Genomic DNA, 69,167 nt, shown 5'->3' on the forward strand with positions numbered 1-69,167 from the left:
CATGACTGCAGAGGGCCCTCACCCTAACCACCCTACTGCCTGCCTCCCAGTGGTGGGACTGGCCCAGGTTCAGCCTGTGCATGAGGTCAGAGGTCAGCCTGTGCCCAGTGTCAGGGGTCAGCTTGGAATCAGGTCAGGACTCAGGCCCATAGGTCCCAGGTGTGACAGCTGGAGGGGAGTTGCAGTGTGGCTGACCTGGCTGCCCACCCTCCCCACCCGGCAGCGTCTCCCTCTGACATGAAATCCCAGTCCTGCTGGGCCGAAGTGCCTTGGCACCCAGCCAACATGGTGAGCCCTTGGTGCGTCCGTGCCTGGGACAGAAGCACCTCCTCTCCCATCTCTTGGCTCAGACCCCCATGGCTGTACTGGGGAGGGGGGTGCAGAAGATGGGACCTGTAAGCGTTTCTTAATGATGGTGTCCCTCTGCTGGGCACAGGCTTGTGCCCGTGAGCCAGGCCCCATCACAAGTCAGCCCCTCCCAGGCTCAGCGTCCTTGTTTGGAGCCTGGGACACCGCTGGGGTATCCATGGGATCAAATGTGTGAGGTGAACACCCAGGGTCTGGGCCCTGTCTTCTGTAGGTCACCCCCCAGTTAAAACTCTGACCACAAAAAATAAAGCAAAATAACATAAAAATATCCTGCAGTAGGGCCAGCGGAACAGCTGGTCCAGTGCCCTGCCCCCTTGAGACCTGCCTGCTCAGTCACCTCATGGGAACACTCTGGGACCAGAGAATCCCCCGGAATCATGGCTGGGGGTGGGGACACCAGACTTGGCCGGGCAGCTTACACTGAGGTTGCACGGTTCCCCCACTTCCTGCTGTGAGCCCCAGTTCACAGGCGAACCACTGCGCCTGACCTCTGTCCTAAGTAGCCTCCTCCCCCAAGATGGCTTCACTGGGGGGCAGGTGGGAGGGGCCAGGTGGCCAAAGCTCCTGGCCAGGCTGGTCTGGGGAGAAGGCCAGCCCCTTGGCCCTGACCTGCCACTTACCCGGCACCCTGCCCAGGACAGACGGATGGAGGATTTCCTTGTTCTGGGCTGGGTCCCTTGCAGGCACAATGCATTTCAGGCTGGGCTGGGCTGGGCCCCAAAACAGCTGCCAAGGAGGAGGCAGGGGCCCCCCTCCAAGGCTGCCAACATGCGTCTGAGAGCCTCAGTTTACCTGTCTGTGAGGTGGGCCCCCAGGATAACAATTCGGAACGGTGCCCACAGACACTGACCAACCCCTGCTGGTCATGGTCACCTGCCGGGCAGCATGAATGGGGGCTGTATAAGATCGGGGTGGTTGCAGTGCGTCCCCTGGGGTTCCCCGCCCAGGACTGAAATCTCACTGGGTGTGTGTGTGTGTGTGTGTGTGTCTGTGTGTGTGTGTATAAATGGAATCATACAGTATACAGTTTCTCTTTTTTGGTCTGGCATCTTTCTCTCAGCATCATTATTTTGAGATTCATACATGTTGTGTGCACCAGTAGTTCTTTCTGTTACTGAGTCGTGCTCCATTGTACACACGTGGTACAATGAATCTCTACTATATGGTCCTTCTAGCCACGGTCTTGTGACTCCCACAAAATGACTGGGTTGGACCACGCAAATAAGGTGCTTGTGGCCCACCATGGGAACTGGACAGACTGCTAATGTAAATAAGGTGCATGGAACCTTTGTGGGATTGGGGCTATGCAAACACGGTGTATGGAACCTTCATAGGCATTGGTAGGTTTTGCCATCCTGCTACGCTTAAAGAAAGCCAGTCCCAGAGGTTGGAGGGGGACCTCACAGCCATCAAGAAGAGCCAGAAACAGAGTGTACCCTTTGGACCCAGGGTACTTGTGCTGAGAATCTCCTAGACCCAGGAGACAGAAAGAGCTATCACACTGGAGACAGCATGAGACGGCTGTGGCACAGGACTGGCAGGCTAGGCTCACTAACCCACAGAGCAAGAGAGCTCAGCATCTTCAGGCAGAAGGCCGAAGTAGGGTGCCCCTGGGCACTTAATGGAAGATCTAAAGAGGTTTGTAACACTTGCCTGAGCAGGGCAGAGGCTAGGCCAAGGGCCAAGGGCCGAGAGGCCTGCCTGTAAGCACGGCTGAGAAGAAACTCTTGACTGAAGAACTGTATCCTGAGTTGTTTCTGTTACTTCCAAGTTGATCCTGATCCTGAACTGTAACCTGCTACTGCCTTAATAAACCCCATAATCATGAGTATGGTCTGTGAGTTCTGTGTAGCCACTGCAATGAGTTATCTAACCCAGTAGAGAGTGGAGAGTACCGTAGGAGGGACAGCTGGTGTCAGAAATGGTAAAAAGGCTGAACAGTGGAGATGTGTCTGACCTCCACTTCACAGGAGTCGGCTTTGGGCTGCTGGTGATGGTGATTGTCTCTCCTCTCCCTGAAGCTGGACGACGAGGTCCGATGCCGTGTCATTTTCACAGTGGACATACCACAATTTGTTCATCCATTCACCTGTTGACGGACATTTGGGTTGTTTCCATTTTTGGCTACTGCAAATAACACTACTGGGAGCCTCCGCGATCAAGCTTTTGTGTGGACGCCTGTCTTCATCGGGAGCATTCACGTACAAGCTGTTACGTGGACGTACGTTTTCATTTCTTTTGGGCAAAGAATGGCTGACCCACATGGTACGTGTGTGTTTAACTTTTTAAGAAACTTCCAAACTATGAGATCAAATTGACAACAGCAACTTGAAAGATTAGATAGGAAGTTTAGGGGGCAGTGAGTTTATGTTAATGAAGGAGGAACAACTCAGAGAAGGAGGGTGAGAACGGTTGAACAACTCAAAGAAGTAATCGATGTCACTGAATTGGTGTATGTTTTGCTGTGTATATTCTCAACAGCACCAAGAAAATAAATAAAATCTAAAAAGGAAAAATTTCCAGACTGTATTCCAAAGTGGTTGTACCATTGTGCATGTCTACCAGCAATGTATGAGGTTCAGTTCTTGCATATCCTTGTCCAACAGGATATCCGGGCTGGCTGAATAACTGAAGGGCCCAGTGCAAAAGGAAAATGTGCGGCCCTTTCATCTTAGTCACCTAGTGCCGCTGTATCAGAACTACCACAAGTGAGTGGCTTTAACAAACAGAAATTAATTTTCTCACAATTTAGGAGGCTAGAAGTCTCAATTCAGGGTACAAGCTCTAGAGGAAGGCTTTCTCTCTCTGTTGGCTCTGGGGGAAGGTCCTTGTCTCTTCAGCTTCTGTTTCCTGGTTCCTTGGAGATCTCCATGTGGCTTGGCATCTATCTTCCCCCATCTCTGCTTCCTTAATCTGCTCTTTTTATATCTTGTAGGAGATTGACTCAAGACACATCCTTCACTAATACTGCCTCATTAACTATACTGTCTTTTGTAGCAGATTTGCCCAATGCAATACACTGATTTCTTGACTGCTGCTTCCATGGGCATTGATTATGGACCCAAGTAAAATGAAATGCTTGACAACTTCAATCTTTTCTCTGTTTATCATGATGTTGCTTATTGGTCCAGTTGTGAAGATTTTTATTTTATGTCGAGGTATAAGGTATAAGGCTGTGGTCTTTGATGTTTATCAGTAAGTGCTTCAAGTCCTCTTCACTTTCAGCAGGCAAGGTTGCGTCATCTGCATATTGCAGGTTATTATAAAGTTTTCCTCCAATCCTGATGCCCCCTTCTTCTTCATATGGTCTCGCTTCTTGGATTATTTCCTCAGCATACAGACTGAATAAGTGTGGTGAAAGGATACAACCCTGATACACACCTTTTCTGATTTTAAACCACTTGGTATCCCTTCGTTCTGTTCATACGACTGCCTCTAAGAGTACAGGTTCCACATGAGCATAGTTAAGTGTTTTGGAATTCTCCATTCTTCTCAATGTCGTCCATAATTTGTGATGATCCACACAGTTGAATGCCTCTGCATAGTCAATAAAACACTGGTAAACATCTTTCTGGTGTTCTCTGCTTTCAGCCAAGATCCAGCTAACATCAGCAAGCAATGATATCTCTCATTCCACGTTCTCTTCTGAATCTGATTTAAATTTCTGGTGGTTTCTTGTGGATGTACTGCTGCAACTGTTTTTGAATGATCTTCAGCAAAATTTTACTTGCACGTGATATTTAATGATATAGTTCGATAATTTATGTGTTCCATTGGATCACTTTTCTTTTGAATGGGTACGAACATATATCTCTTCTAGTCGGTTGGCCAGGTAGCTGTCTCCCAAATTTCTTGGCAAAGGCAAGTGGGCTTTTCTAGCGTTGCATCCATTTGTTGAAACTTCTCAATTGGTATTCCGTCAATTCCTGAAGCCTTGTTTTTCACCAATGTCTCCAGTGTAGCTTGGACTTCTTCCTTCAATACCACTGAACATATGCTACCTCCTGAATGGTTGAACATCAACCAATTCCTTTCGGTATAGTGACTGTGTAAGCCTTCCATCTTCCTTTGATGCTTGCGGCATCGTTCAATATTTTGCCCATGTTGTTGCTGTTAGGTGCTGTCGAGTCGGTTCTGACTCATAGTGACCCTGTGTACAACAAAAAAGAAACACTGCCCTGTCCTGTGCCATCCTCACAATCACTGTACGCTTAAGTCCATTGTTGCAGCCGATGTGTCAATACATCTTGTTGACAGTCTTCCTCTTTTTTGCTGACCCTCTACTTTACCAAGCATGATGTCCCTCTCCAGGGGCTGGTCCCTCCTGATAACATGTTCAAAGTATGTGAGACGAAGTCTGCCATCCTTCCCTCTAAGAAGAATTCTGGCTGTACCTCTTCCAAGACAGATTTGGTAGTTCTTTTGGCACTCCATGGTATAGTCAAATATTCTTTGCTAATACCGTAATTCCAATGCATCAATTCTTCGAATTTGAATTTAAAGAATTGATTTTGCCCATAGAATCCTTCCATACTGCAAACTTGATGCTTGAATTTTTTCTTCAGTTCTTTCAGCTTGAGAAATGCTGAGCATGTTCTTTGCTTTTGGTTTTCTAACTCCAGGTCTTTGCACATTTCATTATAATACTTTACTTTGTCTTCTCGAGCTGCCCTTTGAAATCTTCTGTTCAGCTCTTTAACTTTATCATTTCTTCTGTTCACTCTAGCTAATCCACATTCAAGAGCAAGTTTCAGAGTCTCTTCTGACATCCATTTTGGTCTTTTCTCAGTTTCCTGTCTTTTAACCGACCTTTTACTTTCTTCACTTATGATGCCTTTGATATCATCCCAAATGACAAGAGCACATTGGGCAAACCTGCTGCTAAAAACCTTTTAAAAGTGTTAAAAAGCAAAGATGTCATTTTGAGGACTAAGGTGCACCTGACCCAAGTCATGGCATTTTCAACTGCCTCATATTCATGTGAAAGCTGGTCGATGCATAAAGAAGATGAAACAAGAAATGATGCATCTGAATTATGGTGTTGATGAAGAATATTGGATATACCATGCACTGCCAGAAGAGCAAACAAACCTGTCTTGGAAGGAGTGCAGCCAAAATGCCCCTTAGAAGTGAGGATGGCAAGACTTCATCTCACTTACTTTTGACATGTTATCAGAAGTGACCAATTCCTGGAGAAGGACATCATGCTTGGTAGAGGGTCAGCAAAAAAGAGGACAACCCTCAACAAGATAGACTGACACAGTAACTGCAACCATAGGCTCAAACATAGCAATGATTATGAGGATGGTGAAGGTCGGGACAACATTTCATTCTGCTGTATGTGGGGTTGCGATTGGTCAGAGTCAACTCAATGACATTCGACAACTGTACTGTGGTGGCATCAGACCTTGTCTGACTTCAGGGGGGATAATGAGAATCAGCCTACTGAAAATCAGCCCAAAGCTGATTCCTGTGAGGTAGAGGTAGGACACACCTCCAGTCTCCAAACTTTTTACCAATTCTGACACCTGCCGTCCCTCCCACGGCACTCTCTACTCTGTTCGGTTTGATAATTCATTGCAATGGCCACACAGAACTCACAGACCGTACTCACGATTCTGGGGTTTATTAGGGAAGAAACAGGTTACAATTTAGGATCAGGATCAACTTGGAAGTAACAGGAACAACTCAGGAGACAGAAAAGTTTGTCAATCAGGGTGGCTTTCAACCAAGACAGCCCTCAGCTCCTACTCCCTCTGGCCCTTTGTTCAGGCCCACTGCAACCTTGCCCTTCCACATGGGCCTACTGCCCTGCTCAGGCAAGTGTTTTCGTTCTTTAGCTCTGTTGAGAAGTGCCCAGAGGCGCTCCAGCCTGCCAAGGAGCCTCCTGCCCAATGGCACTCAAGTCTCTTGCTCTATGGGTCAGAAGCCCACCGTGGACGTCTTGCTCCACTGCCCCCAGTGCCACTGTACTGTCTTGTGTCATCTCATGCCATCTTCAGTGTTACAGCTCTCTCTGTCTCATGGGTCTAGGAAGTTCTCAACACAGGGAACCCAGGTCTGAAGGATGAGGTCTGCTTCTGGCTCTTTTTCTTGATGGTAGTGAGGTCCCCCTCAACCTCTGTGGGACTGGCTCTTTTAAGGCTAGTGGGATGGCAAAACTGACCAATTCTGTAGGTAGGCCACAGGCACCTTACTTGCATAGTTGCTACAAGAGTTTTACACACCTTGTTTGCATAGGCCTAGCCAACTATTTTGTGGGAGTTAAGAGAACATGGCCATATAAAAGCAATTCACTGCGCCTCATTAACATAACAAAGAAAACCCTTTCCCAAATGGATTATAACCACAGGTACAAGGGTTAGGATTTACAACACATCTATTTGGGGGACACTGCTCAAACCATAACATCCTTGTTAAAAAATTAGATTTCAAGATGGGGACCAACTGAAACCAAACCCATGCCGTTGAGTTGGTTCTGATTCATAGTGACCCTATAGGACAGAGTAGAACCGCCCCATAGGGTTTCCAAGGAGTGACTGGTGGATTTGAACTACCAAACTTTTGGATAGTAGCTGAGCTCTCAATCACTACACCACCAGGGCCCCAGGATGGTGATAGTAGAGCGTTAAACCAACTGCAGACCTTTCTGAGCACTGCACAGGTGGTATTCTGTGAAGCCAGCCCTGCGTGATGTGGTCAGTCTTCTTTACTTCAGTCATGTTAATGGTTACGTGGTGGCATCTCATTATGGTTTTAATTTGCATTTCCCTAATGACTAATTAAGGAGCCCTGGTGGCACAGTGGAGCCCTGCTGGCACAGTGGGTAAGAGTTCAGTTCCTAACCAAAAGGTCAGCAGTTTGAATCCACCAGCCACTTCTTGAAAACCCTATCGGGCCATTCTAGTCTGTCCTATAGGGTCACTAGAAGTCGGAATCAACTCGACGCCAACAGGTTTGGTTATCTGGTGTCTTAGTTATCTAGTGCTGCTGTAACAGAAATACCCCAAGTGGATAGCTTCAGCAAACAGAAGCTTATTCTCTCACAGTTTAGGAGGCTGGAAGGCCGAATTCAGGGCACCAGCTCCAGGAGAAGGCTTTCTGTCTCTGTCAGCTCTGGGGAAGGTCACTGTTATCAATCCTCCCCTGGTCTAGAAGGTTCTCGGCATAGGGACCCTGCGGCCAAAGGACATCCTCTCCTGGTTCTTCATTCTTGGTGGTAGGAGGTCCCTCTGTCTCTCTGCTCACTTCTCTCTTTTATATCTCAAAAGAGATTAACTCCTGTAGATTGACTCCTGCCTCATAGCATAACTGCCTCTAGTCCTGCCTCATTAACATCATAGAGGTTAGGATTTACAACAATGGGATAATTATATCAGATCACAAAATGGAGAACAGCCACACAATACTGGGAAACATGGCCTAGGCAAGTTGACACACATTTTGGGGGGACACAATTCAATCCACAACAATTGGTTTGGTGGCACAGTGGTTAAAGTGCTTGGCTGCTAACCGAAAGATTGGGGCTTCGAACCCACCAGCTGCTACACAGGAGGAAGATGAGGCAGACTGCTTCAGTAAGGAAACCCTATGGGGCAGTTCTGCTCTGTCCTCTAGGGTCACTATGAGTTTAGTTTTAATGACTAACAGTGTTGAGCATCTTTTCATTTGCTTTTTTGTCATCTGTGTATCTTCTTTGGTGAAATGTCTGTTCAAATCTTTGGCTGAATTCTTTTTTTTAATTGGGTTGTTTGTTTTCTTATTGAGTTTTGAGAGTTCTTTACATATTCTGGATACAAGTCTTTTATCAGATATAGACTTTGTATATATTTTCTGCCAGCCTGTGGCTTGCATTTTCATTCTCTTAACAGTGTCTTTGGAAGAGCAGTTTAAAATTGTGCTAAAATTCAAGTCATGAATTTGTTCTTTTAGGAATCCATGCTTTTGGTGTCGTGTCTAAGGAATCTTTACCTAGCCCAAGATCATAATCGTTTTCTGTTTTCTTCTAGAAGTTCTATACTTATATTTATGATTCATTTTAAGTTCATTCTTGAATATTGTGAGAGGTGTGGACCAAAGTTAATTTTTTTTGCATATGAGTATCCAGTTGTTCCAGCACCACTTTTTGATACATCCTTTCCCCATCGCATTGTTTTTGTTCTTTTGTTAAAAAAAAAAAAAAAAAAAATCAATTGTCTGCCAGTGGAGGAATCTCTCTATTCCTAGTTTGCAGAGTTTTTTGTTTCTGACCAGGAATGGATGTTGCATTTTGTCAAATACTTTTTCTGCATCTATTGAGATGATCTTACAGTTTTTCTTTGTTTAGTTTAATATCAATAATTTGATTTTTGAGTGTTATACTAACATTGTACTCCTAGGATAAACTCCATTTGATCATGATACCTTATTTCTTTTGTGTATCATTGGATTTGATTCGATAAAATTTGTTTAGAATATTTGCATCTATGTTCATCAGGGATATTGATCCATAGTTTTATTTCCTTATAATGTCTTTGTCTATTTTTGGTACCAGGATAATGTAGGCCTCATTTTTTCATAGACTGAGTTGGTAAGTATGCTGTCTTCTTCAATTTTATGGAAGAATGTGTGTAGAATTGATATTATTTCTTCCTTAAAATGTGTTTTTTTTTTTTTCCTGGAATTTACTGTGTGGGAAGGTTTTAAACCACAAAGTCAATTTCTTAGATACAGGGCTGCTCAGGCTATTTCTTCATGAGTGAGCTTTGAAAAACTGTCTTTCAAGAAATGTGTTCATTTAACCCATGTTATCAAATTTACTGGCAGGCATAAAATGGTTCGTAATATTCTTTTGGTATCCTTTCATTACCTGTGGAATCTGTAGTGGTTTCGTCTCTCTCATTACTGATACTGGTAATTTGCCTCTTTTCTTTTTCTGTCTTGATCAGTCTGCCTAGAGATTTATAATTTTATTCATTTTTCTCAAACAACTAGCTTTTGGTTTTATTGATATGTTCTATTGTTTTTCTGTTTTCTATTTTATTGAGTTTTGATCTTTATCATTCCCCTTTGTTTTGCTTACTTTGGGATTTAATAGTTCCTATTGCCATTTTACTGCCATACTTTCAAGTTAACTAATCTTTTCTTCTGCAATGTTTACCGTTAATCCTACCCAGTGTCTTTCTCATCTCAGATATTGTAGCTATCATCTCTATAGGTTTGATTTGAACCTTTTAAAAATAGCTTCCATTTCTTAACTTTTGAACATATGGAATATGTTATATATAACAACTGTTACAATGTCTTTGTCTACTAATTCTAACGTATCAGTTCTGGATCGGTTTCCATTGATTGCTTTTTCTTTTCATTTTAGGTCTCTATTTTCCTGCTTCTTTTTGTCTGGTAATTTTGACTGAAGTTAGACATCGTGAATTTTACCTTGTTAGATGTTGGATGTTTTTGTGCTCTGAAACCCTGGTGGCACAGTGGTTAAGTGCTATGGCTGCTAACCAAAAGGTTGGCAGTTTGAATCCACCAGGCGCTCCTTGGAAACTCTATGGGGCAGCAGTTCTACTCTGTCCTATAGGGTCGCTATGAGTTGGAATCGACTCGACGGCAATGTGTTTATACATTTTAAGTTGTTTTTCTGGAATACAGTTACTTGAAAACTTGATCCTTTCAGGTCTTGTTTTCACAGTTTGTTAGGTGGGACCAGTATAGCATTTAGTCCAGGGCTAATTATTCCCCATTACTGAGGAAAGGTCTCCATGACTACTCTACCCAATGTCTTGTGAATTATGGGTTTTTCCAATCTGGTTCAAGGAAACAGGTACCATTCCCAGCACTGCGTGAGCACCAGTCCCGTTCCCTGTAATCCTTTAGGATGGCTCTTTCCCAGCCTTGAGGAAAAGCACTGATCAGCACTCTACTGAACACTGGAGGACAACCCTCTGCAGATCCCGGGGTCCCCTCTCTGCAGTTCTTTACCTTCTGGTGCCTGCTGTGCATACTCTAGCTGCCTCTGTCTCCCTGGACTCCCAGGTGCAGAGACCGGCTCCAGCTTGGCTGGGCCGACCCACACACAGATGTGGACAGGCAGGCCAGCTGTGCAACCACAAACATAAACAGGGCATCTCTGCACAGATTCTGTGGTTTTGGAAAAAGCACACATCTCTCAGGACATGCACGAACTCTGAGCGGCCTCCCTGAAAGACAGTGACTGTGACGACTTCACTCCTGTTGCTGGTTACTAGGGTCCAGTGGAAGCCACAGCAGGCATGCTGCCCACACAAACACCTGGTGTCCAGGCGACCAGGGGACTTGCAGCCTCAGCTCCAGCTGGCCCCAGATGTGAAATCCTCTCACAGTTGTGAAGTTGGCAGTGACTCAGAGAGGATACCATGCAGCTGGCTGAGGATGGTCCATGCATTGACTCGACACTCGTGCCTTGTGCCTCTACTGTGTGCAGTGCTAGGGGCAGGAGCCACAGGGATGAGCAGACACAGCCCCGGCTCCAATCCCAGGGAGCTCAGTCTACTGGGGAGAGGACCTCAGCCAAACAATTGCACAAATGAGTGCTTAATGATAAGCAGCAGGCATGTGAAGGAGGACAAGTCGATGCTCAAGGGCCCTTAACAGAGTGAGCTGATGTGAACTCGGGTCAGGAAAGTGACATATTGCTAAGACTTGTAGGACCAGGAGGGGTTGGCTGGGCAAAGTGCCTGGCAGACATTAGTCCCTGTGGGAGAGGCACAATGAACATGGCAACCTGAGCCCGCCCTCAAGGGTCCTGTCTCACCTGGAAGAGGAAGTTCCAAGCACATGTTTTAGCTTAGGGACTCTGGGAAGGTAGCTCCCAGTGTGCAATTTTTCTATTTTCTCCCTTGGCCCCTGGAACGGGCCTGGTGTAGGATTCTACGTACTGCTCCATGCACAAATGGGTGGTGGCCCACTGGGGAAGGGTGGGGCAAAGAGTGGTCCTTGGGTGGGCACGTGGAGGTGCAGGGCAAGGGCTGTGGGGTTAGGCCCTGGCTCTGACACTTGCTTGGCCAAGCTCCTTCCCTGTTTGGGTCTTGGTTTCCCCAGGTGTTTGCTTCTACCTCTGCCGCTCCCTCCCCCGCTGGGGTCTTCCTCCTGGCAACAAGGCCACAGCCTCCCCGGGACCCAAGGGCTCTTTCCACTCTGTGCTTTAGGGAACACACACTGGGGGCACTCTCCCCTGATTTCCCAGGAGTCGGTTGTGGGTTCAAAGTGTATGCACCTCCAGCGTCTGGATGAACATGGCCAAACCGCCCTTCAGAACAGCTACTCTGCTGCCGGGCCCTCACTGACACTGGGTTTGTCTTTTTCGGTGTTGCCATTCTAATTCGTGAAAAATGAGGTTCCCGTGTGGTGACTCGCAGCTCTGGTGGGCTGAGCGTCTCTTCCTGCTCTCGCCTGCTGTCGGCTTCTCTCCTCCGTGAATCCCGGGTGCCCTTCGCCTACTGGAGCACGGGGACGTCACCAGCAGGCACCTGGGCAGTGTGGACAGACCCTCCCGCGGGGTCTCCAGCCCACCGGCGCCCAGAGCCCCCTTCCAGTAGGGTTTGATGGATGTGGGCCCGGGCATGTCGCCGGCTGGCACCGCGGCTTGGGGGTGCCCGTGGTCGCCAGCTGAGGAAACAAGGGGATGCGCAACAGCCCAGAGGACCAGGGCGGGCGGGGGTCGGCTAAGGCACCCGCTGGTCCTGGCGGCGGTGAAGCCGCTGCTCCGAGGTCGCGGGTCCCCTGTGAGGAGTGGGGTCTCGGCAGAAGACGCGGGCAGATCCACGATGCCGTGTGGCACCCTCGGCTGTGTCGCCTGGCCTGGGGCCCCCCCTCCCCGGGCACTGCGGCTTCCCCGCCGGGTGAAATACTGCCGGCGTCTCCACGCGGGGGCCCGCGAGGCCAGCGGGCCGGGGGAGGAGGGCGCATGCGCTCTCCCGCGAGGGCGAGGAGTGCTGGCAGGGGATGAAACCAACGTCAGGGCGCACGGCGTCCGAATCCGCTCTGCGCAGACTCGCTGCAGCGCACCCCTGACCCGGAAGCACTCCCCGAGGCCCCGCCCCGCGCGCCAATACCGCTGCCGGGGGACGCGCCGCTTCCTTTCTCTGCTCGCGCTCGGCGTGGTGTCCTGAGGTCGGCCGCTCGGCGGGGCACTGGGCGTCCGGGCCGGACCGGAGCGGGGCCGGGGCGCGGGGTGGGACAAGGGCGCGGGGCGGGACCGGAGCGGGGCGGAGGCCATCGCGCGCGGGCCGGCCTGAGTCGGGGCCCGGGGCGGAATTGGCTGAGGCGGGTTCTGGGTCCCGGCGAGGTCGGGGGTCCGGCCTCACGGTCCGCGCGGTGGCTTCGCAGGCACGGCCTCGACATGCAGAACGACGCCGGCGAGTTCGTGGACCTGTATGTGCCGAGGAAGTGGTGAGCGCTCCCGCACCGCCCCTCGGGCTCCCCCCGCCCCCTCCTCTCCATCCCCTCTCCCCCGCCGACCCCGTCTTCTCCCCCCCACCCCGTCTCCCCGCAGCTCCGCCAGCAATCGCATCATTGGCGCCAAGGACCACGCGTCCATCCAGATGAACGTGGCCGAGGTGAGCCCCGAGCTGGGCCTGCGGGTCTTCGGTGGAAGGTGGTCCCGCTGGGAGGGACCGCCAAAGACCCAAAGGTATTGAAGTTTCCGAAATTCCAGGTCTGGTTAGGTCTTGGTGACCCCCATTCTGTTTGTAGGTTGACAAGGTCACCGGCAGGTTCAACGGCCAGTTTAAGACCTATGCCATCTGTGGGGCCATCCGCAGGATGGTGAGTGTTGCAGCGCCTCCTGCTCTGGAGGGCCTGGTATCATGGCTCCTTCCAGGTCCCCTTTCCTCAGGCCATGCAGGGGGTGGAGTAGGGGTTGTTTCCAGAATCCCAACCTGCTTTGTGGCAGTGTCTCCAGTGTCTGCCCAGGCTCCCAGGAAAGGGTTGTTCTGGGAAAACAGGTGGGTGGTGGACCCTGCCATTAACTGGGGGCCCCCACCTGAGCCTTGTGGTCCTCCCGTGCTCCAGCCAGGCATGAGACCCGTGTGAGAGGTATCTCCAATCTCCATCTGTTAACTGGAATACACGTATAATCCCTGGGCTCCGCTGTTCATGTTGTCCTGCCTGTCATCTGAGGTAGTACAGGAGAAAGATTCTCAAAACAAATTTCTTGTTTTAAAGGGTGAGTCAGATGACTCCATTCTCCGGCTGGCCAAGGCTGATGGCATTGTCTCAAAGTAAGAGGGGGTCCCATTTGGGCGTAGAGACCTAAGGCTTCTCCAGATGGTGTGTGTAAAGCTGTCTTTCTCCCCTTTTCTAGGAACTTCTGATGGAAAGAGTCGCGGGTATGGAGTATTTGTCGTAAATAAAGAGTAAAACTCCATGTGTGTTAGTCATTCATTTATGCCTGCAGGCACGTCCTTTCCTCTCTGGAGGGAGCAGGGCTGGGGCTCACATTTGTGGAGCAACGAGTGGGCAGTGCACCCTGAAACAAGACAGACTAGTGTGTAACAAAACCATCTTTTATTTCAAAACAAATTCATTACCCCTTTGAAGACAGATACGACAAACAGCTACAATATCCTGAGATCCACATGGTCATTTACACAGGAGGTGTTGGCGGCCGGGCAGCACCAACTGGGGTCCCTCTGGCCATAAGCCCAGCAAACACCTTACCCACAGGTCACACATCTGGACTTGTTCTCCAGGGTGACGTTTCCAGCGTAATTTTGGTTTAAGTATTGACTGTTTTGTTGCAGTTAAGTTTTCAGTACCATGTGGTGGCAGCTCTTGGCATTAAGGATAAATACACGGAGGGGAAGAGTTTGGTAAAAAACTCTGACCATAAATACAGAAGCTTAATTACTTCGTTTGCCAGCCACTCTGCCAGTCTAGAAATGCCTGAGAGGACACGCATCCCAAGGCTAGGCTGTAAATGGGAGGTCCTTCAGTGTCTGTAACATGGAGTTACTGAGATGACAACACATTTTAGCAGCATCCATGGTCCAGCCCTCCTGTCCTGGATGTCTCAGTTTTGTTCTCTGTTCTGTGGCTTCCCACTGTATTCCTGCCGGTTACTGGTTTTGGGGCCGAGTGGAAGGCTGGCCAGCTGAGCTGACCAATGAAGCAGGTGCACCTCTGCTGGGGGTCTCAGCTGAATTGCTGATGGTGGTGACAACTGGCATCTCACTTCAGCAGAAGCACCAGTCCACACAAACATGGATGTGATGTATTGGGGGGGTCATCCAGGAGCCCTCGCCGGTGATACACAGGGTAAAGGGCAGCTGTGGGTCTGGCCAAGCTGAAATGCATGTTTTTTTGAGACCAGCCAGCCTGTGAAGACAAAAGTGTGACAGTCTTCTCCTCAGAGTGATCCACAGGGGCAGCAAGCAGGCGCGCAGGCCACACCAAGTCAGCACCTGAAGGACTTTGTCTGCAGGGGCAGCGGATGAGCCGTAGCTACCCAGCACAGGCCTGCAGGGAATGTTGAGGCCACTGCCTGGGCCACTTTGTGCCGGCTGTGGTGGATGCTGTGGGGGGTGTGGAGGTTTGGTCGGCAGCAGGAGAACCCCCTCACTTCTGGGTCAAGTATCAGTGTTTAAGTTCTAATGTTAGCAGACCTCATTTAACACATTTTTGTTCTCTTAAAAAAGAGCCACAGAACCCTATCCCAAATTATAATAAATACATTATCTTTCTCAGTTACAATATTGTTTGGGAAAATCAGGAACGGAGAACCAGCAGTCGCAGTTGTTTTCCTAAAGTCCAGAGTGGAGACAGGTTTTATGCAGGTTACGTGGGTTTCCCTGGCACCAGGACAGAAGGCGGGTTCTCACATAAGGTGTGAGCTACCATCTGCTGCAAGTTCGGATTGGCAGCACACGGGGCCTCAGGAGGGATTTTGCAGTGTCACGATGCTCAGAAGAACGGAAGTCCAGGAGTAAAAACGAGGCTAAGGTCAGGAGGTCGGTCTTGTTAGCTTCACCTGAGCTCTGTCAGGAACCCTATCTGGATGCTGGAGGCAAAAGGATACCAGGGGGCTGAGCTGGGCAGGAGGGCCAGTGTGTGGCGGCCTGGGAGGCAGGCCGGCCCTCAGGAGTTCATTGAGAAACCAGAGGTCCGAGCGTTAATGCTCAAATAAGTTAAACTAGAGCAATTGAGCTTGCTCTGGAAGGCCTGGAGATCCAGACCTCCCCGGAGATGCTGGTAGAGGGCTCCCGACAGGCGGCCGGAGGCTGCCAGTACAGGAAGGGGAAGCCCGGCCACCGTCAGAATCCACCTGCCGTGTAGGCAAGGGTCCTGGCACCAGCCCAGCCGGGCTCAGGCCCATGAAAAACTAACCAAAACCCACATTTTGTTCACGAAAAACCCAGGAAAATTCCTAGAAATGTGTGGGAGACGTGGTCACTTTGGAGTGAAAGCAAAGTGGGTAAATGAGGGGCAGGGAAGGCGCCGGGTGGTGCGTGGACCTTGTGGTGTGCACCTGGGCTTTGGCGCCGCATCCACACCTGGGCAGCTGCAGGCTTCGGCCAGGAAGGACAGGGCTGCTGCCAGGCAGAAGCGCCGTGTCTAGAACTGCTGGGTGAGGCGTCTGTAGTGAGGTAACACCTGGCTTTCAGGCAGGTACAGGGCAAGCTCCAGAGCCACCAGCACAGTGAACTCGAACCCGATCAGGTCCCGTCGGTTGAACCGAAATCGTTCTTCCAACTTCTGCAGGGGAGAAGAGAAGAACGGTCACGTGGGATGGTCACATCACTACGCTGGGCCCGGGCACCAGCCTCGGCAGACATGAGACGCGTCGGGTTCACGACCCACCCTGGCCGGCCCACGCACTCACGTCGATGAGCTGCTTGACTTCGCTCTTGCGCAGGTCGCTGCTGATCTTGGCAGCGAGCAGCACGCAGGCGCCAGCGCACAGCTTGCGGTTCTGCTTGTTGAGCTTGCCCTGTAGCACAAGCTTCTCGAAGTACACGTAGGCCATGGACACGGTCACGGGCTCCAGGCTGCACTCCTCCGAGAGGCTGCGCATCTCCCGCTTCAGGCTGCACGCAGACACGCCGGCCTGAGCCCGGGCCCCAGGCCCTGCAGCCCCACCAACCCCTGCGTGGCGGGCGGGGGCATCTCCTTGCCCCCCTTACCTCCGGATTTTGCTCAGCGTGAGCTTGATGTGTGGGAACTTCTCCCTGAAGGTCTCGTTCATGTCCTTTTTGAGGTCCGAGGGTTTCACGTACTCAATCACTGTGGTCTGCGACAGAGCATGTGGGTTGGCTCGTTTCACAGGCTGGCCCCTCGCACGGCCTCCCGAATCGCCTTCTGAAGGTGACCAGAGCCTGCGCCTCTTGGCCGGCACACTCGAGGTAGGGCCAAGCTGTCTGCACTGTGGGCTGCAGTGCCGCCCTGCGGCCTGCCATGCCGCTTGTGGCGTGGCTTGGTGTGGCCCCAGGCTGCTAGGTATAGGCCTGTCCTGCAGTGGCTAAGCTGGGCCTCTAGCCTGGCCGGCCTGGGTACAGGAGGGGCGGCGACATCATCCCATGCCCTGCTCCTGCCCCCATCCCTGTCTGCGTGCATAGGCTGCAGCTGTGGGGTGTGTGGCCCAGTGGCTGCCTGGCTTGCCGGGCACGGTGCTCACCATGTAGGACGCGAAGATGAGGACACGCTTGTGCTTGCCGCATGGCCACTGTGGGTCATCCAGGAGGTTGGGGTTGTACTCAAGGGTGTCATTAGCATCGTTCCCTGGGGGCAGAGGGCAGCCTGAGCCCACTGGGCACTAGGGCTCTGCCCGCCTGGCTTTACAAACCAAAGCCTCCAATGGAAACCCTGCTTGTTGCAGTGAGGTGTGTCGGAGGCTGAGGGCACCACAGACTCAAAACCACCCAGGGACAGCAAGGGGAGTGGAGTGCTCAGGGTCTGGGAGGGCCTGAGGGTGGGCAGAGAGCAGTCCTCAGGCAGGGTGGCCCCACTGCCAAGCTCAGGGTCAGCTGCTCCACCGAGAGTCACTTATCTCCTAGAGAGCTCCTGCCCCTGCCCCACACACCAGGCCTGGCCGCCGCTGTCCCTCTGCCCCCACACAGGGAAGGCTGTGGCCAGAGGCCCGCCAGCTACCTAGCTCTGTGCCTGCTGGTGCTGACTTGGTGGGGCCAGGCTTGTATCTCGATCCTGGCAGAGCCCGGGGGACGCTGGGCCGAGGCTGGCCTGAAAGGCCATGGCCGTCGGTCTTGGGTATGACCAGGGCGTTGGTGGGGTACAGGAACTTGGCGTAAGACACGACCTGGAGAGAGAAGTGCATTAGGCTCAGTCCTGAGACCAGAGATGAAGACAGGCTCTGTGACTTGTCCCCTTGTGTCAGGACCACAGCCCTGTTCGGACGCATGGATGTCCCATGCCGAGAAGGGAGGACACAGTCCCAGTAATGCTCCAGGGCAGCCTTGAGCACCACGCTGCACATGCCTTTGACGTGAGCATTCTCGTGTGCCAAGAGCATTACAGAATGCCACAATGGCTATCCCTTATCTGGGGTCTATAGCATAGTAGTGGGCTCCCATGTGAAGCCCGTGACCTCTGCCCACCGGTATGCAGGAGACCTGGTCTGGAGGTGGCCACGCAGCTCACAAAGTGGACGATGGTGGCACACCTGCTGCAGTGAGCTGCTGAGATCACAGGAGCCTGGCGGCTTGCCTCCCCTCGCTCCCTGGCACTTCACAAAATTAACATGAAAAGACCCCATAACGTGTTTTCCCACCAACCCCAACTGCGCCAGCCTGTGAGGACTCTTGCCTTTCCATCTGCACCCAGCTCGACGCCTTCTAACTCAAAAACCATCTCAGAAGACACGGAGACGCCGCCAGACGAGTGCCGCTGCTTCTGGCTGTCCACCCTCAGGTCACTGCAAGGCACGGAGGAAGCTGGGGCCGCAGGGTCTGCACACAGAGCGGGGGGTGGGGTGGGGGAGCTGGGGCCGTGGGAATCCCTACACGAAGTCGGAGGGGGGAGCTGGGCCACAGGGTCTGCACATAGAGCAGAGGGTGGGGTAAGGGAGCTGGGGCCATAGGGGTCTCTACATGGAGTAGGGGGGGAGCTGGGGCCATGGGGTCTGTACACAGAACAGGGTGGGGTGGGGTGGGGTGGTGGTGGGGGCCGCAGGGTCCGTACACGGGGGGGGAACTGGGGCCACAGGGTCCCTATACAGAGGGAGGCGGGGGAGCTGGGGCCACAGGGTCCGTATACAGAGGGGGGCGGGGGAGCTGGGGCCACAGGGTCTGTACATGGAGGTGGTGGGGAAGTGGGGGCTGCAGGGTCCGTACATGGAGTGGGGGGGGGCTGGGGCCACAGGGCTCATACGTGGGGGGTGGGGGAGCTGGGGCTGTGGGGTCTGCACATGGGGGGGGATAGGGGAGCTGGAGCAGCGGGATCCATACACGGAGGTGGGGTGGAGGACCTGGGGCCCCGGGGTCCGCATACAGAGTAGGGGGTAGGGGGTGGGGGAGCTGAGGCCATGTCTGCCCACAGTGGGCCTGGGCGCTGCTCACTCGCCCTCCACCCAGGCAGCAGCTGAGCTGCGGGTCACACAGAGCATCCAGAGGAGCCCCACCCCTTCTCTTCCTGTTAGGATAGGATCGAGGCAGGCCTGAGCACCGTCTGGGTTCTCAGCCTCGAGGCCACCGTAGCTGGGAGCAGACCCTCCTTTCGGGACACCCGCCACGTCTGCTGTGACGAGCGTGTGGCCCCTGAACATGCAGGCCCTGGGAAGTGGCTGTTCTCCCCCATGAAGGGGTGGGGGCGGGTTCTGACCATCAACTACTGTCATCCCAGGCCATGCACAGTGCCGCCCCCATGCCCGAACAGTGCTTCCTTCTCCCATAAACTGCGCCAGACACAATCGACAGGGCTGCTTCCACAGGAGGTGGAGGAAACCCACGGTCACCTGCACGAGAATGTGCACACTTGGCTTCTCCAAGAACGAGGCCCCTAATGTCCACCTAGTGTCCGAGGAGCTTCGGCTGAGCCACCTGCGGTCGCTCCCAGCTGCAGGCTTGCAATGAGGGATGGGGGTCTGGGAAGACAGCCCTGCCAAAGTATCTCACACCCTCAGTCTGTTCTCATGGGTGCCCGCTGCTGGGCTCAAGGGGACCCACTGCACTGGAGTCTATGGAGGGGACATGCAGGTGACGTACACTCACCTGACCCGCAGACCGTCTCCGTAGGGCAGGACTGAAAAGGCCGCACACAGGGACCGCTTGGCGCAGATCAGCACAATCCTGCAGGTGGGGGGCAGGGGAGTCAGGACTGGGCACAGCAGGGTAGGCCAGGGGGCAAGGGTGTGGGGATAAGCTGCTTGTAGAGGTGCGGGCACTTCCAATGAGAAATTCTTCCCTGCCTGAACGGTAAACAGACCTCTCACTTTTAAGATATAAACCTGGGTCTGAGGGGCCTGAGGGGCTTTTGGGGCCCTGGAGGGGGGTGGTGAGGAGTGTGCGGCAGGTACAGCAAAAGCATCTGGGCGGAGTGCGCCTGGATGGATCAGCCCCTGGGCTGTGCAGGCCAGGTCCCAGGCCCAGAGCCCTGAGGCCGGATTCCCTAGAGGCATCCCATAAAGCATCTCAATGGAGCACGGATCCCAGACCTGTGCTCTGCCCTGTGTGGCATGGCCCCGACACCCAGGAAGGCGTCCTCCCGGCCCACGTTGCAGACAGGGTGAGGTCTTGTACCTCAGGACCCAGGTCTTGGTGGGAGTGGGGAGAAGACTGAGTGGGACGGGAGGCCAAGGGCAGCTCCAGGGCCTGAACTTTGCCCACCCCTCATCCAGCACCAAGCTGGTCGTGAGGCCCTCCCCTCGAGCCCCAGCTGCCGGGCCCAGAGTCCTGCAGCTGGAACCATGTTCTCACTTTCTCTGGGTCTGGCTCTTGCCTGCCCACCCAGCCATGGTCTGGACAGGGGCACCAACACCAAGGGACAACAAGGATTCCTCTCTCTACCCCTTTTTTCAGGTGGGGCTCCTCGGCGTGGCAGATACCAAGCCAGTTATGTGTTGAGATGGAACTGGGCGAGGTAGCATCTGTCCAGATCCAGTCACCATGGAAACCAGCACTCACCCTGCAAAGGCCTGGGAGGGCGCCTGCAGCATGACCTTGGGTGGGTGTGGGTGGCGGGAATGTGTACCCCCCCAGGGCACTTGTGCTGTGTCAAGGAACAGCTGGGCGCCAAGCTGCACCGAGTGGGCCACCTTGTTTCAGATTTTAGCTAACCGCCCTCTGACTCAAATGGACAATCAAGCCATTGGGAAGCCTGTCCCCATGTATTGAGGTCCCTCAGCTGACACTGGAGGCCTGCACCCCGGATTCTGGGAGGATAGGCGCTGTGACGAGCCATGGACTTGCGGACACCATGCTAACAAGAGAGGAGGCAAAGGCAGGGGCAGTCGGGGATGTCCCTTCTTCTATCAGACGTGCAGGCGGGCCCTGGAGAGCAGGTGCCTCAGGACCTGGAGGAAGGGGCATCCTTTACAGAGGCTGACTTTGAAGAAACCCGGGAGGCTCAGTGGGTCCTGCAGCCCCTGCAAATGTGGCTTCCTCCTCCACCATGATGGCGTCAGAGCCCTGCACTGGAACCCCATGGACCCAGGCCTGCTCCCCGGGGGCCAGCCCCAGAGCCTTCCGTTGGGCGCTGTGCGGCACTACCTGCTGCTCTTGGTGTCATACTGCCTCATGTTCTTAATGAAGTGGGTCTTCTTCAGGCCTTTATGTCTCGGGGACCCGGATATGTTTTTGGTTCTGCAAGGTAAAAAGCAGGTCACTTCTCTCCCTTGGCCTCCAGGGGGCAGTGCAGCCTGAGCACGTGGAGCCTTGGGGTGTGGACTCAGGAAAGGATGCAGGTGTGGGTGAGGGTGGTGGATGCAGACGTGGGCACGCATGGGGGCCGTGGTGAGGAAGGTACCTTTGCACCGAGGCACACCCCACCATGTCTTCCAAGAACTCCAGGGAGCAGCGCTGGGAGGTGATGCGCCGTCTGTGAAGATGCACAGGGAGGGCACGGAGTCAGGGAGGCCTTGTAACCAGAGACGGCAGACAATGCTGCCAACACATCTCTGAGAGAGCACATTCTCCCAAAGGTGCCACCGTGCTTGCTCTATGATGGGAAGGGTGGTCCGTGGGGCTGAGGTGTTTCAGACCGGAGACTCAGTGGAGCAGTGCTGTAGGGAAGGGTTGCCCTTCCCACTGTGACATCCTTATTTTAAGTTACTAACACAATACGATTTATGTCTCTTAAATGGTAAAAGCAACACAAGCTGGTTGAGAATAAACTAAAGCTCAAGAGAGAAGTAACTGCAGCCAATGCTGGACTGCCGTCACACCCTGCCCTGACCTTGCTGGCCTCGACCCCATCTCAGAGGATGGGCCGTGCGACCACCTGGACCCCAATGCCTCTGGGCGGCACAGACCTGGGACTGTACCCGAACCTGGGCCTTGGATGCAGCAGAAGGTCCCCAGATGAGAGTTCTGGGGGGGTGGGGAGGGCCCCATGGACCTCAGACATGATGGGGGTGGGGGTAGGGGGTTGGCCCACGCTCGGCTTGGGTCCTTCATGCAAGGGCTGGATGGAGGGAGGAGGCCAGGAAACAAGGGTCCTCTTCAGGGGGTGACAGAGGGGTTTCTATTCTGTGGAGAGGGTCCGGAGACTAGCCTGGCCAGGCTGTGGAGGGTGGGCTGTAGGCCCAGACCCAGGCCAAGAAGCAGGGCCAAAGGGGGGTGTTGGGGGTGGTGGGAATACAGAAGGCGGGCAGCTCTGCACTGGGGTGGCTAGGCCAGCAGGACCGAGAGGGCTGAAGGAAGGGGGCACGGCAGTGGGGAGAGGACAGCAGATCAGCCACAGGTAGGGGGTCCTAAGAGGCCCGGGTGGGGCCAGATGAGGGCTGACCCAAAATGGGGGACAGCAGGCAGACCGCACAGTCTTGTAGAGCTGAGGGGACCATCTCAGGCCGGCCATGTGTGCCCCATAGGAAAGCTGTGTGTGCCCCACAGGGCTGAGCCCAGAGGAGGCCCCAGGCGACAGCTCTGGTACATTGTTGGAGGTTCATTAGGTCATAATTACCCAGGTGAGACTGTGGCTTCCCCACTCCTGGGACTGTGCTTACAGGCATCCAGCCCAGTGGCAGAGCCCCCAAAGGCCTGTCCCGCTGCATCAGCGGCCCCATGCCCTGTGCCGCCTGGCCTCCTCGGCTGGCCCGTTCACCTGGCTGTGTCCTAGTCACCGTGGAAGTGATGCCCTTTCCCTTTGCTGGCATCTAGCTTGGCTCCCGTGGTCTCAGACCATTTGCTTTGTGATCTCCTTCTACCTTCCTTCCTTGTAGGCACCTTATATAGAGGCTCAGTCCTCACAGCCACTCTATAGTAGTTACCACCCCATTTTACAGGTGGGGAAGCCAAGGCTCAGCCCCAGGTGGCGGCTCCCACATCTATGCCTTGGCTGCTGGTGGAGCTGCGCCCCTCCGAGCCTGAGCCCCGCCTGGCACTGTCCCAACTTCGCCAGCCCTGGATGACACTGCCTTTCTGCTCGGGGGATGTTTCTGAACCCTGTTTCCACTCCATGGATGTTCTCTGAAGATGCTGACGCCACATGTTCTCAGTTACAGGCCAGGGCTTTCCCCTTGCCTTCCCGCTCCACAGGAACTGCTGTTTGTGGAGGAAGGACGCTCAGGGCAGGACCTGGGGCCCCAGGGACACAAGGCCACACTTTTGCAGGCCTGCTGTGTTTTGGAAAGCATTAGGCTTCAACAGTCAATTACTGAGAGATTGTCATATAGTTTTGGGCCAGTGGATCTATCCCAAGAAGGGTAGTTAGGGGGCAGCCCTAGGAGAATAGAAATCCTGGATCATGGCCTCCAGAAGGCGCTAGTAGATAACACCCATTGAAAGGAGAGAGCAAGAGACAGTGTGAGAAAGACAGAGACAGTGTGAGAGACAGAGAGTGACAGAGAAAGAGCAAGAGACAGAGCGAAAAAGAGTGTGAGAGGGCAAGAGAGTGAGAGACAGACAGAGAGAGACAGAGAGAGGGAGAAAAAAACAGCGAGAGAGACAAAGCGCGTGCGCTCACATCTGCTCACTCCCAGGCCAGTGTAAACAGACAGTGGTCCCCACGCAGCGAGATGTGGGTGGAGGGAGGGGAAGAGCAGTGACAGCAGCGTACTGGCTGCGGAACATTCTGGAAATGGGAAAGTCCACATTTGGGAGAGGAGCAGTCCTCACACTCTGAAGGCAGCCACACAACATCCTCAGTGCCAGCGAATGAGAGAGAAACACTGCCTGTCAGGCCACAGCCCGAGTCCTAACCCGCAGGACCCTTGCCCCTTCCAGCCGTCAGAACAGGACTCCGACACTGGCAGGAGTTTCAGGCCCAGCCTTTGTCAGGCTGGCCACGTAAAACAACCACAGAGCACCAGTCATTGTCGAGGTTAAGGGTGGTGGTGAGGGGGCACTTCCATTAGTGAAGGCACACGAGACACTCCCAAGGAGGAGGACTGTTGTGACCTTAAAATACCCACCAGGGTGGCTGAAGTGCCCAGGACAGCCATGCACAGTCACAGGCCAGGTCTGCCTGAGCCGCCCTCCCTGCCAGAGCATCCCCAGACGCTGACCCTATGCCAGCACCAGCCCTACAGAAACTTGTCTGCTCGGCCACAAGACACGCTGGGCTATCTGCAGAATCTCTGGCAGGTGTCCTGTCTCCTGAGCTGGTGCAGTGATGACATAGGGGTGTACGTGTATAAACCCACTGATCTGTACCCGAAGCCTTGCACACAGCACATCCCCACTGGGGGTGTTTTATACCTCAATTTAAAAAACAGTAAAAAACCAAAAACGACCTTTGGAAAGAATGCAGCTTGGGCTTCCTACTATCTTGATAATACTCACCCAGACACACAGACACGGCACCCCCACCCTGGGCGCCTGGGGAGGGGGAAACTCCCTGAGTCCTAGGAAACCCTCTTCTGGTGAGTCACGTTAAAGCCACAGGGACAAAGAGGTCATCTGCCTCAATGACGTGGCAGCGACCGCCTGGGGTGGTCTGCCTCTGACCTCATAGGAGAAGGACCCAGGGCATGGGAGGCTGCTGGGGGCAAGGCGGCCACCCGCTTTGTGATGGGTCCACTCACCCTGAAACAGGCACAGAGAGGAAGAGAAAGCTATTTATTAAAAAATGTTTCTAGTGTTCATAAATCCCTCTACTTTGTAACTGAAAAAACGGAAATACTATTTATTAAACAATGTTTCTAGTATTTATAAACCCCTCTACTTTGTAACTGAAAAAAATGCCAGGAGGAAGAGAGTAGCCAGCAGAGGCCAAGGCGGGAGGGAGGATCTGCACCTGCCTTGGGCTGGTGCAGAGGCTCTGGCCAGCAAGGGCGGGCTGACATGGCCTTGCAAACAGGACCAGACAATGTGGGATAGATGTGCAGCCTTGGGGAAATGATCACATTTGTCCGTGGGCTGCCCAAAGCTTTGGCCCCAACAAAATTCGAATCAGGCACTGCCAGGAAATCCGTGTGCACTTAGTCCTGAGCTCAGTGGGCAACAACATGCTCGGCCAGTGCCTGGTGCCCCTCAGCCCTGCATCCATCTGTCCAGTGGAGAAGTGGTGCTGGGTGCCCAGTCTCAGGAAGTCCCGGCAGGCAGAACTCAACCACTGTGTCCTGAAACATTGGGCAGAGGTCCAAGGGAGCCCTGTGTTTCCCACAGGAAAGGGCCCAGGAGCAGGCTAGCTGGGGCTCACCTGGCCAGCATTAGGGAACTGCCTCTAAGCTCTGACCAGGCCACTCGCCTGCAGCTGTTTTCCAGCCAGACTGCAAGAGCCCCCAAATTGGGGTTATAAACAAATTGCCAGCTGCTAGGCTGAGCCAAAATCAATTGGATTTGGACAGGCACTCGGTGGCTTCTGGAAAGCTAAGTGGTCCCCGACCTAGAGGGCCCCACATCTGTGCTAAAGCCCCAAGCCTCTTCTCAGACCCTCTCTTCACCAGCCCCCAAGTGGTGAGGTATCTCCCCTGTACAGGGCCACTCCCCCCATCCCCTGCAGGCCAGTGTTTGCTGTGATCTCCGAAGGTCCCTGGCTGTACGGATGGTACCCTCTCTCCGCTGTCAGCCTTGCCCAGGAAAGATAAATGAAGCCTAGGAAACTCAGCTTGCTCCTGGGCGCCAAGTCACCACTGAGGCAAAGTGAAAATAAGTCCTCGTAGTAAAGACACTGGTTGGACCCAGGTGTGAGATTCAGATTCTTCCAGCAGCTGAGCTTCGAGCCCTCCCTGGGCCACCTCATGGTGCCGAGGCTGTGTTCACCTCGGCCACTGCCATGTCCCATAGAGCCCTCACCACACACCGGACCCTCACATCAGTCTCCTCATGTGGGCGGTGCTTAACAGGAACCCCCTCCATGGAGCACGAAACTGAGGCTCAGAGAGGCTGAGGAACTTGCTCAAGGCCACATAGGACCTGGTCTTTTCCCAGAGCCGGGCTCAAACTACCACACTCACCTGAGTCCCTCAGTTTCCTTAAAAACACTGACCCCAGTACTCCAATGGCCCTTGCAACGGCCCCTTATTCACCCCCTCATTGGGCTGTGACTCTCAGCAGCCACAGAGAGGAGCGGAGTCCTCACTCCTGTCGGGGAAGAGGCCATGGCTCCCATGCCAAGTCAGGACCCCAGACTAGCACTTGTGGCAGAGGAGGGAGGAGTCCCTGCAGGCAGGGGTGGGGGGATGCAGGGGGAGCATCCAGAATGGATAGGGCCTGAGGAGACCTGACCCCTGTGCGGGGGGTGTAGGGGCTGAGGGAATCCTGAAATCCACTTTCAGGGAACCAACAAAACCTTGACCCTTACATCCAGGAGCTGAGAGAATTAAGAGGACCTTGACCCTATCACTCATGTCCACGGGGCTGACAGGCCCCAGGCCACCCCCAACTCCCAAGTTCTGGGCTGTCTGGACCCTAGGTGACCCTGATCCCCAAGTCCTGGGCTGACAGAACCCCCAGGTGACCCCAACCCCTGAGTTCTGGGCTATCTGAATTTCAGGTGACCCTGACTCCCAAGTCCTGGGCTGAGAAGGCCTCAGGTGACCCTGACCCCTGAGTTGTCTGGACTCTAAACCAAACCCATTGCTGTCGACTTGATTCCAACTCATAGCGACCCTGTAAGACAGAGTAGAAATGCCCCATAGAGTTTCCAAGGAGCGCCTGGTGGATTCCAACTGCAGAGCTTTTGGTTAGTAGCTATAGCTCTTAACCGCTGGGCCACCAGGGTCTGAACACCAGGTGACTCCAACTCCGGAATCCTAGGCTGTCTGGATCCTAGGTGACCCTGATGCCGGAGTCCTCGGCTAACCGGGCCCCATGTGGCCCTGATCTGCAAATTCTGGGTTAATGGGGACCCAGGTGACACTGACCCCCAAGTCCTGGGCTGATGGAGACCCAGGTAATCCCAACTCCTGAGTCCCAGGCTGTCTGGACCCTAGGTGATCCTAACCCCCAATTCCTGGGCTAACAGGGCCACAGGTGACCTGACCCCAGTTCCTGGGCTGAGGGGGACCCAGGTGACCCTGGCCCTCGAGTCCTGGGCTGATGGGGACCCAGATGACCCCGATACCCAAGTCCTGGGCTGACAGGTACCCAGGCGACCCTGACTCCTGAGTCCTGGCCTGTCCAACACGGGATGGCCCTGACCCCCCAGTCCTGGGCTGTCCACTCTGACCCAGGTGCCTGCCCCACTCACCTCTGGCGCTGCATGTCCAGGGCCAGGCCGGCGACCACCTGAGTGGGACTGAGCAGGCTCTGGGGGGCGGCCCTGGCCGGGGGCGCGGGGGGCGCAGCGGGGGGCCCTGGCGGGCCGGGCAGCGGCGGCAGAGGGGGCGGCGGCGGGACCGCGCGGGCGCCGGGCTCGGGCTCGGGCGGCGCGGGCGGCTCGCGGGCCTCGGCGGGCGGCGGCTTCTCCCCGCCCGGGCCCAGGCTCGGCGGCCGCCCGTCCAGCGAGATGTTGTTGAGGAAGAAGAGCGCGGCTTGGCGGCGCCGCGAGTCCCCGCGCTTCCGCAGCGCCGGCGGCGGGGCCCTGGCAGTGGGGCCGGGGATCGGGACCTCGGCGGGGCCCGGGCGAAGGGCGGCGGGGGCGGCGGGCCGGGGGGCGGCCGAGGCCGGGCCCGTGGCTCCACCCGCCGCGGCCGCGGCCATCCTCCGACTGAGCCGCCGCCACCGCCCGCGCGGGCGCGCGCACGCCCTCCGCCCATTGGCCGCGGCGCGCCGACATGCAAATGACCGGCCGTAACGCCCGCCCATTGGCCTGCCGGGCCCCCTGGCTGGGCTGCCGTGCTTGGGGGCGGCTCCCCTGGGTCCTAGAGACAGTTCAGTCGCGTCCCGAGAGAGCGTAGTCGCGCGCCCGGCGGTCCCGCGGGGCCTGGCCTGGGGCCGAACGAAGGACTGCACAGAGGGTTCGAGTCCCCGCCTTGGAAGCTGCGACCGCGGGCGCCGGCGCCCTGACCCCGTAGCTGGGTGGCATCTGGTTCGTGGTCAACCTCGGGCGAACCCGCATTGTTAAGCTCCGGACCCGGCTGTACCCCGGAGGGGTGGGGGCGAGGGGGAGCGGCCAGCGCACCGCCACCCTCCAGTGTGTGTGTAAATTGTGTCTGCTCTCGGCGCCACCTACAAAGGCCCAGGACGCTGTGGCTCCCTCTAACCGCCCTCTCATAGGGCTGTCCAGGTTTAAGTCCTGAGCTCACCCCTCACTGAGAAACCTTGGGTAACCTGCTGGACCTCTCTGAGCCTCAGGTTTCTCATCTGTAAAATGGGAATGATAACAAGACTCTCCTTGTAGGGCGCTGTGAAGACGCCTTGCTTGAAGGGTGCAAGGTTCTTGGCACGCAGTGAGAGCTTAATTACCGTAGTGGTGAGAAATCAATACAGATGCAGGGCTCTGTCCGGATCAATGGTAGGCGCGGCCTGCCTGACCAGCGCTCCCACCGCCTGGGCTAAGGGCACTTCTGTTTCACTTCCCACCCCTCTCAGGTGCCCTCCTCGGCTCTAGGGCGGCAAGCTGGACCCCTACCCCCTTCACTGCAATCACCCTCTTTACTGGACATACAGCCCTCATGGGTGGTGGGGGGAGGTGGAGGTCTCACTACTCCAGCCTGCAGACACAGGACGTGGGCTTTCAGCCTTCACCCCACCTGGCCACTACCACCCCTCCAGGGAGCTCCTTACCCGCCAAATGGGACTAGAGGGTGTAGGTGGGCAGCTGCAGGGAGCCTGGCCTTCAAAGCAGATGTGTACAGCACACAGGTTTAATTTAATTTGATTCCAGAAAAATCAATGTAACTTCTAACAGCTGAGAGACTGCACACATGTGCATGCGCACATGTGTGAGAAAACACACACACACACCACACATCCCTGGACTTCAGGTTCTCTTGGGAATTCAGTCCTCTGGCGGTGTGGGCAAGCTGCCCCCATACAGAATGGCAGAACTGTGAGTGGCCAACGCTGGGCCTGTGGCTGCGAAGCATGCCAGTGAGGAGGGGCTCTGTGCTGGTGAGGGGGCAGGTGCACACCAGCTGTGTCACCACGCTCAGCCCTCCCCAGGGGGCACTCCGCTTCCTGCAATGTTCTGCAAATGGGGCAGCCGACCTGGTTTTGTCCTGCCCTCCTGCAAGCAGTGACCTCCAGCTCCGGGATGCACTGAAGCACCTCTTGGGTGGGGCGCAGGCTGTGGTCCCTGTCCAGGCAGGTGGAGGTCTGGCTGACCCCGACTCTGCTGGTACACGTGTGTTCTTCCTTTACAGGTTTATTCTCCGAACCCCTGGGACCATCCCCCCTTCCTCCGGTCTTGCCCCCAGACGCCCGTTTGCCGGGACCCCACGAGAGGGCGCCCGAGACCACTCAAGCTTGGCTGGAGCTGCTGAAGGCGGGGGGGGGGGGGGGCGGGGGGGAGGCATAGGGGAGGAGGCATCCGGGATGGTCTGAAGCATCTTGGTGGGGGGGGTGCGATGCCGGGATGGCCTGCCCGCGTGGGAGGAGGAGCTGAGCGATCCTCCTCTACACTCCCCTCCCCATTCCCCCCAAAGAAGCAGGCGCTGGGCCAGGAGGCATTTCTGAGATCCTGGGGGGTTGGAGGGTTCCCTCTAGGCCTTCCTGGCCCCACTGCTGGCTATCCATCCGTTCACTGCCTGGAACCTGGCCTGGGTCTCCACTGCTTGGTGATGTGGTCTGTCCTGGCTGTGGCAGCTGGGGAGTGTGCAATCCCTGAGAGCACCCACCCCCTCCGCCTGGCCTGGCTAGGTCTCCTCCCAGTCCCGGCTGCTGGGTGAGGGGCTGCTGTCCTCAGTGTCCTGTGGGCTCCCAGGCCCCCCGCCCACTGCCAGGGGCTCTGGAGGTTTCCATCTCCCTCGGGAGGACTTCCTGGAGGCTGTGGAAGGAGGACCCAAGTCAGGCTGGGAGGCCCAAGTGGCTGGGCACTACTGGCTTCATGCAGCTGACCCTCTTGAAGTGACACTGGGCAGCTCCTGGGCCTCCAGAGCCACATTCACAAAGTCAGCTGGCCACACTAATGACTGACATCCATGGGGGCGGAAAGTAGAGGGTGGTCTGATTCGATTCCCAGGCTGAGCCGTGGGAATCTGGTGGAAGCCTCAAGCCCTCTCTCCAGGTCTGTGACCTTGAGGACAGGGCCTGACCTCGGCTCCCCCCCCCCCCTTTTGGTGCCTTGAGAAGGACTGTGACATCCAGGTGACCAGAGCTCCTCCACAGGGCCTGGCCTGGGGCTGGGACCACAGGGCAGATGTGCCAGATTCCTGGGACCATGGGTGGTGGGGGCCCATCCTGGCTGGACCCACCAAATGCTGGGTTGGCCTGCTCCGAAGTTCACTGTGTGGCGGACACAGCAGAAAGAGCTCGGGTTCTGGGTCAGATGGGTGGGATTAGAATCTAGACCCTACATGTTCACTCTATGACCTTGGGCACATTATCTCCCTTCTCTGAGCCTTGGTCTCCCCACCTGTGCACAGGATAATCCTACCTTCTGGGCAGGTAGGTCATGAAACCCAAAGGTGGGAATGACTGTGCCTTCCCCCCTCCACGGGAGAGGTAAGGGGCATTGACTGGTGCTGAGCCTAGGGCATCATGCCTGCACAATGGGTGCCCAACACGTGTTGGGCCTGTTCTCACTGACCACCAGGGTAATGCCACAGGAGTGTTGATGGGCAGCCTGCAGAGCAGGGGTGCCCATGGGGGAGGCCTGCCAGCTGACCCCTGGCCTGGCTGGATGGTAGGACACGACCTCAACCTGCTTGCCACATGGGGGCGGCTCGGCTCATCCTGGAGGCCTGGGAACTGCCCAACACGTCCACCGGATGGACAGGACTGGGGCCTCAGCCAGGACCTCAGAGACAGGAGAAAAGGCAGGGAGCCGGCCCCTCACGACTGTGAGGAGCGTTCCTGGCAACAGTGGTCCTGCTTCGCCGCTGGGCCTGGACAAGCCCCACGGCCGCACCGAGGTATTAGCTTAGGTGTTCAAAGCCCCGGCGCCAGAAGGCCGGCAGAGCTCACGTTCCTGGCCAGAGCGGGAAGGGGGAGGCTGTCCGGACACCCGAGGCAGGCCCGCAGCCCCTGCGGCCTTATCCGGGGAGCCGGGGCCCAAAGCACCACCCTCAGCAAACATCTGAGCAGCGCCAGCCCAGCGGAGCCAGCACGCCACGCCCCCAGGGCCCCGCCCGCGCTGCCGCTGCTGCTACTGGAGTGTGCACAGCAGGGAGGGGAGGGGGAAGGCCTGGGGCGGGGGTCCCGGACCACCAGGACGGGCCACCGGTGGGCACGACGGTGATGGCGCTGCTGAAAAATGGGAACGATGGCTGTCTTCGGCGCTCTACGCGTTAACCTACTAAATCCTTGCAGTAGCTCTAGTATCGGCCCCTTTGACAGGTGAGGAAACCGAGTCCCAGAGGTGAAGGGACTGGCCTGGCCACTCAGTGAGGAAGGGCCGGGGCCGGGTCTGCTGCCAGGCCTGACAGAGACCCTACTCTTAAGGGGCCCACTGTGGAGGGATTTGGGGGCTTTTGCTTCTGGGTTCGAGTTGGCCCCAGGAGGAAACCCACCCCTCAAATGGCCAAAAGGGGAGGTGTCGCGGGTGGGCGTTAATGCGTTAGTGAGGCAGGCCTTCCCCCAGGTCCCGCCTCAGCCCCGCCCCAGCTATCAAGCCCTTCCCACTGGCCCCTCCTACCCCGCCCCCAGCCCAGGCCTCTCCCGCGGCCCCGCCCACTGACCCCGCCCCCACTCGGGCCCCCCTGTCTTGGCCCGCCCCAGGCCCACCCCGGCCCTAGACCCCGCCCCTGGCCTGGCCACCAGCGCGCCCCGCTACAGCCCCCGTCCCCGGTCCTGGCCCAGCCCTAGTTCCCCCCCGAGACGCCCCCCCACCGCAGCCCTAGGCCCCAGCCGGGCTTCCAGCCTCTCCCCTGACCCGTCCCTTTTTTCCTAGCGCCCTCACGCTGGCCCCGCCCCGCCCCGCCCCGCCCCAGCCCGCCCCGCCCCGCCCCAGCCCCAACCCGCTCCCCGGCCCGCCCCGCCCACTGGTCCCGCCCCCCTAGCCCCGCCCCCGTATCTAGTACCTTTGCCCTGGGGGGCCGACGCCCGCTTCCGTTTGCGCTGCAGACCGTGCTGGAGCTCCTTGTCGCAGGAGCACCTGGGCCCCTCCCTTGGCGTGCTGGGCTTGGCATCCGCCTCGGAACTTGGGGCCTTCTGGGCAGAAAGGGGTAAGATGAGGACGAGGACTTCCCCCCCACCCCCAGATGCCCTGAGCGATGGCCCCGTGGAGCGTTTTCAGGACCCACCTCACTGTCCGAGGTGTCTGGCTCGTCCAGTCCGTCCGACTCTGGCCTCTGCGCCTTCGCCTTGCTGGACTCTGCGGGACACAGGGTGCCGGTCGGGCTAGACGGTGGCCTGGGAGTCTGCTGACTCTGGCGCCGAGAAGGCTGAGATGAGGTCACTGAGACACAGAGGGGCCAGCCGCCTGTCCCCCCTTCCCCCCCCCCGCCCCCCGCCACAGTCCTTGTGCGAGGCAGAGCTGGGATTTCATCCAGGACCAGCAGCTCTGAGTTCCCTGTGTAATGACCCACCAGCTGGGGTGCCATCACTACTGGCGACGGGGATCTCTCTACCTGTCCTCAGCCCTGATCCCTAAGATGCTCTTCCCTTCACAGTGTGTGGCAGGAGGAGTGCCCACGTGGGGCCCCAGCTCCATTTCTGGGTCTGCAGGTGGGAGACTCAGGCCCAGGATTAAGCTGGTTAGGCAGACAGAGGCTGAACTTGGCCCTGGACCACCGGGGTGCCCCCTCCCCAGCAGGTACCCCTCCCAGACAGACCCTCGTGCCCCTGGGCAGTGCTCATGCCCACCTGTGTGGCCATCAGTGTCAGGCCTCTCTGGGTGGGTGGGCTGCCTGGGCCTCCCTCTGGGCTCATTCACCATCCCACCTGAAGAGGGTAGCCTGAGGCGGTGCTCTGGGAGGGGCTGTGGGGGGGTCTGGGGAGAGCCAAGTAAGTGGCTTGAGTTCATTTTGGGGGACTGCCTCTGCCCCCCAACCCAGCCAGCCCTGGATGCAGCCCGAAGGAGCCTTCGGCTGAGGGCCATTTCCCCTCTAGTGTGAATTGGGCATGCCCACCACCCTTCTTCGTGGGCATGGTAGGGCAGAGGAAGAGCCATCTGCCCCTCGAGACCCTGCTGGGGTAGAGCGGTTGGAGGCCCAGGATGGGGACTGAACGCATGGCTGGGGCTGGGCCCTTACCAGTGGGGTTGGGGGTTCCTCAGTCTCTGGTGCTCTGGCCCCCTTGGTGCGATTGCTGATTGCCTGGGGGCTGGGGATTAGGGGTCTGGACTGGGCAGGTGGCTCAGCTCCCTGGGGTGACTCTGGGCTGGGAGTGTGGGTGGTTGGGGGGCTGAGTGACCCAGGGTGGCAGGCAGGCTTGGGGGCGTTGCGGCCACGGCCCCGATCTGAGAGGTCTAGGGGCTTGTCTGGGGCATATTCTTGGAGAGCCGCAACCATCTCGCCCCTGGGGCTGCCCCCGTCTGTGGGCTGTGGGTGCCACCCCTCGTGCCAGGCTGCTGTGGTCAGTCCTGCCCTGGCCACCTTGTTGTCCTCAGGGCCCTCGGAGTCTGACCCAGTGGGCGGGGAGGGTGGCATGCCCCCTGGCACAGGCAGGCCCTTTGGCCTGGCACTGCCAGCTCGCACTCGAAGCCGCCGCTGGGTCAGGAGCAGGTGCAGTGTGCCCTCCAGCCGTGGGTCCCTCACATCCGCCAGGGTCCCTGGCAGGCCCAGGAGGCCCGTGGGCCCCTCCCAGCTCTCAGTCTCCACAGCTTTTAGGGTCTTTGGCCGGGGGCCATCAGGGGCCATGGTGGGGTTCAGGGAGCTGCTGCGGGGGCTGTGGAGGCGCAGGGCCAGGTGGCGGCTCAGGAGGCCAAGGCGGTCAGCCTGGAGGGAGCGCTTCAGGGCCTCAAAGGCCATGGTGGAGGGCCGGGAGGCCCGCAGGAGGCTGCGGAGGAGGGGCCACATGAAGGCTGGTGGGACCAGTAACGGTCCTGTGGGCCCTGGGGGGAGAGACGGCGGCCCCCCATTTTGCAGGTGAGGACACTGAGGCCTAGGGAGGTGAGGGTAGGCTCTGGACGCCAAGCCATGTGGGCAGCTGTGGACCTGGCTAGAGGGCCTGAGGCGAGGGTACTGAGGAGGGCCTGGATGCCCTCTTCCATCTCTGGGTTTCCAGCAGGACCTTCTCTCCACAGGCACATCAGGAGTGCCCCCTTCCTCCCACGCAATCCCGGGCACTCTCCTCAGATACAACCCTTGGGCCTTAGATGGACAGGAGAGGCTCCCGGTGCCGAGTCCTGGTAAAGAAGCTGCAAGGAGTGGGCCCCATCTGCTCTCCCTGTCCCCCCAGCCCCGGCCACTCAGGAGGCATCCGCACGGGGACTTTGTGCTAGGCAGGTACCCAAGAAAAGCCAAGCCAGGGTAGGGCAGGGGCTCCTGGAGGGATAATCAGAGGGACTGCTTGGCCTCTTTTGGGAAGGAGGGGGACCAGAGTCTGAGAGGGGACCTCAGGTGAGGCCGCACAGGCAGCGGCAGTGGGTGGGGCCCTTACCTGTCCAGTGGGAGGCTGGGCTCATAGTTAGGGCTGGGCGGGCTGCTCCTGGTGGGTGGCGGGGGTGTCCCGTTGGAGGAGCTGTGGTCCACGAGGCACACCTGGGACCCAGGCCGTACCACGGCTATGGTCCCATGCAGCTGGTTGGAGATGCGCTGCGGGCTCTGCACAGGGCGGGCGGTCAGTGGGGGTGAGGGCTGCCACCCTTCACCCCTGATCTCAGGCAAGCCATGCACAGGGTGGGTGGTCAGTGGGGGTGAGGGCCGCCACCCTTCACCCTGATCCCAGGCAAGCCATGCACAGGGTGGGCGGTCAGTGGGGGTGAGGGTTGTCACCCTCCACCCAATCCTGGGCAAGCCATGCACAGGGCAGGAGGTCAGTGGGGGTGAGGGCCGCCACCCTTCACCCCTGATCCCAGGCAAACCATGTACAGAGTGGGTGGTCAGTGGGGGTGAGGGTTGTCACCCTCCACCCAATCCCAGGCAAGCCATGCACAGGGTGGGCGGTCAGTGGGGGTGAGGGCCGCCACCCTTCACCCCTGATCCCAGGCAAGCCATGCACAGGGTGGGCGGTCAGTGGGGGTGAGGGCCGCCACCCTTCACCCCCGATCCTAGGCAAGCTGTGTGCAGGCCGAAGGTCACTGCCCCACCCGTTGGAGCTGTGAGGCTGGTGCCCAGTGCCCTGCCTGGGGTCCTGCCCTCACCATGTCTGGGGCCCGCGGCTCGGGCAGGTTGGCACCTGGGGAGATTTTGGTGGCAGATGATGTCCTGTACCCCAGCGGCTGCTCTGTAGGGGAGAGACAATGGGCAGGAGAGGCTGGGCACAGCCTGGGGGGGCTCCATGATCCTGCTGGGCCCCTCCCACCCTGCACTCACCTTCTCCCCGTGGATCTATGCTGGGGCACTCGGCCTCAGGCTCCTCATGGCCTTGCGGTGACTTCTCAGTACCAGCCTTCTGGCCGCCAGGGGAGGGCAGCAGCAGGGGTGAAAGGGGGTCCGTAGCACCCTCCCTGCTCAGGGGCTTGGGCCTGTCTCTGGAGGGGAGGCAGAGATGGGGAGGTGAGGGAGGACAGTGACCAAGGCTAGCAGAAAAACCAGGCACTCTCCTCGGGGCCAGGCTCTCCTCAGAGGACCCGGGTGACAGGGAGACCCAGCTCTCGACCCTGTCTGTGAGTCCACCATCAGCACCCCTTCCGCACAGCTCAGCATCATCCTTGAGGCTCTTCTCAGTCCACACGCCCCTGGCAGAGCCTCCAGGGTCAGAGCTGCTTCAAGTGTGGGGGACCCATTTCGTTTGGGGGCATCCCTGGGGGCGGCTGCTGTTCATTAACTTAGGAGTCTCTCTTTGGGAGGTGGCCTGGGAGTCCCCTCACCCTTCCCCCTGCGCCTTGTGCCCTGGTCCCCCCACCCGTGTGCCATGGGTGCTGTGGGTGGGCTGTGGGGAATTGGGGTGTCATGCCTCCTTCCCCACTCACTCCAGGCCCCGAAGCCGCTTCACCTCCTCCTTCAAGCTCCTGTTCTCCTCCTTCAGCCTGGTCATCTCATTGGCTGTGGAAGTCACTGATTAATGATGCAGCTGGGGGGAGGAGCAGGACCAGGGAGGGGGTCCTTACAGCCCGAGGGATGTCCCCTTCTTGTCCGGTTCCCAGCTTTGTCCCCAGCACTTGGCCCAGGGCCTGGCATGCGGTAAACCATAAAACCAAACCCGTTGCGGTTGAGTCGATTCCGACTCATTGCAACCCTATAGGACAGAGTAGAACTGCCCCATAGGGTTTCCAAGTAGTTGCTGGTGGATTCGAACTGCTGACCTTTTGGTTAGCAGCTGAGCTCTTAACCACTGTACCACCAGGGCTCCTGGCATGCAGCAGGTGCCCCATAAATGCTTGCCTTGAGGGTGTGAATAGTGACAGGTCCTCCCCCAGTTCCAAGCTTGCCCCTGGGGACTTCAGGGAAGGGGGTTTGTCCTTTGTCATTGGTAGGACTGTGGCCCTCCTCAATGTTAGGAGAAAGCTGGGGCCCAGAGTGGGGCAAGGAGCCCCCAGTCCAGGGACTAACAGTGGGGGACATGGCGGGGCCAGCTAGGGTCTTGTGCCTGGCATGGGCCCTGGGCATGGGTCTCCTTGTCTGTAAAATGGGGTGTGGTGCCCCCTCCCCATGGCACGAGGTGGTTGCCTCCTCCCCTTTCTCAGAGATGGGGGGCAATCATGGTATACCCAGTAGCCCTGGGACCCCCAGGTAGGATGTTAGGGTGGGCACAGCACACCCAGTAGCCCTAGGAACTCCTAGACAGGACACTGCAGGGGGGCACAGCACACTCAGTAGACCTGGTCCCCCCAGACAGGACGCTGGGGTGGGCACAGCACACCCAGTGGCCCTAGGGCCCCCAGGCAGGACGATGTAGGGGGTCCAGCACACCCAGTAGCCCTGGGGCCCCCAGACAGGATGACCGGAGCCCAGTACACCCGGGCGGGCGGCTGCGGCGGGGCTCACTCAGGAGGAAGATGTGCTGCAGACTCTGCAGGTGGGTGCTCTCGAACTCCTGCTGCTTTTTCCTGGCCAGCTCCTGGGTCACCATGCAGCGGTCACACAGGCCGGCCCGAAGCCTGGGGGCAGGAGTGAGAGGCCGAGCTGAGAGTACAGCCAGCCGACTCGCATCACTCGGAGGGACCGAGGCCCACAGAGGCGGGGGCCAGATCCCTTATTGCCCCCTCCCAGGGTATGCCAGATCCCTTATTGCCCCCTCCCAGGGCGTGCCAGTCCCTTTCCCAGACTGTGTTCCGTAGAGCCCCCACCCCATGCCCTGCCCTGTGAGGTAAGGGTTTCACGTTCAGTTAAGTTTGGGAAGGAATTCTGAAAGTGCAGTCTACGTCAGGACCTGAGGAGTCGTGCAGTGGAGGACCTGCCTGGTTTGGCCTACCCCAGTGTCTCCCAAACGCATTCACCGAAGAACCCGTTCTGTCCCTCAGCTCCGCCTCCCCCCCCCACCGCCCCATAGAGCGTGGCCTCACCTGTTCTCCAGCACCCGCACATTCTCGGTCAGCGCCTTCTGCTGCTCCCGGAGCTGGTGGTTCTTGGCAAACAGCTCCTCCATCCTCTGGGCATCCCTGTGGTAGCAAACCGAGAGGGGGGTTCCTCTCTGCCAGGGTCACCGCACACTCGGGCCCTCTGTCCAGCCTGAGGCCTCCACAGGGCAGCTCTCCCCTGGGGTGCCTGCTCAGGGCCTCGTCCTGCTCATTGTGTCCCCCTGTGGGGACCTGTGCTTATAAAGTGGAGCTGTGAGAGGGCAACGCTTAACCCAGCGCTCTCAAGCTGGAGTCATGGCACTACACTTCAGGACGTTTGTTCTGTCCATGTGCCCATCGTAGTGTCAGCGCTCAGGGGAGAAGTGTAGCCCCGTCTGTGAGATGGGGACCTGAGGTGTAAACCCATCGTCTGCGCCAGAGGAGGGGGCGTCTCAGGTGCGCTGTTGCTGCTGCCCTGGGGCAGGAAGACGCCCTGTGGGCTGCCCACCTTGGGGGTCCCTGCTCGGTGGTGGACTTGGAGGCTGACACACTGGGCTCAAGTTCCAGCTCTATCACCTACTCACTGTGTGACCGTGACAAGCAACTCACCCACCCCTCCCAGCCTCAGTTTCCCCTGGGGTCATGGCACTACCGGCATCCTGGGGGCCTGGTGGTCCAGACTCCCGGAGGGGCTGCAGTCCCTGCTCCCTGTGCCCACCTGGCCCGGGGCCACCGTGCACTCACCGGCACCTCTCAGAGTTCAGTTCCAGGAGCTTGTTCTGCAGGCCTAGCAGGAGGGGGAGAGAGGATGAGGGCCAGACCCCATATGTTCACCCTGCCTCCCCCACAGTGGGGCAGGGCAGAGTCATAAGTTGGTACCTCCTGCCCATGGTATCTCTGGACCCCTGGGTCCTCTCCCAGACTCCCTGAGGGAGACTCGCAGGCCACCCTGCCCAATGGGTCCCTGCCTGGTCAGCCACTGGACACTCCAGCCTTAGCTCCACCTGGTCACTCTGGTTCTGCACCTGGGGTCTGGGCCAACTGTCCCCCTTCCCTGGGGGTCCTGGGCTCTGTGGCATCTTTCTGGAGGTTGGCAGGGACTGTGATGCTGTGAGTGACCTGACACCTTGGCCTGTCTTGGGAAGGACAGTGAGGAGCCAAGAGGGGGCCGTTTCAGGGGACGTGGTGAGTGTTGAAATAAAGTGGCTTTGGGGACAGTTCCTGAAGACCTCCTCATTGTGCTTTGTGACCCACCATGGGTCCCGCGGTCCCAGGAGCCCAAGGGTGGGAGGGCATCGTCTCAGCAGCCGCCCTGCCTCTCATGGTCACTTCAGAAGTAACCCAAGCCTTCGGAGGGTAGGTTTTGTGAGTGCTCACTCACTGGAAAGGCTCTTAAGGAGGGTCTGGGTGAGCATGGGGGTGGGGTGAGTGGGGACTCCAGCCTGCCACTGAGTGGGGAGCTGGGAGGGAAGTGAAGAATTTTAGCCTGGGGAGTCAGTCCCAGGAACTGTGAGGTGGGTGCCCTCCCTTCTGAGAGGTGCCCAGACCTCTTCCCAGAGAGCGAGGTTGAGTCAGGGCTTCTCCCTTTGGGGGAACACAGCTCGGACAAGCTGGGATGCTGCTAGTAGCAGGTAGCCTAGGCGTTCCTAATGTCACTCTCGCGTCCTGCCCCTCTTGGCTGCACTTTGAGTTCCAGTGAGCACTCATGCTGGGACTGGGCCAGGATGGTGCGTGGCCATTTTATGGCTCCATGGCCTGAGTCAGGGCACCCCTTCCTGGGCCTGGGGACAGGCCCCCAGGTTTGGGGAGAATGGAGACTGCTGGCAGGAGCTTTCTGGCCTGGCTTGGCCCTTAGTGCCATGTGTCCGGGGGGCTGTGGAGACCCCTGCCCAGGACCTACTGTTCCTGCTGCACTCACCTAGGACCTCCTTCTCGTGGATGTCCTTCAGCCTGTTCAGTGACTCCACGAAGGTCTCCATGGCTCCCCGAGGCCCTGGCCTTGGCCCCGCCGCACTCAGGGCGTGGGGCTGGGCTCTTCGTCTCCTCTGTTGCCAGCTTGAAGAGGAGGAAGTTGGGAGAGGGGTCACCTTGGCTTAGGAAGGGCCTGTGTGTGTGGTAACACCAGAGCCATGTCAGGGAATGCCACCTGGGACGGGGGCTAGAAGATCTGGACCCCATCCCACTCAGAGCTCTGTGAGCCTCTCCCTGTGACCTGCCCCACACAACCCCCACCACCCCCACCTGGTCAAGTCCGTATCTGGAGGCTCGTCTACATTGCTCTGGTCTCAGAGTATGCCCCCTCCCTCACTCGCTTACTGTTGTCCCTGCAAGGGAACTTGGACATAACACACACAGACATGTGTACACAAACACAGGTACACAGAGACACACAACATGGACATGTACACACACAGACACACGTGTACACAGACATGCATACGCAGACACAGATACACACAGAGACACAGCACACAGACATGTACACACAGACACAAGTGTACATAGACATGCATAGACAGATACACACAGACACAGCACACAGACATGTACACACAGATACACATGTACACAGACATACAGACGTGTATACACAGACACAAGTGTACACAGACATGCATACACAGACACAGATATAGACACAGCACACAGACATGTACATACAGACACGTGTACACAGACGTGCATACACAAACAGATACACAGACACAGCATACAGACATGTACACACATATGTGTACACAGACATGCATACACAGACACAGCACACAGACATGTACACACAGACACAAGTGTACACAGACATACAGATACAGAGACACAGCACACAGACATGTACACACAGACACAAGTGTACATAGACATGCATAGACACAGATACACACAGACACAGCACACAGACATGTACACACAGATACATGTGTACACAGACATACAGACATGTATACACAGACACAAATGTACACAGATATAGAGACACAGCACACAGACATGTACACACATACATGTACACAGACAGATACACAGACACAGCCCACAGACATGTACACACATACGTGTACACAGACATGCATACGCAGACACAGATACACAGACACAGCACACAGACATGTACACACAGACACACGTGTACACAGACATGCATACACAGACACACGTGCACAAAGGCATGCATACACACAGCACATTGGCATGTACACACAGATTGAGTGTGCTTGGGAGAGTGGGCGTGTGTGAGCATGCATGTGAGTGTGTGGGTGTGAGTGCATGTGTGTGTGAGTGTGCACATGAGACTCAGTGTGTGTGAGTGGGTGTGGGTGCGTGGGTGGGTAAGAGTGAGTGTGCAAGTGAATGTGAGCATGAGGGTATGTCAGCATGTGAGTGAGAGTGAATGTAAGCATGCGTGAGTGAGTGCGAGTGTGCAAATGTGAGTGGATGTGCAAAGGTGAGTGGGTGCGAGTGTGCAAATGTGAGTGGGTTTGTGAGTGCGAGTGTGCAAATGTGAGTGGGTGTGTGAGTGCAAGCGAGTGAGTGTGGGGGCAGTGTTGTTGGTGCCCCAACGCCCCTCCTCCCTGTGCCTCTGTGTGACTTTCCCGCCAGCCCGGGACCATGGGGGCCATGCCTGCATGTTGGTTCTCTGTCCAGGGCTGGTATCTCCACTAGCCTCCTTCACAGACAGGCGACCCGTACTCTGAGCCTCTCAGTTCACGCCGAGAGTCACTCACTGGAGAGCAGGGTCCACGCTCTGACGCTAGACTGCCTGGTGCTCAGACCGAGGGCCTCACATCCTCCCTCCCTGGCGCCTCACATTGATCTGCCCGCGAGGGGCCGCTGTGGGCTCTAAACACGCGGAGGCTCACCTTTCTGGGCCTGAATGCCACGACCTCGCCTGCACCACGGAGTCTACCACCCCTCGGCCCAGCCTTCACGTGCGCCCCGCAAGGACGCTCTGTGCCCAGCAGTGGGAAGTCGCTGGAGCTTCCGCCCCCGACACGCCTCCCAGCTCAAAGCGCACCTGCGCTCTGCCGTGTCCTCTTGAGGGCTGGCACAGGATCGGGTTCGCACTTAAAGATCTGCTCCCGGTGGCCTTCTGCGGAGTAGCCCCAACAGGAACCTCCAAACGCCCACATACCACTGTGGTCCTCACAGTGCCAGTGGCCACCTGAGGCTGAGTGGCGGGCCAGCCACCAAAGCCACTCTACGTGCTCCGTGTGTGCCAGGCTCAGACAGCGGGCTGGGTCCTCGTGGCCAGGCTAAGGGTCAGGGGTCAGGGCAGAGCTGGGACCAGACCCTAGACAGCCTGTGCCAGGGCAGCTGCAAGTGAGGAGAAGAGCATTTGGCCTGAGGCCTGGCAGAACCTGGGAGCCCTGAGCTGGCTGGGCAGGGCCCACTGGGGTGTTGTGGGAGTGAGAGGCCCACAGGAGGTAGGGCTCCCCAAACACATTTCGCAGACCTACCCAGGCGGCCCTGCCAGTGGAGGCCACTGCCTGGGTGGCCTGCGTCGGGGGCAGGGCTCTGGGCATGAGGGGTCTTGGGAAGGGCCCCCAACTGGAGGCTGGGCTGGAGCTCACCTGGGGACGATCAAGACACTGAATTCCAGAAGCGGCTGAGGGGAAACTAGGGCCGCCGGTGGGGGCACAGATGCGTGACTGGTATTAGTAATCGTTCCGGTTACCGTTTCCTGACCACTTGGTCCTGACCACAGAGTGAAGAGCTCACCCTTCAGATGGGGAAACTGAGCCTCAGAGAGGTCACATAACTGGCCCTGGCCACCCAGTGGGACATGACAAGGTCAGGATTTGAACTCTGCTCCCAGGGCTACAGACCCTGCACGTTAGTCCTGTGTGCAGTGGGGGCATCTCCTGGGGTTTCCGTCTCCCATTCCCCTGGTGTCCCTGCCTGCCCACCTCCAGGGGTCCCAACATGCCTGTCTCCAGGGCTTCCTGCCTGCCTTCCCTTCTGGGGTCCCGGTGTGCCTGTACCCCTGGGATCTCTGCATGCCCATCCCCCAGGATCTCTGCCTGCCTATTCTCTAGGGTTCTTGTGGGTGCTGGCCCAGCCATGCTGAGGGCCCTGGGGAGGTAAGACGTGGAGCTGGGCCTTGGTGGATGGGAAGGGGCTGAGCCACTGCAACCTGAAGGCCCACCTGACCCACTGACGGGCAGCTCCTCCCTGGCCCTAGCACTGCGAGTGGGCCGTGGGCTGGGCCACTGTTGCCAAGGAGCCATCACGGGAACCCCTGTACCCTGGGCCTGGTCCACGGAAGAGGCGGGCACTGCGCTTGATGACATCAGGTGGTGTGGGGGCTGGTGGGACCAGGTTTCCTCTGCCGGCTCTGCCCGCACCCCAGGCTCCTCTGCGTCCCCCCAGCACCCAGCAGGCCCTGCCTGGCCATGAGGTCCTCCTTCTACCCCTGCTTGCCGGGGCCACCATTCACACCCCTCTACATGCACTCAACAGTGTGGAGAGCCCTCCGCCCTGTGAACGTGTGGCACTCTGACCTTTGGGTGCAGTGCCGCTCTCCGGCTGGCTCCCCTTCCCCCTCCCAGACACCCTACCAGGTGGCGGCACCCTCATTTCTCAGGAGGAGAAACAAGCCCAGGGATCTCACACAATCTGCCCAGGTACAGTTCCGGAGTGGTCTCGCTTGGTGCTGCCCTGCTGTCTCCCCCGATCTGATGGAGTGGCAGCCTTGGGACCGCCTCCTGGAGACCCCTGGCCTCTGTTGCTGTCCCCAAGTCAGCCCACCCATCCCATCATCTTGCTCAGCCCCAGCCCCCCCACCCTCCCAGAAAATCAGAGCGAGCTCTGGGCGGGGTGCTGAGGGCAGGGGTGGTACCTGGAGCGGGGTACAGACTGGGTGAGGGAGGAAGGGCAGACTGGGCTGGCACCACCAAGGCCTGAGGCAGGTCTCTGTGACTGGAGTCAGGGGCTCCCGTCTTGGAGCTGAAGGGCTGCTTTCTTGGGGAAGCCTTGTTCCCTGGGGCCAGTGTGGCACTGTGATGCTCCTGGAGAAGGGGGGCATGGGGGTGGGCAAGGTGGTCCATCTGGGTGAAGGCTCTGCCTGAGCAGCTGTTCTGGGAGAGATTGGCGCTGCGGTTTCTTGAACCAAGGTTGCATCACCCACATAAGCCCACGCCCTGGAGGCCTCTGGCCAAAGGGTCAGGGGCCCGTGCCCCCAGGTGTCCTGGTGTGGTGTTTGTCGGGCCTTGTGGAGGTGGCTGGGGTGCTAGGCTAGGGTGGGGTGGGGGGACTCTGACCACGGGCTGGGGTTCTCCAGGCTTGGACGCTCCACACGGTTGACAGGTTTGGAGGTGTCACAGATGCTGGGGCCTGAGCTGGGGGCAGGGGCCCACAGGGGAGCAAGTCTGCCGGGGCCTGAGGGGCTAGGCTGCTGCCTGGGGGTTGAGTTGCCTATGCAGACTTGGGGGCTGCACAAGGCCCAGGGGTGTGCGGAGCCTGGGTTCTCAGCACCCCAGAGAAGAGGGTGCACCCCTGTGGACTGGCCTGAGTGGAGTAGGGGTCCCCCTGAAAGGTGCTGGCCCTTGAGAGTCAGTCTGGGCCAAAGGTCAAAGGCATGGGCTTCCAAGTTGAGAGCCCTGGGTGGGGATCCCAGCTCTGCTCTTTATCCTCCATGCCCTGGGCAAGCTGCTTGACCTCTCTGAGCTTCTCCCATGTTAGGCTCCAGCCAGGCAACACAGGTAACAAAGGTAATGTGCTTAGCCTGGAGCCGGGCAGGCAGCGAGTGCTGGGTGAGTGGCGGGAGAGACGCTGCCTGCCTACCACCCTGTGCAGCCCCCCACTAGAGCCTCGCTCAGACTCTGGCTTGATGCTCACACACGGACCCTGGGTGGCAGCCAGCCTTGCTTACAGGTCCTTCGTCCCCTAGACACCCTCAAGTCCCATTGCCAAAAGACTTGTCTGTACGGGAGGCCACGTGCCCCAAGTTCAGGGTGAGGGCCTCAGTTCCAGCACACATACTCACATCTTGGGACAGTCGCTTGCTGTGGCCACTGAGCCCCGGAGCCCTCCTGCCTCCCAGGTGAGATGCTGTCCTGTCCACCACACCACAGAAGGCACCCTGGCCCCTGTCTGGACAAGCCCCATTGGGCTGAGCAACTCGGCCTGTGGTGGTGCCCGTTCTTGCCTGCCCTGGGGCTGGAGCCAGATCCAGTCCTGCCCTCTGGGGGCACCAGGGCCTCTGAGCACCTTGGGTTGTCTGAGGATGGCAGCAACAAGCCAGCATCCCCATGTGTCGTTGCTGAGCCAAAGGGGCCCCGCCTGGGCATGGAGCTCCAAGGTCTGCCAAGGCTGAGTACCCCAGGCATGTGGTCAGCTCAACACCCCTCCCACCTTCCTCCTGGGGCACCCCTGCCTCCAACAGGGCCTTCCCCCGAGGAGCGCTGAGCCAACTGAGTCTGTCTGTCTGCCTGTCTGTCCCCCTCAGAAAGGCAACACTGACAACAGCTGCAATAGCAGCCGCGGTGGCTTCCGGTCCGCACTTGCCAGCTCTGTGCCACGCACCACGCTTACACTACACTGTGCCGAGGGTGCAAGGAAGATGGGCTCAGAGAGGCACCGCCCATGCTCCTCTGGAGCACCCCCTGTGTGCCTGGCCTGGCTCAGGGTGCAGCCCACACAGCCCTCGTGGAGGGTCATGGTCGCCCATTTGCAGACGTGGATGCTGAGACTGAGGCCAGTGCAGGTTGAGGACCTATCAGGTGGAGGCAGGATGCAAGCTCCGGTCTGGCTGGCTCCAGAATTGCACCTACCCTCTGAAGCACAAGGCCTTTCCACAGTGCCTGGCCGTGCCTCAGTTTCCCTGTCCGTAAAGCTGGCCATGGTGGCGAGCCTCTGGCTCCTGGAGGCACGAGGAGTCTCAGCTCCTGGGGCTGCTCTTAACGGCTGCTTGCCTGACAGGCGGCTGGGAACGAGCAGCCTCCAGCCTCACATGAGGAGCTTCACATGGGCCCCCCACCGCCTGCGGGTGCCACGAGAGGCCTATTCTACAGAGGAAGCAGCTGAGGCTCAGAAAGATGCCACCTGTCCATGGTCACCTGCTCACAAGGGTCAGAACGGGGCTCAAGCCGGTCTCCAGGCGACCTCCTAGGCCAGTTCTGGGGCAGTATCCAGAGAATTGTCCCTACCAGAGCAGTTTCTAGCATCCACCAGACATGACATACCTGTGACACACATGTGCACACACAAATGACACCACACTGCATATATGGAGAAGCACACCTGGTACACACCAACACACACCTGTGCAGACATGTGCTCCCTCAGTGTCCCCCCCCCCCACCATGCACATGGTGCATGCATCCACGGAGGGACAAGGCTGGTGCTGGGCTTGGCCAGGCAAGGTGGCAGATGCGGCTCGGGTAACCTTGGCCTGCAACCCAACTCCCCGGGTGGGCAGGGCATCTGCCCCACAGTGCCCGCCGTCCGCCCTGGCTGGCTGTCTGGCTGAGGCCAGTGGGGGAGGTGGGCATGGGGCCAAGGGCGGCTGTGTGTTCATGGTGCCCAGTGCTGAGTGGAGGACAAGGCACCCTCACCCCTTGCCCTGGCTACACTCTGCCCTGCCCGAGTGAGAACTGGGCATTGGGGCAGGTCTTGGATGGAGTGTGTAGCCGCTGACCCTTCCTGGTGCCCCGTCCCCTCACCTGTGCCCCCTCAAGTGTAACTTCCTGGTGCAGTGGGCACGGCCTGTGTCTCTACCCCTGGGCCCTGCCCCATCCAGCCACCCAGGAAGCTGCTGAACCCCTCCCCGGCTTGGCCCCAGGCCATGTGCCCCCAAGCAGGTGGCTGTGTGGTCCCCATGCCACCCATTGGCCGAGGACAGTCCAGCTGCCACCCCTGGCTCCTGCATGGAACCCCTCCGTGGCTGCCCCTACCTGTGCAGTGAGCCCAGCTTCTCACCCTCGGTTGGGTGGCCCACTCCAGCTAGCCAGCAGTGCCAGCGCCCTCAGGCATTTCACGTGTCCCTCCGTCACGCAGACCCCCGGAGCCTGAGTCCGGAACTGTCCATGCCCAGTCGAGCTAGAAGCGAGCAGTGTGTGAACCTGCACAGTAACAAGACATGATTTTGGCCAAACCCGATTTACTGGTTTTCTCTTCTCTCAGCCAGGAGCAGTAGGGAGGCAGGGACTTGCCAAAGCTGCCGGACGAGTTCTGCCGTCCACACACAAGTGGCAGAACGGGTCTGGCCTGAGCCCACATAGAGATCGGATTGTTTCCCCGAAATCGCGGCCATCCTGTTGGCTGGAGCCAAGTGGTTCATGAGGAGGAGCCGAGGGGCCAGGCCTGCTGGGAGGCATTGCAGCATGTGGGGGTGGCAGTGGGGAGCCACCCCACCAGCCCAGTGCTGGAGGCTGAGGTGGGTCCAGGGCTTCCTGCCCCTCGTCGCGGGCCACAGCCGATCCCCTGGGGCTGACCTTAAGTTCTAGCCTCTGTTTCCTTGTCTGAATTGGGGGCTCAGGCACAAAGTCAATGCCGTTTAGATGGAGCCATGGCCTAAGTGGATGACTGGGTCTGGGAAACACCTCCTGCCCTGCCCCTCCTGGAAGATAGCTGCCCCAGGGGGCTGCGGGCACTGGGCCCCTGGGCTGAGTCATCTGCTCTGGGTGGCCCAGTGGGTGTGGCAGCTCCAGCCTCAGGGTGCTGGGACCTGGTTGAGCCACGGCGCCAAGTGGGGCTGGGGCGATGCCTCCTGACTTGCTTGCTCTGTGGACGAGACGCAATGGCCGCATTTGGGCAGAAGGGGCATGCCTCCGTGGGCTGTACCGCCCAGCTGCCTCCCCACTCTCTGCTTTCTGGTGCCTCACAGAAGTGGGGAGAATCCTGAGTGCACGGCCCCCCAACATCACCCCCTTGGCCTTCCTGCAGACCTGGAATGGTCCAGGGCTCACAGGGGAGGCCAGGATCCTGGCCAACAGCCAAGGAGGCGGAGCCAGGGAGGGCCTTCCTGCCCCCTGCCAAGGCCCCTGCTGATGACTGATGGCCAGGCCCTGGACTCTTGGGAGCGGCAGGAGGCATCATGAAGCCTCCCCAGGCTCTGGCCAGACCGTGGACCATTGCGGATGTTTCCGCCACAAGGCCTTCCCGTCTCCTCCTGGGGCACTGGTGGGGGTGCCTTTGTGCTGCCAGATGCATGTGTGTGGGTGTTTGTGTGTGCATGAGTGTGGCCACAGCCACTGCATGGGGACCATGTGCACAAGTGTATAGGCATGTGCAGGCGCATGCAGGTATGTGCATGTGGGTTCAGTTTGCACACAGGCGTGTGCAGGTATGTGTCGGTACATGCAGGTGCAGGCATGTGGGTGCAGGTGCATGCAGGTTATGCAGGTGCACAAAGGTGTGTGCAGATGAGTCCTTGCCTGTGGCGTGTGGTGTGTGCGCTTGAACACGGATCAGCAGGTGGCTTCTCAGTACACCAGGTGCTCGCCTGTGTGCTTCTGTTTCGGCGTGTTCTCATCCCATGTGTATATGTGCTGCAGTGGCTCTGTGTGTGCATGACAAAGGGGTGTCCCCATGGGGAGGGCAGAGGCAGGGACATCATCAGGCCCTCCACCCAGCAGGGCTGACCCTTGAACTGGGTCCACATCAGGAGACTGGGGCTGAGTCGAGGGCTGGGGCTTGGCCCCTGTTACTCTGTGTTCCCCCCGCTCCAGTCAGGTTTGAATCCTGACTTTGTCCCTTGTGAGCTGGGCCACTATGGGGCAGGAAACCAGCCTCTCTGAGCCCAGGGCCTCATCTGCAAAGGGGACTTCCTGATGGAGGGCTTGGGAGGAGCTGCGAGGTTGGCTGGCACAGGCAAAGCCTTGGCCAGGCTCTGCACACAGTAGGTGCTCAAAAGGGTGAAAAAGCCCAACAGAGTTACTGTATGACCCAGCAATTATACTCTTAGGTATATCCCCAAAAGGCCTGAAAGCAGGGATTCAAACAGGCACGTGTACACCAATGTTCACTGCCGCGCCATTCACAGCAGCCAAAAGGTGGAAACAACCCAAGTGCCCATCAGCAGATGAAGGATAAACAAAATGCGGTCCACGTATACAATGTTAGGAGGGATCAGTCCCCGGAGAAGGACGTCATGCTTGGCAGAGGACAGGGTCAGCGGAAAAGAGGAAGACCCTGAACGAGGTGGATTGACCCAGTGGCTGCAACAATGAGCTCAAGCATAACAACGATTGTAAGGATGGCTCAGGATCGGGCAGTGTTTCATTCTGTTGTGCATAGGGTCGCTATGAGTCGGAACCGACTCGATGGCACCTAACAACAACAATATACAATGGAATACTACTCAGACATAAAGAGAAATGAAGTCCTGATGCATGCTACAACATAGATGAACCATGAAAACATGCTGAGTGAAATAAGCCAGATATGAAAGGATAAATACCACATGATCCCATTTACATGGAACATCTAGAACAGACAAATGCAGAGAGACAGAGAGCAGATTAATGGTTGCCAGGGGCTGGGGGAGTGGGGAGGCAGAGTGACCATTTAAAGGGTACAGAGGTTCTGTTTGGGGTGTAAACGGATAGCGGCAGCCTAGCCCAGGCCCCTCCCACCCACTTCTTTCTGGACCTCAGGATGGTGGGGGGGCTAAATGTCAACTTGGGCCTGGGCAGTGAGATGTCCAGGATATGGAGGGGGAGCAGCAAAGGGCAGCCTAGGAGCCCCCGATGGGGATCAGGGCAGATTGTCTGGCCCCAAGACCCTTCAATGCCCGCGAGGCTGGGTGTGTGTGGAGTCACAGAGGTTGACACAGGCTCAGAGGGGCCTGCTTGCCCTCTGTGTGGGGGACAGGGAACCCCCCTTCCACCACCCCTTCTGCCCCTTCTGCCCTCCCTCTTTCCCTGGCCCACCCTCCCTCCCCTCCCTTATCTTCTTCTCCTCCTCTTCCCTCCTTCCCTGCTTCTTTCTCCTCCCTCCTCTTCCCTCACCCTGTCCCTCTGCCTTCCCTCCACCCTACCTTTCCTCCCCAACCTCCAGAACCAGAGACCAGCATACACACAGGGTCTGTGATCTGTACCAGTGCTGTGGGGCAGTGGGGACCACCGAGGCTCTGGGGAACACAGCAGAGGCCCAACAAGACTTGGGGGCTCCATCCGACAACCTGGAGGACAAGCTGGTGGCTCAGAGGCATGCAGGGTGAGGGGTAGGAGTGTGCAGCTGGAAGGGAGTGCTCACTGCAGTGAGGGAGGGGGCTCAGAGACCTGTGGATGGGGGGGGGACTTCCCCCTGGAGGCAGCAGGAGAGTCTCACCTCAGAGTCTCAATTCCCCACCTGTAACCTGGGGAGGCATCCGGAACTCGGAGCTCGCCAGCTTTGCAAACGGGGAAACTGAGGCCCAGGGAGGTAACATGATGCACCTGGACTGGGAGCAGGTGGAGACAGGGCTGTGGGCTTGGACCAGTATCCTCTCAGGTATAGGACCTGCCTGAGGACACAGGTGAGAGGTGAGATGGAAGATGCTGTGTCTTCAGCCCTCACTGAACAAAGTTCATTGGGACAGAATGACCGAGCACCTGGGCCTCTGTGATACGGGATAGAGCACCCCCTGTACCCAGTGATACGGGGCAGGAGGCCCTGCTCACCTGTGCCCCCTGCGTGCAGGACCTCGTGATATGGGGCAGCACCCCCTCCCACTTAACGAGTGCCCAAGAGGAGTGCCCATATTCACCAAGCACCCCTTGAATACAGGCTCCCGTGATGTGGGGCAGTCCCCCCACTTCCCGTGATACTGGCACATCTGCCTCCTGTCTTAGGGACCTTCAGTGGGCAGGGTCGGCACATAGTAGGTGAGCTTGAGCCTCAATTTACTCATCTGTAGCCCAGAGACAGTGATGCCCACTTGGCAGGGTGATTATTGGGATCATCCCCTGGCGTGCATTCACTTAGTCCCTCATGCATTCATCCATTTGTTACACACTGCCAGCCCCACAGACACACTGTGGGCCCACCCTCTGGGTGAGCACTTGACCCGGCTCCCAGGAGCAGGTGCTGCGTGACAGCTAGCCTGCTGGCTCTCCAGAGCAAACCAAGTCCCAAGCCAACCTCAGAGTGGGGGGCTGCCCCACCACCTCGCTCTACAGCCAGCATCCCAGGCTGAGTGGAGCTTGCCGCTCCAGGGCTGCTGGCTGAGCAGCTGGGGCGTGGGGCCTGGGGAGGGGTCCAAAGGACCTATGGCTCCCCATGGCCCTCAGTGCTTGCTTTCTGGGCTTCAAGGAGAGGCGGCTCCCGGGCTTTTAATCCTGGAGCTGGGAGGGGTGGCCCGATAAGGCTTCAAAGGCATCTAGCTGTAAACGCACCGTTAAAAGCCACCTGTCTTGCCTGATGTTTGTGTTACTGCATGGATAGATAAGGGGGGCAGAGATGGGGGAGCAGCCAGGCTAGGCTGGCCCTGCAGCCCTGGCCCCCAGATAAATGGGTCACCTATTAATATGGCCTTGCAGAAGGAGGGCCTTCTGTGGTGTCAGTGGCCCCGGCCCCACCCTCCCCACAGACAGGCTCCTAATGACTGGGTGGGGGCTCCCTGATAGTGGTCATGTGCTATGCTGGAGGAGGGGCATGAGGAGCAGGGTGGGCCTGGCCTGGGCAGTTGGAAGAACAGAGGGGGCCTGGAGTTCTCTTGGAGAAGAAGAGCCAGCCCCCCGCCCCCAGTCCGGAATCACCACGACACCAGGAGCTCTATCTTAAATTGACATGACAACTCAGGAGCTGCAAGGACCCAAACTGCAAAGCACTAAAATGGACAAAGCAGGCCAAAGCACCCTCGGTGGGTAACCAGCCATGCTGCTCTGAGTGTGTCCTACCGGGCCTCTTCTGGGGCCACCTGATGGCCTGGGGCTCTCAGGGGAGACCAGTGTGGTGGCCGCCGGCTGGCCGTCCTGGAGAGTGCCCCAGAGACTTCAACTCGTTTCTGTTTGTTCGACAGTATCTTTTGGAGATCTTTCCTTTCTAACTGGGTCTGAGGCGTACCAGCCCGATGCACAAAGGTTCTCTGGGTATGTCATGACGGCGGTGCCCACGGGACATCCGGATCAACTGCTCCCAGACCTCCGGTGTGACCCAGGCATCAGGGTTTTGTTTTGTTTTGTTTTTATTGTGGTGAAACACACACAACATAATCCTGACCATTTCAAAGTGTACGATTCTGACGTTGAGTGCATTCATAACGTGCAATCATCATGGCTGTCCAGTTCCAGAATGTTCTCATCACCCCAGAAAGAAACCCAGCACCCACTAGCATCCAGTCCCCTCCCCCTCCGCAGCCCCTGGCAACCGGTTCTCTGCTTTCTGTCTTTATGGATTTGCCTATTTCGGACATTTCGTGTAAATGGGATCCACGATACATGAACTGTTGTGATTGGCTTGTTTCCCTACGTGAGCTGTTGTGATTGGCTTGTTTCCCTACGTGAGCTGTTGTGATTGGCTTGTTTCCCTACGTGAGCTGTTGTGATTGGCTTGTTTCCCTACGTGAACTGTTGTGATTGGCTTGTTTCCCTACGTGAGCTGTTGTGATTGGCTTGTTTCACTCACAATATTTTTGAGGTTCATCCAGGTGTAGCATGTATCAAGACTCTATTTCTTTTTATGGCTGAATAGTACTCCATTGCATGGGTGGACGACAGCTTGTGTATCCATTCGTCTGGTGATAGGCACTTGGGTTGTTTTCACCTTCTGGCTGGGGTGGATAGTGGCGCAGTAACATTGCTGTACCCTTTTGTTCTTCTTGCCAGCTGCACAGTGGTTACAGATTGAATTGTGTCCCCCAGAAATATGTGTTGGAAAACCTAACCCCTGTACATGTAGATGTAATCCCATCTGGGAATAGGGCTTTCTTTGTTCTGTTAATGAGGCCTTTATCAGTGTAGGGCCTGCCTTAAGCCAATCACTTTTGAGATATAAAGGAGCAGATTAGGCACAAAAGCGAGCAGGCAAGCAGGAACGGGGAAAAGATAGATGCCATGCCACGTGAAGCCTGCCAAAGAACCGAGGAATGGAAGCCGAAAAGAGACAAGGACCTTCCCCCAGGGTCAATGGAGATATCCTAGCCCCGGAGTCAGTGCCCTGAATTTAGACTTCTGGCCTCCTAAACTGTGAGAAAATAAAATTCTGTTTGTTAGATACTTGTGATGTTTTTGTTATAGCAGCCCTAGATAACTCAGACAACGACATGGTGCTTAATGCTTGTGTCATCTTGGCTAGGACTTGATCCTCGGTGGTTTGCAGACACTATCTGCCAGCCTCCTTTACATGCTCTGATGTGAGCAGCCAATCATTTGGAAGGGGAGTTTCCTTGAGGGTGTGGCCTGCATCCCATATATATATAGATGTTCTAGCAAAACTCTCTCTCTCTCTCCATCCTGTACTTGCCCTGTCTGACTTCAGGTTCTTGGGACATGAGAAGCCTTCAGTCTGCTGCTTGATCTGCATTTTGGATTCTCCAGTTCCTGCAACCCTGTGAGCCAGCAGCCTGCCTCCTGACTCACGGATTTGGGACTTGCCAGCTCCATAATTCGGTGAGCTATTTCCTTGAAGTAACACTCTCTTTTTCTCAGTATATATATATATGTGTATACACACACAGGCTTCACTGGTTTTGCCCCTCTTTAGAACCCAGCCTAAGACAAACAGCATCCCCAGTAAGACCACATCTCCTTTTTCCTAGCCACCCTCACTCACAGACATTGGACTTGTTCGCTTTCCGTGGTTTATCTTCTGCCTATGAGAACAGTGCTGCAGGCTTCCTCCTTCAGGCCAAGCAACCGATTCGTGGAATTGCTGGGAGCACTCCAGGGCGTCCAGGCTGTGGGGAAGACAGAGGAGCCGGACCTACCCACAGGGACCTCCAGGTCTGAGGAGGAGGTGATGGGGATCAGGGTGGAGGGAGGGTCTGTACCCCAGCCCAGGCGAGGGTGAGTAAGTGAGGCAATTGCTGTGGGTGCAACATTTAAGGGAGCGTCCAAAAACTCGACAATCAAGAGAAACAGTGTATGTATTTTTGCTTTTTGTTTTAATTGAAGTTTTTATTGAGATAACTGTAGATTGACATGCAGTTGTAAGGAATAATACAGAGATCTAGAGATCTCACTACCCATTATACCAAGGTGTTACCCAATGGCAGCAATCTTGCAACATTGTAATACAATATCACCACCTGGATGATGGCATTGATACAACCAGCAGGCCTTATTACAATTTCACCAGTTTTGCTTGTACTCATCTGTGTGTGAGTGTGTGTATATGCACACGTGGACATTTGTTGTTGTTAGCTGCCGCTGACTCGGCTCTGACTCATAGCGACCCTGTGCACAACAGAACAAAACACTGCCTGATCCTGCGCCATCCTCACAACCGTTGTTATGCTTGAACCCACTGTTGCAGCCACTGTGGCAACCCATCTCGTTGAGGGTCTTCCTCTTTTTCAATGACCCTCCACTTCACAAAGCATGATGCCCTTCTCCGGGGCCTGATCCCTCCTGATAACACGTTCAAAGTATGTGAGGTGTAGTCTCGCCATCCTTGCTTCTAAGGAGCATTCTTGTTCTACTTCTTCCAAGACAGATTTGTTTGTTCCTTGGCAGTCCATGGTATACTCAGTATTCTTCACCAACACCACAATTCAAAGGCATCAATTCTTCTGTCTTCCTTATTCATCGTCCAGCTTTTGCACACGTGAGGCGATTGAAAACACCACAGCTTGGGTCAGGCAAACCTTAGTCCTCAAGGTGACATCTTTGCTTTTCAACACTTTAAATAGGTCTTTTGCAGCCGATTTGCCGAATGCAATGCAACCTTTGATTTCTTGACTGCTGCTTCCATCGGTGTTGATTGTAGATCCAAGTAAAATGAAATCCTTGACAACCTGTCTTTTCTGTGCTTATCATGATGCTGCTCATTGGTCCAGTTGTGAGGATTTTTGTTTTCTTTATGTTGAGGTGTCATCCATAGTGAATGCTGTGGTCTTTGATCTTCATCAGTAAGTGCTTCAAGCCCTCTTCACCTTCAGCAAGCAAGGTCGTGTCATCTGCATAACGCAGGTTGTTAATGAGCCTTCCTCCAATCCTGATGCCCCGTTCTTCTTCATATAGTCCAGCTTCTCAGGTTATTTGCTCAGCATACAGACTGAATAGGTATGGGGAAAGAATACAACCCTGGTGCACCCCTTTCCTGACTTTAAACCACTCAGTATCCCCTTGTTCTGTCTGAACAACTGCCTCTTTATCTATGTACATGTTCCTCATGAGCACAATTAAGTGTTCTGGAATTCCCATTCTTCGCAATGTTATCCATAATTTGTTATGATCCACACAGTTGAATGCCTTAGCATAGTCAATAAAATACAGGTAAACATCCTTCTGGTATTCTCTGCTTTCAGCCAGGATCCATCTGACATCAACAATGATATCCCTGGTTCTACATCCTCTTCTGAATCCGGCTTGAATTTCTGGTAGTTCCCTGTCGATATACTGCTGCAGCCACTTTTGAATGATCTTCAGCAAAATTTTGCTTGCGTGTGATATTAATGATATTGTTCAATAATTTCCACATTTGGCTGTATCACCTTTCTTAGGAATATGCATAAATTTGAATCTCTTTCAGTTGGTTGGCTAGGTACCTATCTTCCAAATTTCTTGGCATAGACAAGTGAACACTTCCAGCGCTGCATCCATTTGTTGAAACGTGTCAATTGACACTTCGTCAATTCCTGAAGCCTTGTTTTTTGCCAATGCCTTTGGGCAGCTTGGACTTCTTCCTTCACATGTGTGTTTAGTCCTGTGCAGTTTTATTATGTGTGTGAGCTCACGTGTCCACCAGCACAGTCATGGCACTTAAAATTCCATCCACACCTGAATCCCTCGTGTTACCTTCTCTACCCCTGTGATGGTCAAGGCTATATGTCAACTCGGCCATGATTCTCAGTGGCTTGCAGATATGTAATCATCCTCCATTTTGGGATCTGATGTGAGCAGCCAGTCAGTGAAAAGGGGAATTTCCTTGGGGGTGTGGCCTGCATCCAATACATACGAATATTCTGGCAAAGCTCGCACTCTTTCTCTCTCGATCCTACATCCACTCACCATCCTCTGACCTCTGGTTCTTGGGATGTGAGCCAACAGCCTGCTGTCTGACCTGCAGATTCGGGAATTTACCAGCTCCCGAAGCCCTGTGAGCCAGTAGCCTCCCATCTGACCTGCTGATCTTGGGTCTGGCAGCCCCTGCAGCCACGTGAGTCAGGAGGCTTTAGCCTGATGCTTGATGCATGGATTCGGGCCTTGCCAGCCTGCACAACTGCATGAGCCGTTTCCTCAAAACAGTCTCTCTCTCTCTCTCTCTCTCCACTTCATTGGTTTTGCTTGTCCTGAGAGCCCAGCCGAAGATGACCCGCCCACCACGTTCCACCTTTCTCCCTAACTCTTGGAAACAACTAATCTGTTCTCTGTTTCTAAAATTTGTCATTCCAAAACGATCGCATAAACAGGATTGACCTTTTTTTTTTTTTTTGCTCAGCTTAACTCCCTGAATTGTTTCGTGTATCAAGAGCTCACCTTTTTCTTGCTGAGTAGTTTTCCTGGCATGGACGTGTCAGGGTTTCTTTATCCATTATTCCCCCGTGGAGGCACAGCTGGGCTGTTTTTGTTCTGCACTGCGATAAACAAAGCTGCCATAAACCTGCAGGTGCACATTGTGTGTGAACACGAATTTTGGTTTCCTGGGATAAATGCCCAGGAGTTCAATCGCTGGGTTACATGGTAGTTGGGTTACACGGCGCAGGACTGGGCAGCGTTTCATTCTGTTGTACATGGGGTCACTATGAGTCAGGACCAACCCAACAGCACCTAACAACGATAACAACTAAGGTAGCTGCGTGTTAGTTTTTAATGAAATTGCCAATAATATTTTAATGGATGTTTGGATGAAGGATCCAATAGATGGACCCTGATCAAAAGGAGGAAAATCATGGAGCAGAACTTCAAATTCACACGGAAACCAGACTTACTGGATCCATTGAGACTGGGGGAACCCCCAAATCTATTGCCTGACATGATCTTTAAACCTTGAACTGAAGCTATCCCATAAAGCCATGATTAAACCAAACAACGGGTTAGCTCAATTAATAAAGAATGTTTGTCTTGAGCATAGTGCCCTTATACAGAATTATCTGTAAGAGTTCAAACAGACAGCAGTTAATCTAAAGCACAGATGAGAACTTTAGGGCAGAGAATGTAGATTAATGGTGGGGAAACGGTATGGGTAGAAATAGTGAGAACGGTGATACAATGTGAAGACTGTAACCCATGTCACTGAACCGTACATGTGAAACTGTTGAATGGACATATGTCAGGTTGTGCGTATTGCCACCAAAAATAAATCCAAAAAGTTAATGCAAAAAGTCCATGATGAACAGAACATCTAATGTCAAAATTTTAAATAAAGACAGGTCTGGGATAAGGCAAGGGAGGCACTTACACTCCGGGTTGTGCAAATTTAGGGGCCCCCCAGGCCCCTGTGGGTGTGGAGTGCTGAGTGCCGACCTGGGCAGCGAGAGCTTGGGCTCAGTACTCAACCTCTCTGAGCCTCTCTTTCTCATCTCATGCCTCCAACTCATCAGGTTACTCTAAAGATGGGATACGTATTAAGTACGTAGCTCAGGGCTGGAGCCAAGATGGGGGACCCCTCCTTGTGACCTTTGCTGAGCTCTACTTGCCACCGAAGTTCCCCTGGGCCAGGTTTCTGCTGTCCCAGCCTGGACTAGTGGTGGTCTCCCTGAGCCTTTGGTCTGATCCCTCCTGAAGGTGTCCACCAGTGCCCACCAGACTGAAGCCTTCGGCAGCCAGCTCTCTCCTCTCCTAGCCAGCTCCTGGGTATCCCTGAAGTCTTGGCTCAGCAGCCACCTCCTCAGAGAAGCCCTCCTTGACTGCAGACAGGGCCAGACCCTCAGAGGTTGATGTGGTGAGGGCTCAGGTGGATGATTAATGGGTCGATTTTAGAGTGCCATCCCTCTGCTGCATCCCGCCATCTGGCACGTGGCAGGTGCTCAACAGAACTTCTTAAGTGAGTGCATGAATGGGCAGGACCTGAGGAAGTTCCAGCCCCCCCCAAATAACATCAGTTCCCCAAACTGAAGGACATGGATGTCCACAATGAAAGGGCCCAGAGTGCCCAGAGCAGGGAAATGAACAAAACCCTATACCCGGATACTGTGGGGAACACACCAGAACACCTAGAATAAGGAGGAAATTCTGGAAGCTTCCAGAAAGAAGGAAAAAGGTCATGGGCAGAGGGTCAGGATCAGCTCTTCTCCCTGGAGGCTGGGAGGTGATTGTCTAGTAAAGGATTAGCTTAGCAGGCCTGGTGTTCAGACCCTGCAGATTCCAGAGGAAGGGCTGGCCCTTACCTGGCTCTGGGGAGGTGACTTCTAACTAACACCCTGGGGTGTCCTGCTGAAAAGAGGGTCTTTGTTTACCTGGGGCCTTGGGCCAGGCCAGGTCGTCTGTGCTTACAATGTGATTTATGATGGGGACCTCGGACCACATGGTATCAGCTTGACCTCGGGTGGGGGGGCTGGGGACTGAGGTCAGCCATGTGGTGGTCAGCCAGGCCTATGTGACTGCCCCCAATAAAAATCCTGCACACCAGCCTCAGGGGAGCTTCCGTGGTTGGCAACAGTCTGTGCGTGACGTCACATGTTGCTGCTGGGAGAAATCAGTGCTGTCCACATGACCCCATGGGGAGTGGACACCTAGGTGCCCACTCCTGGTCTCCCCTGGACCCTGCCACAGCTGCTTCCTCCCTTTGGTGGCTTTAACCTGTGTCCTTTCACTGTAATGAATGGTAGCTGTCAGGATGTCAGCTTTTCTCGGTTCTGTGAGTCTTTCCATCTAATTGTCGAACTTGGGGGTGGTCTTGGGGACCCCCTAATATAGCAATGGTGCAATATCTTCACATTCTGAAGGTGAATAATTTCCACCCTGGAAGCATACACTGGATGGAATCAAGTTCTTGTATGTGGGGCAGCTTCCCGCCCAGCCCCCAGATGAGCTGGCAGAGTCTGTGTTCCACCAGGCAAGGGGGTCGGCTGAGGGCTCACGGAGCTGGGCTCCAGGAGACAGGTGAGGGTGCAGAGAGGATGCTACACCACAGGTACAGGGGCCAGCAGCCAGTGGGGCAGGGCAGGTGGCCGGGGAGGAGGTCTTTGAGATGGACTAATGAATTGAGAAGAGATATGGACAGTTGAGGGCAAGTTGGGAATTAATAACCAGATTAGCAACAGTGGCATCACTAGGGTAGTGGTGGGGGGACATGCGGAGCACATCTCCTGACACTGTCAGAGGGGGTGACACTAAAATGACCCCAGGATCCTGGGGGCAGCAGCACCAGCTGTGAGGGTGGCATTGCTGGAGGAGGGGCTGCCAAGGCAGTGGCAGCACGAGGACTGGTGTCAACGGTCACCTAGTTCAGTAACTCGTTACCCATCACCCCCACCAGGCAGCCTGGGTGCAGGTGGCCAGGCCGTGGCATCCTCTGTTGGGCAGGGAGCAGGTTCTCTGCACTGACCGATAGGAGAGGGGAGGAGCTGCAGGGACCCAGGGGGCAGGGTCGGGAGGCACTGGGCTGCTGTGGCAGCACTGGGTAGGGCGCGGGTGGTGGGGCCTGGTTGCTCTACCCACAGGGGGTTTTGCTGGCCCTGCCCACCCCCGGGGAGGAGGCGAGTGACACCATGAATTAAAGCACTGGGGGACACCAACCCTAGTGATGTCACTGATTACTTACAAGAAAATAGAAAGGGGGGAAAAAAACAACCGTTAATTCCAGGGTGTTCAAAGAGTTGTGCAAAAATCTCCTGCCTGGAGGGGAGATGAGAGGGCGGAGGGGGTTAGAAGCTGGTGAAATGGACGCGAAAACAGAGAGTGGAGGGAGACAGCGGGCTGTCTCCTTGGGGGAGAGTGATTGGGAGTGTGTAGCATGGTGTATATGGGTTTTTGTGTGAGAGACTGGCTTGATTTGTAAACTTTCACTTAAAGCACAATACAAATTATAAAAAAAAGTAAAAAAAACTTTGTGCAAAAAAAGGAAGAAAAAATCTTAGTACACTCGTGGCTCAGCTCTGAGTGGCGTTTACAGTCCTGCTGGTAGGGACGCTGAGTGTCGTTCTGAAGCAGGGGGCGGGGGCGGGCGGAAGGACAGCGGGGCGGGCGGAAGGACAGCAGAGCGTGCCTGAGAAGAGTGAGACCCTCCCCTTCCGCGTGGTTGCTGTGCTGTGTGCCCCCCAGTAGACTCCAGCTCACAGAGATCCTGTAGAACAGAGCAGAAGGGTTCCTTAGGGTTTTCTTCACTGCAGTCTTTGTGGGAGCACATCACCAAGTCACTCTCCCAAAGAGCCGCTGGTGGATTCGAACTGCTGACCCTTAAGTTAGCAGCCAAGCGCTTAACCGCTGTACCACCAGGACGCCTTCGCCTTCTGTAGGGGAGCTCAGTCAGTCACATCTTAACCAGGAAACTCAAGAAATTTAGAGATACGGGAGCAAACGCCAAAAGCGTCCACTGAAAGAGCTTACAAGTGGCCGCCCCTGGCGGAGGGAGGTCGCGGGGGTCTCGGGCGGGGCGGGGGGGCTCGGGCGGGGCGGGGGGGCTCGGGCGGGCGGGGCGCTGACCTTCTTCCTCACGAGAACCCTGGGACTCCGTGAGCTACAGGGGCAAGTCGGCTCCGACACAGCGACCCTGCGTGCGGCAGAGCGGAACGCTGTCTGGTCCTGGGTCGTTCTCGCAGCAGTGGGTGTGTACGAGCCCATTGTTGCCGACACTTCATCGGTCCATTTTGTTGAAGGTCTTCCCTCTTTTGCTGACCATATACTTTACCAAGCATGGTGTCCCTTTCCAGGAATTGGTCCCTCCTGATAACGTGTCCAAAGTAAACAACACAAAGTCTCACCATCCTCGCTTCCAAGGAGCATTCTGGCTGTATTTCTTCCAAGACAGATGGTGGAAGTCCATGATATATTCAATATTCGTCGCAAAACATCATGATACAAATGCACCGATTCTTCTTTGGTCTTCCTTTGTCGTTGTCCAGCTTTAGTATGTATATGAGGCAATTTGAAAAGACCATGCCTTGGGTCAGGTGCATCTTGGTCCTCAAAGTGACAACCTTGCTTTTTAACATTTTAAGGAGGTTTTTGCAGCAGATTTGCCCAATGCTCTATGCCACTTGATTCTTGACTGCTGCTTCCACGGGTGTTGATTGTGGACTCAAGTAAAATGTAATCCCTGAACAACCTCAATCTTTTCCCCATTTATCATGATGTTGCTTATTGGTCCAGTTGTGAGGATTTTTGTCTTCTTTATGTTGAGGTGCAATCCATAATGTAGTCCTTGATCTTCATCAGTAAGTGCTTCAAGTCCTCTTCACTTTCAGGAAGCAAGTTTGTGTCATCTGCATATTGCAGATTGTTAATGAATCTTCCTCCAATCCTGATGCCAAGTTCTTCTTCATATAGTCCAGCTTCTTGGATTATTTGCTCAGCATATAGATTAATAAGTCTGGTGAAAGGATACAACCCTGATGCACACCTTTCCTGACTTTAAACCATGTGGTATCCCCTTGTTCTGTTCCAATGACTGCCTCCTGGTCTGTGTACATGTTCCTCATGAACACAATTAAGTACTCTGGAATTCTCATTCTTTGGAGTGTTATCCATAATTTGTTATAGTCCACACAGTCGAATACCTTCATGTAGTTGATAAAACACAGGTAAACATCTTTCTGGTATTCTCTGCGTCTTAATTAATGAATGCTGCTGTAACAGAAATACCAGAAATGGATAGCTTTAACAAACAGAAATTTATTCTCTCACAGTTTAGAAGGCTAAGAGTCCAAATTCAGGGTGCAAGCTCCAGGGGGGGACCTTTTCTCTCTGTCAACTCTGGCAGAAGGTCTTATCATCAAGCTTCTGCTGGTCTAGGAGCTTCCCAGAGAAGGGACCCCGGGTCCAAAGGATGCTCTGCTCCTGGCTCTTCTTTCTTGTATGGTATGAGGTCCCTCTCCTCCCTGCTCACTTCTCTCTTTTATATCTCAAAAGAGATTGACTCAAAATACAACTTAATCCTATAGATTGTGTCCTGCCTCATTAACATTCTAGAGGTTGGGATTTACAACACATAAGATAATTATATCACATCACAAAATGGAGGACAACCATACAGCACTGGGAGCCATGGCCTAGCCAAGATGACATACATTTTTTGGGGACACAATTCAATCCATAACACTCTGCTTTCAGCCAAGATCCATCTGACATCAGCAATGGTATCCCCCTTTCCACGTCCTCTTCTGAACGCAGCTTGAAATTCAGGCAGTCCTCTGTTGATATACAGCTGCAACCGTTTTTGAATTATCATCAGTAAAATTTTGCTTGCATGTGATATTAATGATATTGTTCAATAATTCTGCATTCTGTTGGATCATCTTTCTTTGGTGTCTTAGTCATCTAGTGCTGCTATAACAGAAATACCACAAGTGGATGGCTTTAACAAAGAGAAATTTATTCTTTCACAGTTTAGGAAGCTAGAAGTCTGAATTCAGGGTGCTAGCTCCAGGGGAAGGTTTTCTCTGTCAGCTCTGGGGGAAGGTCCCTGTCACCAATCCTGCCCAGCCAAGGAGCTTCTCAGTGTAGGGACCCCAGGTCCAAAGGATGCACTATTTTCCTGGCTCTTGTTTCTTGGTGGTATGAGGTCCCCATGCCTCTCTGCTCGCTTCTCTCTTTTATGTCTCAAAAGAGATTGGCTTAAGACACAACCTAACCTTGTAGATTGAGTCCTGCCTCGTTAATGTAACTGCCACTAATCCCACCTCATTAACATCATAGAGGTAGGATTTTCAACATGTAGGAAAGTCACATCAGATGACAAAATGGTGGACTATCACACAATACTGGAAATCATGGATTAGCCAAGTTGACACACATTTTTGGGGGTGACACAATTCAATCCGTAACATTTGGAATGGTCACAAATATGGATCTCTGTTGGCCAGGTAGCTGTCTTCCAAATTTCTTGGCATAGACGAGTGAGCACTTCCAGCTTTCCATGTTTGTTGAAGCATCTCAGTTGGTATTCTGTCAGTTCCTGGAGGCTTGTTTTTTTGCCAATGGCTTCAGTGCAGCTAGGACTTCAGTACCATCAGTTCTTGATCATATGCTACCTCCTGTGTACATATGTCGTTGTTAGGTGCCATCGAGCCGGTTCTAACTCTTAGTGACCCTGTGTACAACAGAATGAAACACTGCCTGGTCATGCGCCATCCTCACAATTGTTGCTATGCTTGGGCCCATCGTTACAGCCGCTGTGTCAATCCATCTTGTTGAAGGTCGTCTTCTTTTTTGCCGACCCACTACTTTACCAAGCACAGGAACATGATGTGTGCATATTCCTCTGTTTAAAACTCAAAATAGGAAATGTGAAGAGTGGCTAAGCTTTGTGTGCAAAATTGGGACCGAGTTCCCTGGCTATCTTCCCACAGCTAAGATCGTGGCGGCCTTGGGGTTCACGGGGGTGGCAGAGCCACACATGGGCACCAGGGCTGGGTGTGCAGGAGTGTGGGTGTGTGGGCAGAGCGGTCTGGGTGCAACCAGCAGGGGCGGCAGCTCTCTCCCCACCTCTACTGCCTCCACTTCTTCTCCAGGACAATGGGGCTCCTCTGCCTTGTCTCCTGGAGGGCTTGTGGGGACCACAGGGAGAACGTGGTCCCCCATCACTGCAAGGTGAGATGATGGCCCCGATAAGCACTCCCAATGGGCACCTTCCAGGGGTCAGTGGCTGAGGAGGGATCAGACCTCTCAGTCTCCTGGGCAGGTGGGCTGACAGAGGGGAGGTGGGCTTGAAGGAGCAGACCAGGAGTAAAGTCCTTTTGCCAGTGGAAACAGAGCATCCCCAGTCCCCCCGGAGCTGAACCAGCCCCACCAGCCTCCTTACCCACCCCCGGGAAGCCAAGAACTTGTTTTTCTGCTTACTTATCCCTGGACATGAACAGCCATCACAGGGAAGCCAGACCAGCCCCCCAGCATCCTTCCTTGAGTGGTAGGAATTTCTGCCAGCATCCCCGGATAACAAGATCCGTGATTTTGGGTGAGGAGAGCGGGCTGGGGCAAAAGGAGGCACCCATGATGGGGGTGACCCCGCACTCGGCTGGGCCGTCTGCAGGCTCCTCACAGATAATAAAACTGCATCTTCCCTCAGCGACGGGGAGACCTTGTCAAATGAGATGTCATAACGGGTGCCTCGCGGCCAGGAGGGCGGCGTCAGAGTCAGGGCCCAGGCACCGCGTGTCCCCCGCACGTCGTAAAGATACATTAATGGTATATGTGTCTTTAAAGAAAAACTAATATTGTTGTTTTATGAGAAACCAGAGTTGACGATATTAAAAGTCAGGATTTTATGCCCTAGAATAAGTTAGATGACGGGGGGATGGGAAGGAAGGCTGGCGTGTCGTTCACTGCCGTCCCGGCGTCCAGGAGGGACAGGGCGGGGGAGGTCCGCCGCCTTGGATGAACTTGGCCGGCCTCCACAACCTCTCGGTGAACCCTGGGGAGGGTTTTGAGCACAGATACCAGGCGGCATTTTTGCTGTGAGAATCGTCCCAGGGCTCGGGAGGGAGGGCCTCGAAGCCGGAGCCTTGTCTAGTCTTAAGGAGCTGGGGTCCTCTGGCCTGGAGCATGGAAGGGTGGCTTGGAGACCTTGCTCCACCGAGCTCTTTCCAGAAGGAAGTTCTGGGGCTGCTGCTCCTTGTTGGAGGCTAATGCCCTGTGGTTCCACACTTAAATTTCTATCTCTAGGGTGGTGCAAAAGCGCCTGACACATGTGTAACGAGGTGCTGTTCCACTGGCCCTGACTCACGGAGGCACCCCATGTGCGTCAGAGTAGAACTGTGCTCCACAGGGTTTTCAGTGGTTGATTTTTTGGGAAGTAGATCACCAGCCCTTTCTTATGAGGCACCGCTGTATGGACTCAAACCTCCAATCTCTCGATGAGAAGCCTATCGCGATCACTGTGTGCACCACCCAGGGACTAAATCTTAGGGACCAGCCTGAAATACCCACCACCAAGGAGCAAATTAAGGGGACGGTCAAGACCTCAGGGTGGCTTTGCTGGCAGAGCACCTGGCTGACCCAAGGCCATGGGACCCTCACCTGTGAGCTCCTGAGCCTGGGACCGGCCCTCATTCCCACTGAAACCCCCATGCTTACCTGGGAGCTGCCACAGTTGGCTGGGTAGAGGGCTTTCTCTGGGGAACCGCTCTTCTCCAGCTGTGTCTGCTGCTCTGTGGTTCTGCCAGTGGACGGAGCCCGTAGGGTCTCCTCAAAGCCCCCTCTGGCCTGGGAGGGGAAAGCTGCCCGTGTGGCCAGGTGGGGTGCTGGGGACACAGGCATGCCCAGGCTCAAGATCCCCTAAAACTTGCTCAGTTTTTGTTTTTAAGTTGAGATGAAATCCACACAACTTAAAATGGACTGTTTCACAGTGAACATGGAGTGGCATTCAGGGTATTCGCAGCGTCTTTGTACAGCCACCAGCTCTATTTAGCTCGAAAGCATTTTCATCCCCCAAAGGAAACCTCCACGCCCAGTAAACAGTCACCACCACACCCCTCTCCTCCAGCCCTGCAACCACCTGACTGCCAAGTGCGAAAGCCCAGGCTTCTGGCACCGCAATCCCTCCTCTAAAACGGGCAGTCTGCGCACCCTCACCCACCAAAAAAAACCCAACCATTGCCGAGGAGTCGATTCCGACTCATAGCGACCCTCACCTACCGCTGCCTCCTACAGTCCTTAGTATCTCGCTCTGCATTAGTGTCAATTCCAGTGCACATGGCCGTGGCGAGGCCCCGCCTGCCTCCCCAGCCCCACCCCCCTCTGCCCAGCTGGTGGTGTCCTGCCTCAGGCCATTTGCAGGAGCTGCTCCCTCTGCCTACTCTCCTGCCTCTGTCCTCCTCCTCCTTTGGGACAGCGTCTCCTGGCCCACGAACCCGCTCAGGTTTGTTGTATGAACAGTGAGTCTGAAATGACAGCTGGTGGCCGCTGACACCTTTCTGACAGGAGGGTGGAAACCACGCCTGCCCGTGGCCCCCGAGCCCCTGCCTGGGCTGGGCTGGCGTGTGACTGCTGAGTCTGGCGCCAGTGAGGGTGGCCTGGAAATGAAATGAACGAGGGCCTTTCTGGCACCTCCAGCTGGACCGTCAGGCCTCTGGGTCTGGGCCATCCTCCAGGATGACCCCAGCCCTGGCCGGTGCACACCCTCTGGAGACAGGAAGGGGCCAGGGCCTCCACCTCCAAAGAAAGGACTGCTGAGTCAAATTGTAAGTGGCACCCTCCCAAACCTGGGGGACAAGACAACTAGGACATTGGCACCCACCCAGGACAGAGGCTGTGGGACCAGCCAGTGGAGAGGTCCCTGAAGCCTCACTAAGGCCCCCTGCAGGGAGGAAGGGGACCCACTTCCCACACTGGCATTTTGCTTTAGAGCAGGAGGGGGATGGACACCTTGCTCTCTGGAACCTGGTTCCGGGGGGGCCATGAAGGGCCCCAGGGAATAGCGCCCTGGCCTCAGGAGGCTGTGAGAGAAAGCCCCGGGAGCAGGGACACCTTCCCTGGCCAGGGTGACATGGCCCTGGACTTCCGCTAAGGCCTGTGTGGTCCCCTCCATTGCATGTTGCTTTCCCAACACGCAACGTTACATAAATGATGATAACACTTCATAAACATTGTTCTAGCATGCGGAATGTTTGACATGAATTTCAGCTATTTTAGAACTAATAAACAATTGTCAATGTCATGGTCGACAGGGAACAGAGCCACGTTTTCTGGAAGATCAAAGGCATGAGCAGAGATTGCCTCCTTCTTTAGAGAGAAAGGGAACGGGAAGAAAACCCACCCTGGTCCTCATGAGGGCGGATGACCTTCAGAGCAGAGCTGAGGGCCCGGGCAGGGGCTGGGGTAGGAAGACCACAACCCAGTTCCAAAACATTTCATCACTCCCAAATAAAACCAGTATCCACTAAGCAGTCACTCCTCATCCCCCCTCAGCCCCTGGCAGCCACCAATCTGCCTTTCATCTCTACGCATTTCCCTATTCTAGATGTTTCACGTAAGTGAGATTGCACGGTATTTGTCCTTTTGTGTTTGGCTTGTTTATTCAGCATAATGTTTTTAAAGTTCATTTATGTCGCAGTGTGTATCAATACTTCGTCGCTCTCTCTCTTTCCTGTGGGAAATATATGGGTAGCAAAATGTTTGCCGATTCTACGGTCTTCACATGCACAGTTCAGTGACATCAGTTACATCCATCACGTTGTTCAGCCATCGCCATGAACCGTTCCCCAATGAGATTAAGAGCTCAGGCTTTAACCAAAAGGTTGGCAGTTCGAATCCACCAGCTGCTCCTTGGCAACCCCATGAGACAGTTCTACTCTGTCCTATAGAGTCACTATGTGTCAGAATTGACTTGATGACAACGGGTTTGGCTCAGTGGCCCCCTAAGTGTTGTGTCTTCCTTTCCCCCTCCTGCCCCTCTGGTGACCACTAATACACTTTGATTTCTGTACACTTGCCTGTTCTAGATATTTCATATAAGTGGAATCATACAATATTTGTCCTTTTGTGACTGACTTATTTCACTCAAGGAGCCCTGTTTGCACAGTGGCTAAAACACTTGGCTGCTAACCAAAAGTTCGGTGGTTTGAATACCACTAGCTACTCCATGGGAGAAAGATGTGGCAGTCTGCTTTGGTAAAGATTACAGCCTTGGAAACCCCATGGAGAAGTTCTACTCTGTCCTACGGGGTCACTATGAGTCGGAATCGGCTAGACAGCAGTGGGTTTTTATTTCACTCAGCCTAATGTTCTCCAGGCTCGTCCCAACCATAGCGTGTATCAGAACTTCATTTTTTCTTTTTTGGATGAGTAATACTCCATTGTATGGCTACACCACAGTTTGTTTATCCATTCTTTCACGGATGGACACTTGGGATGTTCCCACTTTTTGACTATTGTGAATAATGCTGCTACAAGCATTCATGTAGAGTATTTTGTTTTCATCTATTCTGGGTAGATACTGGGGAGTGGAATTGCTGGAGCATGTGGTGACTCTGTGCTTACCTTCTAGAGGGCTGTCAGGCTGTTTTCCGAAGGGGCCACAAGTGAAATTCTTTACACGCCTTGTCTCTCTAAGTCATCACAGCTGCCCTGGGAGGTCAATGCTCTGGTTGTCTTAGGCTGGGTTTTCGAAAATCAATGGAATATATATGTATCTCAAGGATATGGCTCACACAGTTGCAAAGGCTGACAAGTCCCAAATCCATGGGTCAGGCATCAGGGTGGACACTTCTCATGACTCATGTAGCTGCAGGGGCTGACGAACCCAAGACAGGCAGGCCACTGACTCATGGGCTGTGAAGGCTGACAAACCCAAGTTGACAGGTGAGACAGCAGGCTGCTGCCTCCCACGCTGCGGAGGCTGATGAATCCCAAGATTGGCAGGCAATATGGCAGGCCACTGGCTCAAGTCCCAAGGACTGGAGGTCAGATGATGATGAGCCAGATACAGGATCCAGAGAAGCAAGCAAGCTTTGCCAGAATGTCCATATATATATTGGATACAGGTCACACCCCCCAAGGAGACTCCCCTTACAAGTGATTGGCTTACCACATCATGGAGGATGACCACATCATTACATAACTGCCAAAATACTTCATTACACAACTGCCAAATAATTGAGAATCATGGCCCAGCCAAGTTGACACACAACCTTAACTGTCACACTCCACCCCTGTTAACTTGGCACCTGTACACATTTCCTTAAACCATACATAAGCTGTAAATGTAGACAATTCCAAATTCATACTAACATCTAATATATAACTAACATGTGTACAACCAGAAATGCACTAGCCCCCTTTATATCTTACATTTTATAAGGGGAGAAAACAAAAATATTTGATGCACACATACAAGGAAGAAATACAACAATCACAGTCCTCGTTTCTGAAACTGGTCCCATGATCATAGCTGGTATTTAGAAATACCTTCTTCCACCACCCATTCTGCATTCCCTTTACTCTCAGTAAGCACCTCAGCTGGTCGTGGTTCTTTGCCTGGTGGGGTGACCCAAACCTTCATTACTGAAGGGTCTGGGCCATTAGTAAAAAAATTAGTCATGTAGAAATTGGGTTGCTGTAGTTTTTCATTGACTTTAACAACAGGGGATTGTAGTACTAAGAGACGCCCTAAGGAATCTCCTGTATTCCAGAACACTCTTTTTTACCTCCATTATGCACGTTAATCTGATTTCCCCTTGGTAGTCAGGGTCAGTCACACCAGCCAACATGGCAACTCTCTTTTTTCCCTATTGATCCAGAGGGATGAGGATCCCAAAGTGGCTGGCTGGCATTCCTAACTTCCAGTTAAATGGAATCTGTGTTGTATCTCCAGATGGGAGCATTCCTTCTATTGGAACTAAGGATTCTAGACCCATAGATCATAGGGTTGTGGGGACAGGAAGCAAAAATTTTGCAAGCAGGTCACTAGGGTTGTAGTGAGTGGTGCCACTTCCATCTCCACCCCTTGATTCCTGGAACTGT

The 69,167-nt window shown here is 55.6% G+C and overlaps 3 protein-coding genes across 3 annotated transcripts; 1 reads left to right on the forward strand and 2 right to left on the reverse strand.

The window, feature by feature from the left end:
• The first annotated feature begins 12,431 nt into the window (after positions 1-12,431).
• On the forward strand, positions 12,432-13,759 carry RPS21 (ribosomal protein S21). Its single transcript, XM_010601153.3, has 6 exons — positions 12,432-12,504; positions 12,721-12,783; positions 12,887-12,950; positions 13,087-13,158; positions 13,558-13,613; positions 13,697-13,759. Exons 2-6 carry the CDS (start codon positions 12,734-12,736, stop codon positions 13,704-13,706), a joined length of 252 nt encoding a protein of 83 aa, XP_010599455.1. The 5' UTR covers positions 12,432-12,504; positions 12,721-12,733; the 3' UTR covers positions 13,707-13,759.
• A 125-nt stretch (positions 13,760-13,884) lies between these two features.
• Positions 13,885-27,584, reverse strand: CABLES2 (Cdk5 and Abl enzyme substrate 2). Its single transcript, XM_064276318.1, has 10 exons — positions 27,133-27,584; positions 21,307-21,378; positions 21,051-21,143; positions 19,554-19,631; positions 18,151-18,259; positions 17,479-17,644; positions 17,006-17,109; positions 16,515-16,621; positions 16,214-16,418; positions 13,885-16,086 (listed from the first exon to the last, which is right to left on the reverse strand). Exons 1-10 carry the CDS (start codon positions 27,582-27,584, stop codon positions 15,946-15,948), a joined length of 1,527 nt encoding a protein of 508 aa, XP_064132388.1. The 3' UTR covers positions 13,885-15,945.
• A 1,750-nt stretch (positions 27,585-29,334) lies between these two features.
• RBBP8NL (RBBP8 N-terminal like) lies at positions 29,335-40,596 on the reverse strand. Its single transcript, XM_064276446.1, has 13 exons — positions 39,446-40,596; positions 38,272-38,314; positions 37,534-37,629; positions 37,016-37,128; positions 36,001-36,073; positions 35,402-35,559; positions 35,230-35,312; positions 34,527-34,690; positions 33,179-33,923; positions 32,228-32,353; positions 31,968-32,135; positions 30,951-31,131; positions 29,335-29,853 (listed from the first exon to the last, which is right to left on the reverse strand). Exons 1-13 carry the CDS (start codon positions 39,504-39,506, stop codon positions 29,681-29,683), a joined length of 2,184 nt encoding a protein of 727 aa, XP_064132516.1. The 5' UTR covers positions 39,507-40,596; the 3' UTR covers positions 29,335-29,680.
• Between the last annotated feature and the right edge of the window lie 28,571 nt (positions 40,597-69,167).

The sequence above is a fragment of the Loxodonta africana genome, chromosome 24, assembly GCF_030014295.1.
Source record: "Loxodonta africana isolate mLoxAfr1 chromosome 24, mLoxAfr1.hap2, whole genome shotgun sequence".
Classification (NCBI taxonomy): domain Eukaryota; kingdom Metazoa; phylum Chordata; class Mammalia; order Proboscidea; family Elephantidae; genus Loxodonta; species Loxodonta africana.

Excerpts from the sequence above, each read along its gene's own strand:
- RPS21 (XM_010601153.3), top strand. The coding sequence starts at position 12,734 with ATGCAGAACGACGCCGGCGAGTTCGTGGACCTGTATGTGCCGAGGAAG. Across the intron at positions 12,784-12,886 it reads CTGTATGTGCCGAGGAAGTG|CTCCGCCAGCAATCGCATCA; the intron begins GTGAGCGCTCCC and ends GTCTCCCCGCAG. Across the intron at positions 13,159-13,557 it reads GTGGGGCCATCCGCAGGATG|GGTGAGTCAGATGACTCCAT; the intron begins GTGAGTGTTGCA and ends CTTGTTTTAAAG.
- CABLES2 (XM_064276318.1), bottom strand. The coding sequence starts at position 27,584 with ATGGCCGCGGCCGCGGCGGGTGGAGCCACGGGCCCGGCCTCGGCCGCC. Across the intron at positions 17,645-18,150 it reads AGCTGGGTGCAGATGGAAAG|GTCGTGTCTTACGCCAAGTT; the intron begins GCAAGAGTCCTC and ends TTCTCTCTCCAG. Across the intron at positions 17,110-17,478 it reads ACCAGCAGGCACAGAGCTAG|GGAACGATGCTAATGACACC; the intron begins GTAGCTGGCGGG and ends CTCTGCCCCCAG.
- RBBP8NL (XM_064276446.1), bottom strand. The coding sequence starts at position 39,506 with ATGGAGACCTTCGTGGAGTCACTGAACAGGCTGAAGGACATCCACGAG. Across the intron at positions 38,315-39,445 it reads CCACGAGAAGGAGGTCCTAG|GCCTGCAGAACAAGCTCCTG; the intron begins GTGAGTGCAGCA and ends CCCTCCTGCTAG. Across the intron at positions 33,924-34,526 it reads CCCAGCCTCCCACTGGACAG|CCTCCTGCGGGCCTCCCGGC; the intron begins GTAAGGGCCCCA and ends CCTCCTCCGCAG.